The sequence below is a fragment of the Trichosurus vulpecula genome, chromosome 7, assembly GCF_011100635.1.
Source record: "Trichosurus vulpecula isolate mTriVul1 chromosome 7, mTriVul1.pri, whole genome shotgun sequence".
Lineage (NCBI taxonomy): Eukaryota > Metazoa > Chordata > Mammalia > Diprotodontia > Phalangeridae > Trichosurus > Trichosurus vulpecula.
The window spans coordinates 254,152,301-254,224,389 of record NC_050579.1 but is presented as its reverse complement, the minus strand read 5'-3'; the positions used below and the strand labels follow the sequence as shown (position 1 = coordinate 254,224,389).

Below are 72,089 nucleotides of genomic sequence, written 5' to 3'. Positions count from 1 at the left end.
GTTCCCTAACCTAACCTCATCAGTGTCACCATCTCCCAGATGTCATGGTCTTCTTCAAGAACAAAGGACAAACATAAACTGTGAATAGTCTGCCTGAATGGGGACCCAGCCAGTTGGATATATTAAGAAGGAAAAATACAGGGTGCTGTCCACCTGGAATGAATTCATGCATTCAAACCTTCTTCTATTCAAGGGGTATTTTATTGTAAAGCCAATAGAAGTGGGCAGGGTTCCTAAAGAATCTGTGACTTAATGGGGGTGAGACTGATGCTTATATACAAAAAGAACAGTGAAAGGATCTGGATGGGATTAAGGAGTGATAAGTAGCCTGGAGTGCCACAGTGAGAGAACTATCAAGTAGGCTAATTAGGTGATCTAGATGGGATTAAGGAGTGATTGGTATATACAAGTAGTTTGGGGTGGGCCAAGTATGACAGTGAAAGGAATGTCAAGTAAGCTAACTAGATGATCTAAGTGGGCTGTGGTGGGCCAATTGCCTTGGGCACAGGCTTCAGTGATCTGGGCTGCTGAAATATATGGGAAAATCCAGGGACTGGGTTGCTTTTAAAGACATAGTCTTTTCATTTTAGGGGTCCAGACCCCATCACCTCATCATTCCATCACAATCATATACCACAACTTGTTTATCCATTCCTTAATTTCCATTTCTTTACCACCACAAAGACAGTTGCTATAAATATTTTAAACATATAAGTTCTTTTTCCTTTTTCCCTTTTCCCTTGGGAAACAGACTTAATACAGTTTTATAACTGTTTGGATATAAATAATTCCAGATTACAAAATGGTTGGATCAGTTTACAATTCTCAATTTTTCCACATCCTTTCTATTTGTTACTTTCTCCTATCATTTTAGCCAGTCTGATAGGTGTAAAAAAGATTGTTTTAATTTGCATTTCTTTAACCAATAATGATTTCTAAATTGCTATTTTTATATGAGTATATACAGTTTTGATCTCTTCATCAGAAAACTGCCTGTTCATATCCTTTGACTTTTTATTAATTGGGGAATGACTGTATTCTTATAAATTTGACCAAGTTCTTTATATATTTGAGATATGAGACCTTTATCTGAGAAACTGTTTATAACATTTTTCTTATTGGGAAGGCTTCTAGCTTATATCCCCATTTACAAATAATGCTTGCTGATGGTTTTAAGTAGGTGTTTCTTATCTGTTTAAGGACAAAAATCCTTGTATACCTATGATTTAAAGTATTTTTAATAGGAATGAGTGTTGTATTTTATCAAAAACTTTTTCTGCATCTATTGATATAATCATGACTTTTGTTGCTTTTGTTATTGACATAATCAATTATGTTAATAGTTTTTCTTATGTTAAACCATCCCTGCATTCCTGGTATAAATCCATGGTCACTATGTATAATCTTTGTGATATAATATTGTAGTTTCCTAGCTAGTATTTTATTTAGGATTTTTGTATCCATATTCATGATGAATGAATGAAATTGGTCTATAATTTTCTTTTTCTGTTTTTGCTCTTCCTGGTTTTGGTATCAGTACCATATTTGTTTGATGAAAGGAGTTTGGTAGGACTCCTTCTTTGACAATTATTCCAAATAATTTATTTAATATTGAAATTAGTTGATCTTTTAATGTTTGGTAGAATTCACTTATAAATCCATCTGGTTCTAATGCTTTTTTTCTTGTGAAGGTCATTTATGTCCTTTTAAATTTATTTTTCTAATGTAAGCTTATTTAGATATTCTATTTCCTCTTCTGTTAACCTATATTTTTGTAAATATTTTTTCATTTCACTTAAGTTGTTAAGTTTAGTGGCATATAATTTGGCAAAATAGCTCCTTATAATTGCTTTAATTTTATCTTCATAAGTGGTATATTCAGCCTTTTAATTTTTGATACTACTGATTTTATTTTCTCTTCAACATCATATTAACCAATGGTTTATCTATTTTATTGGCTTTTTCATAAAACCAACTTATAATTTTCTTTATTAATTCAATGGTTTTCTTACATTCAAATTTATTAGTCTCACCTTTAATTTTTAGGATTGCCATTTTGATGTTTAATTGGGGATTTTTAGTTTGTTCTTTTCTAGTTTTTGTAAAATTGCATACCCCAATTCATTGATCTGCTCTTTCTCTGTTTTATTGATGTTAGCATTTACTATGTGCCAGAGGGTAAATGACTTGGCCAAAGTCTAGTAAGAAATTGCTAGGGACAGGATCTGAACCCAGATATTTCTAAATCTATGTCTAGCATTGTCACCACTGTATCACACTGATTTGTAGTCAGTATAGCACTAACCCATTTTTTTTTTGCAATCCAGTATTCCGAAATACCTATAGAATATGTCCATTTAGATGTCTGCCATCATCAACAATATTGTACATTCAATATATTTTAAAAAACCCCCAAAGTTGTTATTCATCTATTATCAATTGACAAGTGCTAGTCACTATGGGAGAAACAAAAAAGTGCATGATTCAGTTTTTATCCTCAAGGAATAGATTTTCACAAATGAAAAGTGAAATAATATTATAGAGCAACTGTTGGACTTTGGAATTTCACCTTCCAAGTTTAGGGGACCAGGACATAGGTTCTTAACTCCCTTTGGGGAAGAGTAAGTGTATCAATTTTTTTAAAAAGAGAGAAAGAAATGTAATAGAGTTTTCAAATTTTAGGCCAGTGACCTTGACAAAATTCTAAAATGTATTACTAATGGAATGGTTAGTGAACATCTAGTAAAGGAAGTAGGGCCCATAGAAAGACAATATGGCTTCCTCAAGGAGCAATCACATCTGTCTATACTTTTTTCCTTTTTTGACAGGATTATTAGATTGGCAGATCAGGGGTTTTTGTCAGGAGAGCTCCAGCCTTTCAGTAGGCTCTATATGATCAGATCTAGGAAGCAGTCTGATTGCTAGCTGAAAGGTTCAGCAAATTCAGAGTGATTGTGTTTGTGGTCTCTTTCTGTTCTTGGCCCTGGACTAAGTTCACATCTGCTCTGGGAGACATTGGGCTGCTAACCCAGCCCTATTTGAAGGCCTTTGGGCTGAGTCTTCTGTCTCCCTGCCCCCTGAGATCCAGTGCTGCTTTCCTTCTCCACCCCCAGCCTGCTGTATGCTCTGAGTGACCCTGCCTTGCTAAACATATTGTCCTAGGGACCAAGTCCATAAGCCTAGCCAACTCTGAGATATCATCCATGACTGACCTGGGCCTCATGACTAAGTCCTTGAAGTTGTCTCACTTCTCTGGGTCTTGCTGTAGTCACTTGGCAGTGGGTTGAATTTGTGATCTTCAGCTAGAAAGATGTTTTGTTGTGTTTTCTCCTTAGATTTCTTGATCACCGTTTGGTCTGGCAGTTTTCTTTGTTTGAAGAGTTGTGTATGGGGGTGAGGTGTGGGGAGAGGGAGTTGGGCTACTCTGCTTTGTTGGCTGGTCTCTGACTAGTAGTTAAGAGAATTCTGTAGATATACTTTGCTGAGCTTTGATCAAAGAATATGATAGTCCCTCATATTATTCAGATGGAAAGGATAAAAGGATGTGGACTAGATGGAAAGATAATTACAAAAATTTGGACCTAATCAAATAGTCAAATCCAATGATTTGAAGTTAGCTTGTAAGGATAGCTATAGAGGAGACCTCCAGAAATCTGTGCTTTTTACATTTTTTAAAGTGACTTGGATAAAGTCATAGTTGGCATTCTCATCAGTTAACAGAAAGCTGGGAGGAATTACTAATAATTAAATAATCATGATTCAAAAATGTCTTGATGTTGAGGTCAGGGAACCATATGTTGAGGTTTAAGGGTGCTTGGGGACCCCAAAATACTGACATGCCAGGTCCTGCTCAAATGAATTCAACTCAAGCTTTCTTACAGCCAAAGAAAAACAAAGTTTATGAAAGATTTGCCATATTGGGTAGATTCTTAAGAAATCTCACCATTTTGTGATACTTGTCAATACGGTCGGACCAGAACAATCTGAACTGAGCTAGATTGAATCTGAGCACATTCATGGAGGCAAGATGGGACTTATATACAGAAAGGCTGTGGGATGGATCTAGGGTGGTCAAGTAGTCTAGGGTGATGGGAGGAGGGATTTAGGGAGGGTCTTGAGGAAGAGTCTAAGGAGGATCTTGATGGGACTGGGGTAACTAGAGATCAGACTCTAGGAATGGGATTAAGGGTGGGGAAATAGCTGAAGGCTACCTGGAGATGACAGATAATGGAGGGCTAAGCTAGTTTAAGGGTAAAAGATTTGGTCATAGACATTTTGATAGGGTGAAGGGTGGGAAGTAGCTGGACAATGGAGGGCCAGGCTTGCTTAAGAGTTCTGCAGATAATGAAAGGCTTATGGCCTCATCAAGTGGAAAGATTCAAGGAGGGTTCAAGGTGGCTCCCAGAACCTATACCCCATCATTAATGCACTGAGTTGAATCTAAGACAATGAAATTAAACAGGAATAAATGTGGTCTTTTTTTTTTTAAATCACCCTTATACATAAAAGATGTACAGCAAGAACTAGGGAAGTGGGGCTAGACAACATTTTTTTCTGAAAAAGATCTGGGGATTTTAAGGAATCAACAGTGGGATATGACAACCAGGAAAGTTCATGAAGTTAACTGTATTTAGACAAAGGAGGTGATATCTCTGTTGTGCTCTGCCTTTGTCAGACAGCATTTGGAGGATTGTTTTCAGTCTTGGTAGTCACATGTTTTGGAAGGTACTTGACAAGCAGTATATCCAGAGGAAGGCCAACAGAATCATGAAGAGCTTCTAGTTCATGTCATATAAGGGTTGTTTGAAGGAACTGTGCATGTTTACAAGCTGGAGAAGAGAAGACTTAGGGGACATAATAACTATCACAATATTCATAGGGCTGGCATGCTGAAAGAAGGATTAGAAATTTTCTGCTTGCCACCAGAGTGCAGTATTAGGACAATGGGTATAAATTGCAAAGAGGCAAATTTAGGTTTATTGGGGAAAATTTATTAGCATTAGAGCTATCCAAAAGAGAACTGTGCTTTCTTGGAGGGAGGTAGCATACTTACTGAAGATATTCAGATACACACTGGATAACTACTTGTCAGTTTGTTATAGATGGAATACGTGTGGAGACCTACCTCTAGATGGGTTTGTCATTCTCTTGAAGAATAGCCCTGTGGTACAAGGATATATGATTACTGATTGATTGAAAGACTTTTGGAAGAGAGATGGAGATGAGGCAAAAGGAAGCAAGGTGTAGCAGGAGGTCCTTGAAGCCAAGACATGTGGAAGATGTACTCCATGTCCCTTGATTCCCAACACCTGCATTCCCAGAGACTTCTGAGTGGACTCATCTAGTGAAATAGTTTCTCTCTATTTGAGCTGAGATTTCATCTTACTTTTGAGTCACACAACCTTCTAACTCTTGAGTGTTTGATCACCTAAATCTCCATGGTTTTCCAGATTACTATTTTCTCTTGATTTAATAAATATTCATTAACTATATGTATCTTTAGTGTAATAATTGTTTCATGTGAGGGAAGGATAAGGCAAATAAAATTAACTGTTGCCCTCTGGGTCTGCCCCCCACCTCCACCACCATGCTGTAATAGCAATTTAGATTTGAAGATCTTTCCCACCCGTTAATAGGCCATGTGACCTGCTTATGTCACAGGAAGCCTAAGTCACATGTGGTGGGAGGAGCTTGCTGAGAGGAAAAGGAAGTCATGTCACAGGAAATGCTGAGAGAGCAGTTGTGGCAGTTATGACAGAGCTGATGGAAAGAGAGTCAACCTGTGATAGCTGTACTGTATAGTTTGGTTGTTGTGTGGGAAGGCCCCAGCAGGGGGTGGAGAGGTTTTTGGGATGGCGAGGCTCCATGCTGTGATATTGTGTATCGAATTCTTTGCTGCTATGATGGATTGGGCAGATGGCTTATGGGATATGGTTCTCTGGTGTCTGAATAAATGGTTTACCTCTCCTACCTTCTGTGTGGAGAGGCTTGTATATTTTGTATTACGTAACCATGTAGGCATTTTGACAATTATCATCTATATTGTTATCATTGCCTTGCTGATTCATTTGGTGTCATGAACAGGATCACGAGGTATGAGATCCCTATTTGGAGGTAGAAGGGCTTTAGAGGAAGAAATGGTTATCCCAGGATGGGAGGATGTAACTTATTTCTCCCTAGCAAGGGAATGGTCTAAAGGCACTGGTTTGTGTGAGGACTGGAAATAGAATCTACAAAGTGGAGAACCTAGAGATTTGGAAAGATATTTGAAAGAAGTTACAGTTAAGCCAGTGTATAAGTAATTAAGTGGGACTTTATTTTACTGTTTTCTCTTTTAGCACTTATTTAATCATGTGTCTTTGATGAGTCTGGCCTTTGTTTCTTTGATTAGGTCAGGAGTCTTTGATGACTTGCTTGCCACAAGGGAAAGCCTAGTTTACATGGGTTTGAGTTACCTGTTTGTGATGCCAGAAGCTTTTAGGCCACTTTGTATTGGTAATTAAGGTGGGTCTTTCTTATTGTTTTAGAATGCTAAATTAATTGTCTTTGGTTGAGCCCCATGCCCAAACCCCTAATTACTAGGTGCTGAGCCCATGTGGGTGTGAAGCCCCCAGGGCCCTAAGTGGAGTTGCTAAGACCAGAGCCAGTAGTAGGAACCTAAGTTCTGGTTGCTCAGATGACGTTTGATGACACTTAAAGAGTGTATAAAAAGAGAGAACAGAGTTGTTTGCTTGGGGCTCTGAGCCACAGAAAAAGTGGCACATAACTCTGGGCTAGCTGTTGTTAAGAGCTCCCTGGCTTGTCCAACCCAGATGTTGATGTTTTCTTGATAACTTTGAATTGTCATCTGGTCTGTTTATATTGTGTATGTTTGTAACTTGTTTGTATTTGCTCTGAAGTTCAGGCTGCTGGCTTTTCCTCCTGAACTAAGTAAGTTTATATGTATATGTTGGATTAAAGCAAGATTGTTAACCCCTTAACGTTGCTTCCCTTAGTAAAGCAGATCAGAAGAACTTGTGTGGGCAGTGTTCTTGTTGTTGGGCTTGTGTTGGTCTTTCACCCCCACAACAGCTGCTAGCCAAATTGTTGAAACACATGTGGATTTGAGTCGCATGTTTGTGATGCTTTTAGGTCACGTGGGTTTGAGTCACGTGTTGTGATGCCCTTTGACCCTGAACAGGATATGTAAACTCAAGAGGTTGGCGTTTTTTCTTGGGGCTTCCACTCACTGGAAGAGTGGTGTGTGACTCTGGGCAAGCCGTAACTGCCCCCCGACTTTGCTAACCCAGATGTTGGTTTGTATTTGGTCTGTTTATAATGTATGTTTGTAATTTGTTTGTATTTGCTCTGAAGTTCAGGTTGCTGGCTTTTCCTCTTGAACTAAGTGAATGATACTTGTATGTTGGATTAAAGTGAGATTGTTAACCCCTTAAAGTTACTTTCGTTAGTGAAGCAGATCAAAGAACCTGGGTTAGCAGCCTTTCTGTATGCTGGTTTTTGTTGGTTTTATACAGCCACAGTAGCTGTTAGCCAAATTGTTATTACAGCCAGGGAGAGAATTGCCAACAGCAATCTCTAGACAAGGCTGGATTTTACTCACAGCGTATCACATTATATACGAAAGCAGGGACAGACTGTTACAAGACAGAACTTAGTTACCAAAACATCTAACTCAAATGAGAATATTTCTACTATACCAGAGCAAGATGGAGAATCTCAGGTGGTAGAACAACACATTATTGTTCAAGAATCTACTGATTTTGCTGTTAATTTGGCTAAGAGACAGAGGGAGACAAGGAGGTCAAGAGTGCATCTCAGTTCAGCCCAGGTCAAGTCTAGCAGCCAGTTTGGTTACCACGGTGACAGGGGGAGAGACTCTAGACAGAATGACACAATATCAGAATCTGAGGCATGAAATGCTACTTTGTGGTTTGATGCTCCTGAGCCAGGGAATGATACAGTATGAGACCAGCCTTCTCAAACAGCAGTGTGCCCCATACAGCAAAGGAGGCAAAAAAACCAAGATAATAATACAGTGTTCAGAGAGATGTTGGGGGATTTTGCATAGCAGGAAATCACAGATATGTTGAGTAGGTTCACCCACAGAATGGAAGAAGCATTAATATCTTAGATGGTGAGAATCAGTGCTGAAGGGGCCAGCAGAGTATCTACAGAGTGTGGATTGTGTGAGATTCACAAGTATTAGAATCCTTTTGTACAGCAGGTTTTTAGGGATTATCATTTGCCAGGAGGTAACCAAACAACCAATCTGTTAGCTTTAGCTGCTACAGGTTGTAATAGAGAATGTCCTGCTGATTCTACTGCAGATAGACCCTGGTGCTCACTTAGGGACTGTATGAGAAAGTTAAAGGAGGAGGTAATGAAGACTGCTATTATGTTGGGGAATGCTGAAGTTTATTATGATACTCCCTTGGGAGTCTCTCATAGGAATTTGATAGTTAAAATGGCTCCCCCCACCTATAAACACCTAATTCTGACTCTGCTAATTGCAGAAATAGAGAACCGTCTTTCAGAGATTCTGTATAAGATTTCACAGTTAAGTGAAGGAGACTGAGGAAAAGATAAATTTCATCAAGAGAGAAGGGTGAATATCTATTGGATTCAACATCAGAATAGAGTGACAAGAAAAGAAATGTTTACTACTTTATTGAAAGCAGGGGTAGATTTTAGAAGAATAAATGGCATTCCAACTAATGAACTATACAAAATGTATGGAGATAAGGGGCTTAATAGCAGATGGAATAGAGAAGTAAGAACTTCCCCTACAAATCCTATAGATTTTGAACCCTTGTATCCAAGGGAGTCATACTTTCAGGGAAACTAGGAAACAGGCCAAGCCCCAACTCAGGGACCAGTTTTCTTTCATGTATCAGGGCCGACAATTTACTTTTACACACTTGCTACAAGGATATTTGCATAGCCCAACTATTTGTCATAGGATTGTGGCTGAACATTTGAATGAATTGAAGTTACCTGGTGTACAGCTTACCCACTACATAGATGGTATTATGATACAGGAAGAAAATGTAAAAGAAGTGGAGAAGAGTTTGATACTTTTAATTGAGCATATGAAAAGCAAAGGATGAGAAATTAACCCTGCAGAGATTCAAGGGCCAGCTCAAAGTGTAAAATTTTGAGGAATACAGTGGAATAGAAGACTGTAAGAAATTCTCCCACAAGCTTGACAAAAGATTTAAGATTTTCTATCCCCACCAATAAGAAAGAGGCCCAAAAGTTCATAGGACTATTTGGATATTAGAGATCCATTTAGGATAGATTTTGAAACTCTTATAAAAATTTTTGAATTTGATTGGGGACTGGAACAGAGTAAAGCTTTTGAAGAAGCCAAAGCTGTTATACAGTTGTATCTAGATTTATGGCCTATGCAAAGTGGACCAGTGGAATTACAAGTGACAGTACAGGATGACTATGTGAATTGGAGTTCATGGCAGAAACAATAAAGCCAAAATATACCTTTAGGATTTTGGTCAAGGAAACTACTTTTGTCTGGAATACAATATACCCCTTGTGAAAAGCAGTTGTTAGCTCCATATTGGGCTTTGGGAGAGACTGAACAACTGACTCTGGGCCATGAAATGATATTAAGGCCTGGAATCCCAATTATGACTTGGGTAATGAGGACCCCAGCTTCTCACAGAAATGGACATGTGCAAGAGGCTAGCATAATTAAATGGAAATGGTATATTTGGAATAGATTGCAAACAGGCAAAAGTGGAGTTTCTGCTCTACATGAATCTATAGCAAATATAGACACCGATAGAAATGACAACCCCCCTGAACCAAGGCAACAGTTGGTACAATCCTTGGTAAAATGGAATGATGAATATGATGGATTGACTGAAGAACAGAAGAAACATGCAGGGTTTACTGATGGGACAACAAAATATTTGGGTCATAAAAGACATTGGAAAACAGTAGCTTATAACCCATGTACTAAGCAGACTTTGGAAAGTACTGGGATAGGTGGAAGTAGTTAATAAGCTGAACTTATGGCAGTACATCAAGCTATTAAAACAGATAAAGGAGGACAGTGTCATTTACTGATTTGTGGGCAGTAGCTAATGTGATAGCTACATGGATGCCAATGTGGAAAAATCAAAATTGAGAAATTCTTGGTAAACAAGTTTGGGGCAAAGAATTATGGGAAGATATGTGGGACATATCTTTGGTTACTAATTTGTCAGTTTTTCATGTAGATGCTCACATGGCCCTCACTATGTCAGAACATGAGTACAATGCACATGCTGATAGACTAGCAAAGATTGCTACTGAACATATTGTCCCTACTCTGACACCAACTGATGATCCAGTACTAGCAAAATGGGTCCACCAAATGTCTGGCCATTTAAGGTCCAGGCCACACACCTGTGGGCACAAGACTGAAGTATTTGTATATCACATTCATTGTTAAAGCAGGTAGCAGAGGAATGTTATATATGTCAATTGGAAAAGGAACAAACTATTCCTCAGTTAGTAACTGGGGAAATAGCAAGGGGAAAAGTTCCAGCCCAGATTTGGCAGATAGATTATATTGGACTACTACCCCAAAATAAAGGATGCAAATTTATGTGTACTTGTATTGACACCTATTCAGGTGTACTAGTGGCTTGTCCTTATAACAATGCAACCCAGAAAAACACCTGTAAAACTCGAGATATTATAAGTCTATCTTATGGAACCCCAATGCAGATTCAAAGTGACAATGGATCACATTTTAAAGGTAATAAGATGAAGACATATTGTGTATTAAACAATATAGAGTGGATATATCATATTCCATATTATCCACAAGCATCTGGGTTGATAGAAAGAATGAACGGATTGTTGAAAGAACAGTTAAGAAAGTTAAGTTCCAATGTAAGAACATTGGAAGGATAATTTGTTCACTGTTTTATGTAAAGTAGAGGAAGTACACCTCTAGCCAGAATAATGACCTCAAATCTGCAAATTAGAAAACAGCAAACACCTAAGATCCAAAATATTGAATATTGGACTGTGAGGGAAGATGTCCCACCACTGTATCCAGGAATACCTGGTTTGGCAAGATATGATTTACATTGTTAAGAGGACTTTTGGTTGGATAGAAAAGAGATAGGAAAAATCTCTACTGGGATGTGTAAGAGAATCTTTAAGAATCATTTTCCATGGATATTACCTCAGTTAGGATTAGCATCTCAGGAAATACATGTATTGGCTAGAGTGATAGATTCTAGTTATCAAGGAGAAATTGTTGTAACATTCCAGAATTTGGGCAAAGAACCTATACAATTTTGTAAAAATGATGGAATAGTTCAGTTGATTATTATTCCTTGTGAAGCAATACCCCTTGTGAAAACTGACCCTCCTTCCAAAATAACTATCAGAGGAAAGGAAGGGTTTGATTCTACTGATAGAATAAAATTGGGAGCTAAAATATGGGTGAAGTGGAAGCCAGATGAAGTTCCAAAGGCTACAGAAATTATTGCACGTGGGAAAGATAATACCATAACAGTGGCTTACACAGAAGAAAATGATTATGAAACTGTATCCTCGATGCATGTATTCTATTATGAATGAGGTTTTGTTTCTTTTTGGCTTTCGTCTGTTAAATTTGTTTGTGAGATTTGTTTCCTGCAGGCTTAGTACCATCCACCTGCAGATGCCTGATCACTTAAGCCAGATGTCATCCTCTGATATATTCAGATGTCACCCCTACACCTGTCCATGAATGTGATGTGTCATCTCTGGACCTGCCATCAACTGAGTTCCAGATGCCATCTTACCAAAGAGCTGACCTCTCGGATGGGACTTTTGACCTCTTGGGATAGGGACAGCTCTAAGTCCAATTTCATCAGGAAGAAGCTATGGAGGAAGAGACCTTTGCCCCTTACCCCAAGATTTTGAGCCCCATTCATTCAAGGGGGGAATGATGACATTGTTTTATATGCTTATCTTGTGTTATCCTTGTTATATTGCTGTGTAAAGTTCTGTTGATACCAGTTATCCCAAAACTCCCATTGCCTTATGTAATGGATATAAAGATCTTGAGGCTGAATGTAATAGTACTTTAGATTTGAAGATTTTTTCCACCCACTAATAGGCTATATGACCTGCTTATGTCACAGGAAGCCTAAGTCACATGTGGTAGGAGGAGCTTGCTGAGAGGAAAAGGAAGTTGTGTCACAGGAAATGCTGAGAGAGCAGTTGTGGCAGTTATGACAGAGCTGATGGAAAGAGAGTCAACCTGTGATAGCTGTACTGTATAGTTTGGTTGTTGTGTGGGAAGGCCCCAGCAGGGGGTGGAGAGGTTTTTGGGATGGCGAGGCTCCATGCTGTGATATTGTGTATTGAATTCTTTGCTGCTATGATGGATTGGGCAGATGGCTTATGGGATATGGTTCTTTGGTGTCTGAATAAATGGTTTACTTCTTCTACCTTCTGTGTGGAGAGGCTTGTATATTTTGTGATACAGAACTGCCACCTGAGGAGGTGGCACTGTGCTAAAAGATTTCCGGAGGGAGTGAAAGAAAGACACAGGCCAGGCAGGAGAGTATAGTACAACTCTTTATTAAGCCGAGGCGGTGGGTTTATATACTCTATGGAGTAGGGTACACAAAGCATATTTCCATCAGATAAGTGGACCTGGTGTTGCTTGATTTTGTTACTTGGTTTTGTTCCCTTGAAACATCCTGCCACGTAGCCCACGTAACCCATGTAGTTATCATTTCTACAAACTCAAAATTTGAACCATGGTCAATTTTCACATTTAAGAAATTCACATCAGAAGCCACTGTCTTACACTTTACATTCATCCATTATTAATTTCCTCACTGGGAGGATGAGGTGTCACTTATGGAATTAATAACGGGCTTCAGTACATACATAAGTACATTAAATAGTCAATTTTAAACATAATGCATATAGAATCTTAACCTTTTAGTCATGCCATGTTTCTTTGATGGCATTTACAAAATAAACCACAAACCATTCTTCTTTTTAGCATTATTAATTATAACAAAACTTTAGACAAGCATGATATTAATCAAATAACAAAATAACATTCTCATACTGCTTTAGGGACATTTACAAAGTGAGTTCTAAGCGGCTTGCATGCATTTCTACCCTTGTTCACAAAGTTTTACTAAGTTGGTGCAAAAGTCCTTAAGTAACACTAATTCCAGAGTATTATAACAAAGTTTCTAGTTATTGCAGAATTCTTAGATATCACAAAGTTTCTTAGTCAAAAAGGTGTTGTAATGGAATCTCACATTGGTAGCAGTAAGATAGTGATCATAGAAAAAATACTACTGCTCTTAGAATCCTTTTAATGAAAGGGAACATCTTACGTTGAGTCTTAAGCAGGTTTTATAAATTTCTGCACATGTTTTAGTTTTAGATAAAAATAAGATTAAATTGCCTAGTAAGATAACACAAAAAAACTTATATCTTATACTATTTGCTCTGATCGCAGAAATTTGCTATAGAGGGAAAAAACATGGACATGTGACATACCCAAATTCAAGCCCAAAACAAAATTAGTTATGGTCCCAAGTGCCTTTTACCTTAAACAGCAAGTTTCAATCACAGCTTAGAGCCAGATACAGTTGCTTCTACTTCCGTGGAGCTGCAATAAACAATAAAGATTTAGCAGGATTCATATACATAAGGGTTTTCATTAAACATTTTTCATTCTCAAATTTAAACTTGTTTTGGTGTAAAAGCCAATCATTAGAATCTTTCTATCTATTGTACATAAACTTGCAATTTCTCAGCAAGCCAAGTTCATAGTTTAGAATTTACACAACTCAAACAAGTTCTTTTCCCAGCGGCTGATGACCTTGCCCATACAGATAGTTTCCAGGGGCCTTGGCAATTTGCAAAATAAGGAGAATTAACATGAATCTCAGGAAGGGGTTAATAGAAAAACCTTGGGCCTGTCTGCTATCTTTTGCTGTTTCTCTGAGCACATATTTTTGTAAATACTATCTTTAAGCAATAACATCAATAGCTTAATTAACAATCTCACAAATTTCCTAAATAATAGCAAAACATTTAAAGACAAAATTTGGTAATTTATGATTTCTTAAATTACAACACTACAAAATATATATAATATATATTAAATATATAACATATAAAATATATAAAATATATATGGTCAATTAGAATGATTTAAAAGTTTTCTAACTCAGTACAATTCTTAGCCTAACAACATTTAGATTATAAAAGAAGTTGCTTTTTTGACAGCAGTCTCAAATTTTACATATACATATTACTAGTATTTACAGTAATAATAATAATAGTAATGGTCTCAATTAGTAAGTTGCAATAATTATGTCACAACCAGTAAATCTCAATAATTATGCCACAATCAGTAAGTCTCAATAGTTATGTCAAAGTAAGTCTCAATAGATATGTCATCATCAGTAAATCTCAATAGTTATGTTACAACCAGTAAGTCTTAATAGTTACCCAGTATTACCACGATAGAATTTTCTTGGGGCTATATAGTTAATAAATTTCTCAATGCCAAATAACAATATGCAACTTTTAAAAAAATTATTCAAATATACATTTCTAAGTTCCATTCACATTTTTCTTGGGAAAGTTTTACAAACAGTTTGCAATCACCTATTATAATTAGGTTCGTGTTGGCCCAGAATAAAAAGGAAGCCTAAGGAATTTGAATGATTGCTAACAAGGTATAGTCAGTTTTCCCCTTCAGGCAGAGGAGTTTGATAATTAATTGAACAGTAATAATAATAACTCACAATAATCAATATCTTTATCCTAATCAATATCCATATAAGATTTAATAGAACCCATCCACAAATCTAGCCCAAAAGGTGGATGGACATAATTTCTTTTAACTCTCCAGACCTATATTGGTTTTTAACATTGAAACAATAATCCCAAATAACCTAGTTAACAATCTTACAAGTTTCATAAGTGCTGGCCAAATTGTTTTATCTGTAACCTCCTATTAACTACAGGTAAAGGTAGAAATACCTGGTTTTCTAAATGGCGGTTATACAACATAACAAGACAGGGTTAGCAAGGCTGAGAAAGTAACTTAACTGGTTTTACACAATTGTTTCCATTTTTTAGTTTCAACGAAGTTCAGATTAAAAATTGCTTTGTCTAACACTATTTCTAGCTCACAACATTCACTCAAGTTTTTACCGTATAGGAGAATTATACTACAATTTAGAAGTACAATAATAGTACAAACAGGAAATTTTCAGATGACATTAATTGCATCCCCATATCATTATATGTATTGGGCTTACCAAGCATAGAGGCTTTTCTTCTCTCCTCACAGTTGTAGAGTTTGGCTGTGGTCTCGGGGTGGTTGAGTCAGGGATTTGGGAAAGGGGAGAGGGACTAAGGACCAGGGAGTGCTGGGAAGCTGTAGAGTCCAGCATCTGAATTAAAGGTCTGAGGAATCATTGGGGAGGGTCCCTGAGGAACCTTTGCTTCCTAATATGGGTTGCTGGGCTTTGGGAAACTTGGAGCAAAAATTCCAGGTTCCGGCAGTGTGGGAGCAAGTACTTGGGGGCTTGAGAGGAGTGGTTCCTCTGCTTGCCTAGAGGTGTGGGCTTCAGGGTGCCCAGGGGTCCAGGGCTGTTGTCAGTGGGGTATGAGAGGGCAGCAAAGTACCAAAGTAGAGAACAGGGAGTAGAGCTTTTGTTGCAATGTGTATTTTAAATTTTGCAGATTCAACGTTATTATAATTTAATTTATATTGAGACTTTTAGGTGAAAAAACATCAAAATAAAAGCAGCTAGTAAATGAGGCAATTATTTTGAAAGGAGCCAACTCTCTATTGTATATTCACAGCTAAATCACTCTTTAAACTTTCCAAGTAGCAACCTTAGGAAAATCACAGCAAGCTAGAAATATATATCTATTGAGATAATTCCTATTCTAAGAAGTATTTTTGTTTCTCAGGAATATAGTAAGTAACAGTCTTTTGGGTAAAATATGTTCAGATTGGCTCTCGTTCTCTGCTTATATTTCTCTATTTTGGAAGCCACTTGTTTCAAACTCAAATAGGAATGAGGGTCACTAAATTGCACATAAGGATCTCTGTAGTTGTATAAAAAAACTACTTATTAATTCTATTGATTTACTTAATACCTTTATGTTATTAAATATTTTCCAATTCTATTTATAGTATCATTACTTAAAATTCTTCATTCTAAAACCATAATTACAATGCATTGTAGAACATATTTTAGATTTTTTTTAAAGTCCTTTTTCCAGTTTTTTATTTATACTAGTCTCATGGTGATTTTTATTAAGCACACATGAAATAAAACATCTTTGTATACTTCTGACATGGAACTGGAATTCTTAACCCCCCCAAGGAGTCTACAGATAGATTGGAGGGGGATATAGAAAAAATATACACCTTTTGTCATTTAAACTGAATTTTTTTCACACTCATAAGTGTATTATTATTTTGAAAATGTTTCATATGCTTCACTAGATTATCTATGGTTAACAGAATCTGCTAAAGAATTTTTAGCTGCTCTAACTTTTTATTGCAGCCCTGGCTCAGTCAGAGACAGGACGACAGGGTGAAAAGATCTTAATGGTTCTAATTTTTACTCGAGTAAATTTTACTTCTGTGTTCACTCCTTAAAAACTTTTTTGAAAGTGAGAACTTTGAATCCTTCAGCCAAGGTCAGTGTCACTCTGGAAAAGATCCAGTGGCACCTTGTCCCTTCTTACCCATATTGGGAAACTCAAAGTGTCTCTTTTTTCAGATCTGTGCATTTTTCGAAAGTGCCTTAGTGCCAAATAGTATAATAAATTCTGACTTATCTTAAGCATCAAATTAGGTAGGAGTAACACATTTCACTTAAAATTAAGGGGAAAAGAATCCCGTTTTCTTTCTTACTTCTCTTCACATTCTAAATTTGGTCAGAATTGGAATGAAGGGAGAAAGAAAGAGCATTTTCTTATTTCAACAACTTTAACAACAAGACTCAGATAACATACTCTCTTCGCATAGAGACACGTAACACAAAACAGATGCAGACAGAAAACAACAGGATGCACAAAAAGGATTTCTAGAAATCTGGCATTTTTCTTTTCCCTTTCTACTTTGGTAACTCCCAATTAGCTAGTCTACCCCCAGTGGGTTTTTGTCACCCATCCCTGGGCTGAGGCTCACAAGATCTCACCCCAACCCCAATATCATCCTTAATTGTTCTTTGTACCATAGAAACTTTCCCTTCTGGAGTAAGACATATTTTTAAAATGTTCCATATGGAACAGGTTGACATTAAGAAGCGTTCTGGTCCATCCTCCCTTAATCTTTCACTCATTTGTTTTCCAATAGTCTCCCATCTTTCTAAATTAATTGTACCTTCTTGTTTTTGCTCTTCTGTTATACAAAAACCTCTTTCTGCTACAATTTTTCTTAATACTTTTAGATACAGATCCCTATCCTTAAATTGTATCTGCCTCATATTTAAATCTCTAAATCTCTAAATTTCTAAATTTCCAAATCTCTAAATCTCTACAATCCCCCAGTAAGCCTAGTGATAATTAATCCTCTGTTTTAACAATGGCTAGCACTGCTGTGAGGGTGAAAGACCAACACGAGCCCAACAACAAGCACACTACCAGCATGCTGCAAAAGCCCAGATTCTTTTGATCTGCTTTAGTAAGGAAAGCAACGTTAAGGGGTTGATAAGCTTACTTTAATTCAGCATACCATTCACTTAGTTCAGGGGAAAAAGCCAGCACCCTGAACTTCGGAGCAAATACAAATTACAAACATCGACAGACAGATCAAATACAATTCATAGTTACCAACATCTAGGTTCAGCCTGGGAACTCATAACAAGAGCTGGCCTAGAGTCACATGCACCACCATGGCTGTGGTAAGAGCTCTGAAAAACAGAAAGCCAACCCCTGGTTTTATATCTTTTTCAGGGTCAAGGGTGAGTCACACATACGACTCACCCACGTGACCTAGAATCATCACAAAGAGGCGACTTAAACCCACGTGGTCTAAAAGCCTCTGATGTCCCAAACATGTCACTCGAACTCATGTGTAAACTAGGCCCTCCCCTGAGGTAAGGAGGTCACCAAGGACTCCCAAATCTAATCAAGGAAACAAAGGCCAAATTCTTCAAGGGCACTTGGTTGAACTGAGTGCTAAGAGCCCATTTTGTTTACCAACACATCCTCTTACCCCTTACATGAATATGCTCCAGAGCCTGTATTGGTAAGACGTTACTCCACCTCTTCCAAGTTACAGACTTGTGATCCCTGTTCCAGGCATCACCTGTGAACAACTGCATGACTGCGTGGATGGAGTAATGAAACATAGAAAGACAAAGACATAGGGCTAGGTGAGTCGTATAGTCTGGCTAAAGACTAATTTTAATGGAGTTACTGACAGTATTTTATACAGGTTAATTGCTGAGTCATCCTGACTCCTCAGAAGAGTACAATGAAGCATTGGTTAAATTTTTTGTCTCCTTGTTCCTGGGAGTGAGACACTATTTTCCCTCAATGCCAACCAAACTGAAATATTTTGGTCCTCTCCCATATAGATAACCAGACTGAAACATTTCTGTCCTCTCCCCCATAGATGACCAGAGTGAAACATTTCTGTTCTCTTCCATATGAGTAATCAACTATGAAGGAGGATTTTCTTTGCCATGTCTTCTTATCCTAAACATGGTCTTTGCTGTGCATAGACCCATCCTCAATTGACCCTGCCTTACAGAGGTCTAAGAGGCCTAAATAGGATATAGCTGGCTCCCCACATAACCTATGTCCAATTGCTTGCCTTCTCAAGGAGGAGCAAGAGGAGGGACGGAGGAAGAGAATTTGGAACCCAAAACTTTTCAAAAAGTGAATGTTAAAACTTATTTTTACATGTTTTTGCTGGGAAAAAAATAAAATATTAAACAAACAAACAAAAGACACTCCATTTCCCTCCTCCATTCTGTTTCATTGGCTATCCCCCAGACCTGGAATAAAGATGCCTTAAACCTTATATGGACTACACTTGAAATGGACGAAGGAGATTTGAACATACACATATACACATAGAGTTTGTTGTAGAAATACAACAAATTTTATGGGGAAACAAGCAGGGATGGAGAAGAGAGTGGTTAAGAGGAAGAATAAAAGTGAGGACAGAACTTTGTTATTCAGCTATTTTTCAGTTGTGTCTGATACTTCCTGATCCCATTTGGGGTTTTTGTGGCAAAGAGACTGGAGTAGTTGCCATTTTCTTCTCCAGAGGAAAAGTCACAAGCAATATAAACTTTTTGTATAGTTCTCAGATGGAAAAATCACTTTAATTTCTCATTTGTTTTCTTTATCATTATTCTGTCTGATGTAAACTTTGCTTACTTTTCTGTATCAGTTCATATAGATCTTTCCACGCTTCTCTGAGTTCATCATATGCATCATTTCTTACAGAGCAGTAGTATTCCATTATATCCATAGACCTCAATTTGTTTAGCCATTCCCTAATCAATGGGCATTTATTTTGTTTCTAATTCATAGCTATTAAAAAAGTGCTACTATAAATAATTTAGAGTATATGGACACTTTTTTCTTATCAATGGCTTTCTTGGGATAAAAAACCCAGTAATAGTATCTAGCTCAAAGGTACAGACATTTTAGTCACTTTGTATAATTCCAAATTGTTTTCCAAAATGGTTGTATCATTTCACAGCTCCACTAACAAGGTATTAGTGTACTTATCTTCCCATAACTCCTTAAGTATTGGTTGTTGCCACTGTTGTCATTGTTACCAGTTTGCAGGGTATGAGGTAAAACCTCGGAGTTATTTTGATCTGCATTTCTTAAGGAATTTGGAGCATTTTTTTCATGGGGTTGTATATACTTTGTAGTTCCTTTGACAACTGTTTGTTCACATATTTTTGACCATTTATCTATTAGGGAATTGCTATTAGTCTTATATATATATATTTATTGATTGTTGAATTCGTTAATTATTTTGGGTACCAAACCCTTATCAGAGAAATTTCATACAAAGGGACCACTTCCCTTCTCATCCTATATGTATTAATGTGGTCTATGCAGAAGCTTTTCAGTTTCAAGTAATAACAGTTATCTATTTTATCTTTTGTAATTGCCTCTATATCTTACTTAGATAATAATATGTCTTACCTATAGCTGTGATCTGGAGCATGATCTGTTTGTCTTCTAATTTTTTAAAGTATTACTTTTAATATTTTAAGGTCACATATCTGTTTAGAATACACTGCGGAATATAGGATAAGGTGTAAGCCTAATTTCTGAGAGGCTGTTTTCCAGTTTTCCCAGCAGTTTTTATTAAATAGGGAGCTTCCCCCTAGGTAACTTATGTTTTCCATTCTATCAAACACCGAATAAGCATTTAAAAACTTAGAGAACTGAGAAATAAATCTCTCTTGTCTAGTCTATTTAATTGATATATCTCTCTATTTTTTAACCAATACCATGCAGTTTTGATGACTGCTGCTTTATAATATAATCTGAGGTCTAGAAGTCCTATTCTTCCTTTTTCCTTACTTCTTTTTATCATTTCCTTTGATATTCCAGATCTTTTGTTTTTCTAAGTGAATTTTATTATTTTATCAAGCTCTGTAAAGTATCCTCTTGATAATTTGATTAGTTATAGCATTAAAAGTATAAATTACTTTTTGGTAGTATTGCCATTTTTATTATACTGGCATAGCCTGGCCATCCATGTGCAGTGAATATTTTTCCAACTATTTCGATTGTTCTTTAAGAAGTGCTTTATAATTAAATCTATATAAGTCTTTTGTGTGCTTTGGGAGGTTGACCCCCAGATATTTTGTGCATTGTAGAATGCACAAATTAGAGAGGATTAGAATGGATTTCCCTTTCTATTATTGCGTCTTTTTTTTATTATTAGGTATAAATGCTATTGATTTCTGAGGATTTATTTTGTAGCCTACAACTTCATTGAAGGTTTTAACTATTTCATTTGTTATCTTAGCTATTTCCCAGGTTTTTTTCAAGTAAATTGAATGGTTTAAAAAAAAAAAACAAACCTCTTCTTTACCTATTTTTATTCCTTTAATTTCTTTCACTTTTCATTGCTATGGCTAACATTCCCAGAATTACAGCATATAATAGTGGGGAGAGTAGGCATTCTTGCTTCACTCCTATATTTATTGGAAAAGGTTCTATTGAATTCCCATTGCATTTGATGCTTGATTTTGGTTTTAGGTAGACACTTTTATGATATTTTTTAAAAGGTCCCTCTATGTTTATATTTTGTAGGTTTTAGTGGGGTTTTTTAAGCAGAAGAAAGTGTTATACTTTGTCAAAGGTCTTTTCTGTATCTATTGAGATGATTGTATGGTTTGGGATATTTTGGGTTTCAATATGATTAATTATGTTGATTATTTTCCTAATGTTGAACCATCCTTGCATCCCTGGTATAAAGCTGACTTCATCATAATGAAGGATTTCTGCTCTAAATCATTGTAATCTGTTTGATAGGATTTTGTTTAAAAATTTTGAGTCAGTATTCATTAATGATAATGGCCAATAATTTATTTTCCATGTTCTGTCTTTCACTGGTTTAGGTATTAAGATTAAATTTGTCTCATAAAAGAATTCCGATAGAATTCTTTTTCAATTTTTGAGAATAATTTGTGAAGTATAAGTACTAACTGCTCTTTAAAAATTCAATAGAATATTCCTGTGAATTCGTCAGGTCCAAGATTTTTCCCTCCCTTTAGTAGTTACTTTTATAGCTAGATCTATTTTCTTTTCTGAGATTGGCTTATTTAAGATTTCCATTTGGTCTTCTTGTAGTTTGGGCGTTTTATATTTTTGAACTTTATTTCTCTCTTTCTTTTACATTTTCAGTTTTGTTAGCATATAACTGTGTATGGTATATTCTGATTATTTTTTTTATTTCTTATGGTTTTATTGTGATTTTACCTTGCTCATTTGCTATTTTATTGATTTGATTTTCTGTTCTCTTTAACCAGATTAGCTAAGAGTTTTTCAACTTTATTAGTATTTTAAAAAGTAGCTTTTCATTTTATTTATTGCTTCCAAGGTTTGGTTTCCAACTTGCCTATTTCCCCTCTAATGTTTAATATCCCTTTTGTGCTTATTTTAGATTTGTTTATTTGTCAGTTCTCTAATTTTTAACAATCCATATTCAGTTCATTAATCTTCTCTTTTTATGTTTTATTGATGTATGAGCATAAGGATGTGATTTTCCCCCAAGGACTATTTTAGCTGCATCCCAGAAATTTTTGTATACTATTTCATATTATCATTTTCTTTTATATAGTCATTAATTGTTTTCATGTTGTTTTTTAGCCCGTTCATTATTTAAGATTTCATTGTTAAGTCTCCACTTGGATCTGTATCTTTTCTTCGTGGTACCTGAACCAGTTTCTAGTCTTATTACATTATGGTCTGTAAAGGATATATTGATTATTTCTGCCTTTTGACACTTGTTTGCGATATTTACATGCCCTTGTACATGGTCAATTTTTGTAAAAATTCCATGTGGTACAGAGAAATGTGTATATATATATATATATATATATATATATATATATATGTTGGGGTCCTCTACCCCCAACACCCAACTTGTTGGGGGTCTTTTATCCCCCCAGCACCCAGGCCTTTGTCCAGCAAGGAATCTGATCTCTCGGACAATGAATGGAGCAGGAGCCGAGGTGGTTAGTAACTACGATTTATTCAGGTTAGCAGCAAACTTTTATATCTTTGGTTACGTAGGCACTAGGACTGCCCTGGTTCCACCTACTCTTCTCCCCTTCTTTTCCCCGAGGTAACCCGAAGTTCCCTGCGGTCAGGCAGTCCAGACAAAGAACCAGAAGCTCCATATGGTCTTGGCAAGCCCAGACAAAGAGCCAGGAGTGCCACGTGGGCAACAAAGGCAAGACCACTCCTCCTGTATCTCAGAGCCCTGAGTTTAGTTCAGCAGGCCCTGGGCATGGAGGTCCGAGGAAGGCAGGGGTCAGCTCTAACTCGCCCCGTTACAACTCCCCCTTTTTGTTTTTGAGCCAAGAGTCAATGCATACTGAATCAATGGCTGTATAGAGGGCCCCAAAACATCCTCAGCACTAAAGGAGTGCAACCACATAGCAAAAAGGGCAAGGCCCCCACAATGGCCACAGTCTCTAAAACATGAGTAAGCCAACTGGGGGTTAAAAAGGTCTTAATATGACTCAGAAAGTCGTCTATAATACTGTCAGGTTGTAAGTTTTCATGTGCTGCCTTTTCTTCCTCAGTGGCCAATTGCAACAACTGGGTAATTTCTGCTATAATGTTCTGATTATGAAATAAGGCTTAAATATAGCATTCATTATCCTAAGGACACAAGGTAGACAAAAACTTATGACCAGACAAAGAACATAAGGTATTGTATGGAAAATAGTCAAGAATACATTAGGAAATGGGTAAATGTTTTGAAAATATCAATAATTTTTTGAAACTATCAATAATCAATAATTGTTTTGCTACTTCAATATTCCACTCAATCAGTATTCCACTCAATGACTCCCCCTTTTTGTTTTTTGCAGACACCACATCACTATAGGTACATCTGAATTTTTTCCTTTAACTATCCCCTTGTAAGTAAACATGGGAAAGATTGATCAACACATTGACAAATCAAAGGGGGCAGTCCTCTTTGTGAATATAGATACATAGACTCAAAAAATAAAAATGTAATTGTCTCTTTAAGATTCAAAAAATTCTTTTTGTATGCAGCTGTATATTCTTCAGCACCCACTACCTCTGGCCCAAGCATCAGGAATACTTGCCTGGCCATGAATGAACTTATAAAAGGAAAGAAAAACTTTATTTGCACCCCACTTTCTCCAAGCTTCATCTTATGCATTCCAATCCCTGACTCTAATTCTTCCGTTTTTACAAAAGGGTTTGAATTAACAAAAGGCCTGAGGAATTTGAAGAAGGTGAGTCACTTCCTTTCAAGCAAAAGGAGCAAGCTAAAACAATTTTAGTTTCCCCTCCCTTCTGTCTACCTCAGCATGAGAAGAGGGGGATCCTTTTCACTTGCTGAGGAGGACTGACAAAGGTGAGTTAAAGAGGAACTCAAGATTATCCATAATAAAGATCTCAGCCACAGGTAAATTACTTTGAACCGGGAAGTCCCTTTGAGAACAAAAGAGGTTGCCTATGTTAATTTCCAGGCGGGGAGCTTCCTCAACCAACAGTAAGATTTCATACTTTTAATACAGTCATACCTTACATAGACAAAGCTTAATGATTATACAAATCGAAATCTTTCTTATAGTAAACACCCAGGGATTCAATAAAGCCTTTCATCACTAACTACAGGTTACAAGTTTCTTTTAGTTTCAGCTCCTAATTAACACACCCAGTCTTCTAAGGTGGAGTGGGGGGAGGGGGTGGTCCAGAGCACATGGACCCAGAGCCAGGTGGACTCAGCTGCAGTTTCTACCCCCACACCTAAATTCCTTTATACAAGTTTCTCTCTCCTTCCCAAATTCCACCCCAACTCCTAGCCTCTACATTCCAATTATAATCTTTCTTTCCTAATCTTGACCCAAACTACCTCAAGCATTTCAAGTAAATAATAAATTACATACTCACCCAGCTTTTCCTCTCCCCAGCTGGCTTTCTTTTCACCTTAAAACTTAAAGATTAAAATGACCAACAACTTAAAACTTTTTTGGAAGTGAGAACTTTGAACTTTCCAGTCAAAGGTGAGTGGAATTCTGGAAAAAAAAATCCGGTGGTACCATATCCCTTTCTCCTTGTACTGGAAGATTCAGAGTGTCTCTTTTTTAGAGATTCACACATTTTCCGAATTTGCCTTAGTGCCAAATAGTATAAGAAATTCTGACTTATCTGAAGTCAAAGTAGAACACATTTTCACTTAAATTTAAGGCAAAAGTTCCCACTTTCTTATCTCTCTTTAGATCCAAATTGGCCAGATTTGAAAAATGAAGGGAGAAAGAAAGAGCATTATTTTCCAGCAATTTTCCAAAAGTTTACATTTTTCTCTCTCTTTCTCTCTCCCCCGCCCTCCCACTCCTCTGAAGAGACTGGAGTCAGGGAGGGAGAGAAAGAGATAATGGAGATTACAGGGTGTCAGATTACACACTCACACAGAAACGCAGACACAGACACAGAGACAAAAAACACAGAGGGGATTTTTTAAATCCTATACACAAAATGCTTGGCCCTCTGATGTAACAGAGGCCAGGTGCCATGCTTTATTGGGGTCATGGAGACCCTGCTTTTAAGATAATCTGGGGCAGATCCCCCGTTGGTCTCTTCCAGTTGTTTAGGAGATATTTTTCTCTTACTAGCTTCTTCAGAACTTTCATATAATGTATTTTATGTTCCCAGATGCATGGATTGAATTTATATTGAAGAGGTGGGGGAAGGGGCCGAAGGAGACTTCATTCTTTCCTCTGGATCATAGCCTAAGTTGCCTTTTTCTGGTATCTTGTCCTTGAAGTCTGCCAAGTGTGCAAGTTCCTCCTCTTGCTCTGTTCCAGTAGCCCCATCTGTCTGTAAAACTTTTGTTTTGAGGAACTTCAGAGTATATCGTGTTTGATGTAGCTGCTGTAGTGGTGTGAGTGTTTGCTGCAGCTGCTGCTGTGGTGTGATGCCCCTAACTTTTCTCAAATGAATTATGCATCCTTGCTTCTTGCTAAGCTTGTGAAGTATTCTACTGTAGCCAGAATGGCCTTTGTTTTCTTTGAATGACTCAGCTTACCTCATTGAGCCTCTGGACACTGTGGCTTGCTCTTCCGGGGCAGGAGGCCCAAAGAGCATTCCAGGAAGCAGACAACTTCCTGTGTGATGAGTCATGGGGCTGGCTGAGGGGAGGTGTTAACGGCTATGCTAGGGGGAGGGGCCAAGTCAAGAACCAATCGGCCCTGGTCGTTCAGGCGGTGCTTGATGATGTAAAAAACTCTATAAGAGGGGAGAGGACAGCTTGAAGATCCTCTTTTCCTTTTCCGGTTGGAGCCAGCGACAGTTACAGCGACAATTACAGCGACAGTTACAGCGACAGTTGGAGCCAGAGGCAGTTACAGAGGCAGTTACGGCAGTTACGTCAGTTACAGCCACAGCCACAGACATAGCTGAAGCAGGAGCTGCCAGTAGCAGAGCTGACCTACGGGAGAAAGCTGAACAAAGACTTCAGGCCAGTGGGGTAATCTTATTACCATAGAGGGGGAAACATGATTTTGCTTTACGCAATCATGCTTCTCTGTAGCCTCCTGGTTACTCTTTCAAGGCGTACTTATTGGGCCTGGAAGCTTTTGATCAATATATCAAAATGGGGTTGCTGGTTCATGGGTTGGTTACTGTGGAGCCTAAATAAATGTTTTGATTCTTCTGCCTTCTACTTTGAGAGTTTCTTATATCCGGCGATTCCGAACGTTTCAGACATGTTTATGATCCTCTTTGAGATTATAAACTCTGCCCTCCTAATACACTTGGCGACGAGGATGGGATCGCTAGGTATAAGATCTCTATTTAGAAGCAGAACAATTCCAGAGGAAGAGATGAATATCCCAGGATGGGAGGATCCATTTTATTCCTCCCTAGCAAAAGAATTGGCTAAAAAAGCTGGATCCTGTGAAAACTGGGAACCAAGGCTACGGAGAGGAGATCCTAGGGATTTGGAAAAGTGTTTACGAGAAGTTGGGATTCAGTCAGGGGCATCACTATCTAGGCAAAGCTGGATAGTGTTATCAGCCTACCGGCTAGTATACGAAAGATTGAGATTAAGTGAAAGACATGGGGGCACTCCTACCCCACAGGAAGAAGGGGAATCTCAGATAGCAGGAGACCAAACTGACTCAAATGAGAACTTTTCTATTAATGTGGCTAAGAGCAACAGGAGACCAAAAAAGCCCAGAGTGCATTTCAACCCAGCCCAGAAAGAGCCTGACTGCCTGCTTCGTCCTAGCCATGGTGGCAGAGGAAGTGAGTGGGGAGAGAATGAGACAATGTTAGGGGCTGAGGCACAAAACACTACTGGGGTTCAGGATGTGCCTCACACAGAGAATAGGAGATGGTTAAATGATCAGACAAGGGCTCGACCCATACAAAGGAGGAAGACAGAAACCCGAGGTGAAGATTCAGTTACAAGGGAAATTCAGGAAGATTTCTCACCGCAAGAGGTCACAGATATTTTGAGTAGATTCAGCCAAAGAATAGGAGAACCATTGATATCTTGGATGGTAAGACTCAGTGATCAAGGGGCCAGTGGAATATCAGTAGATGGGACAGACTGCATGAGATTCATAGGTATCAGCCATGATCCTCTAGTTCAACAAGCTTTTAGGGAACATCATCAGCAAGGAGATGGTGATAGCAGGACTACTCTGTTGGCATTAGCCGCTGTGGGATGCAATAAGAGATATGATACTGATTCTATGTGGCCCACTGAGCACAGACCCTGGTATTCACTTAGAGATTGTATCATGAGACTAAAGGAGGAGGTAATGAAGACTGCCATTATGATAGGAACTGCAGACAAATATTACAATGATCCAATGGGACTGCCTCATAGGAATTTAATAATTAGGACAGCTCCCCCTGCTTATAAACAACTAATTTTGAATTTATTACTTGGAGAAGTAGGGAGCCGTCTTACAACAGTGATAAATAAGATTTTACAGTTATATGACTTAGGTGACTGGGGAAGGGATAGATCTCCTCAAGAGAGAAGAGTGAATAACCAGCAAACTTGGCGCCAAAGGAGAGTAACAAGGAAAGAAATGTTTACTGCTTTATTGAGAGCAGGGGTAGGTTTTGAAATGATAGATGGAATTCCAACCAATGAATTATACAGAATGTATAGAGGACTTGATAACACGAGAAATAGGGAAATAAGAACTGCTCCTGCAAGCCCACAAGCCACTCAGACTGAAGGTGACCTTGTGTGATTAACGGATGAAAACTTGTACATTTGGGGAAAGGCTGAGAGGACAATCTTAGTCTCTATCTAGGGTGGGATCCTCTTGGCTTCCTCATTATGTTCCTTTTGAAAAGAAACATTTCCCACCTGAGTTTGGCTCTGATGTTGGATCTTTGCATAACTGAAATCTCAACCAAACTTGAGATGATTTTATTTGAAGAATTATAGTCCATACTTGTCTATTCTTTTTGTCCTTTGTTTTGGCTAACCTTGTTCCTAGTTTTGTTTCCTTCAGGCTTAAGCACCCTGCACTTTCCGGTGACTGCCTAAGCATGTAGCATTCTTGGAATTCCTGCCAACTCGTTAAAGAAATGACCTCTGGAATGGGACTTTTTGGGGGCAGGGCCATCTCTACATCCAATTTCAGCATGAAGAAGCTATGGAAAATGAGACCTTCACCCCTCACCCCAAGATTTTGAGCCCCAATCGTTCAAGGGGGGGGGTGGAAATGATGATAGTGTTCTGTTTACTTATTTTGTGTTATCCTTGCTGTGTTGTTTTATTGTTATGATATTATTGATCCTATGTAATGGATACAAGGATTTAGGGGTGGACATTTGAATTATTAATAATTATTTTGGGGATGATTGATTGAAGAGATTATCTTGCTGGGACCTAGGGGTGGATCACATTTGAATCGTAAACCAATATTTAGGAATGTCACCAAATGATATGTTTTGCTTTATAATGAATGATATGTTTTAGTTTCCTTTGTAATTGGATCTCAATGTATGTTCTAGGATACATGGCTGATTAGATTATGTATCCTATAACAAGGGGTGGAGTGTAGCCAGAATGGCCTTTGTTTTCTTTGAATGACTCAGCTTACCTCATTGAGCCTCTGGACACTGTGGCTTGCTCTTCCGGGGCAGGAGGCCCAAAGAGCATTCCAGGAAGCAGACAACTTCCTGTGTGATGAGTCATGGGGCTGGCTGAGGGGAGGTGTTAACGGCTATGCTAGGGGGAGGGGCCAAGTCAAGAACCAATCGGCCCTGGTCGTTCAGGCGGTGCTTGATGATGTAAAAAACTCTATAAGAGGGGAGAGGACAGCTTGAAGATCCTCTTTTCCTTTTCCGGTTGGAGCCAGCGACAGTTACAGCGACAATTACAGCGACAGTTACAGCGACAGTTGGAGCCAGAGGCAGTTACAGAGGCAGTTACGGCAGTTACGTCAGTTACAGCCACAGCCACAGACATAGCTGAAGCAGGAGCTGCCAGTAGCAGAGCTGACCTACGGGAGAAAGCTGAACAAAGACTTCAGGCCAGTGGGGTAATCTTATTACCATAGAGGGGGAAACATGATTTTGCTTTACGCAATCATGCTTCTCTGTAGCCTCCTGGTTACTCTTTCAAGGCGTACTTATTGGGCCTGGAAGCTTTTGATCAATATATCAAAATGGGGTTGCTGGTTCATGGGTTGGTTACTGTGGAGCCTAAATAAATGTTTTGATTCTTCTGCCTTCTACTTTGAGAGTTTCTTATATCCGGCGATTCCGAACGTTTCAGACATGTTTATGATCCTCTTTGAGATTATAAACTCTGCCCTCCTAATACATCTACAGAATGTCTCTAAGTCCTTAGAGTCTGTGAAGGATGCAGACTGCTCCATGATAAGGAAATATCCCTATCTCACCAGCGTAGAAACTGGGTTGCCGCGGAGATGGGATATGAAACCTTCCCGCTGAGAATTTGAACTTAACTCAAGGCTGTGCGCATGCGTAGTCTCTTCTCCATCCTCTTCTCCATCCTCTTCCCGGAAGGAGGCACCTTGGGGATCGTAGGTGCCCACGGTGTGACTCCGTGAAGTGCCCCACATCTGGGCACCACTTGTTGGGGTCCTCTACCCCAAACACCCAACTTGTTGGGGGTCTTTTATCCCCCCAGCACCCAGGCCTTTGTCCAGCAAGGAATCTGATCTCTCGGACAATGAATGGGGCAGGAGCTGAGGTGGTTAGTAACTACGATTTATTCAGGTTAGCAGCAAACTTTTATATCTTTGGTTACGTAGGCACTAGGACCGCCCTGGTTCCGCCTACTCTCCTCCCCTTCTTTTCCCCGAGCTAACCTGAAGTTCCCTTCGGTCAGGCAGTCCAGACAAAGAACCAGAAGCTCCATGTGGTCTTAGCAAGCCCAGACAAAGAGCCAGAAGTGCCACGTGGGCAACAAAGGCAAGACCACTCCTCCTGTATCTCAGAGCCCTGAGTTTAATTCAGCAGGCCTTGGGCATGGAGGTCCGAGGAAGGCAGGGGTCAGCTCTAACTCGCCCCATTACATATATATATATATATATATATATATATATATATATATATATATATGTACGTATGTATGTATGTATGTATACTTTTTTGCTGACTCATTTAGAAGATGCAACAAGTCTTTTAACTCTAGTTTCTCCAGAAATTTGTTCAGTTCCATATTTCCCCTTTTGTTTGTCTTTCTGTTATACTTTTTTCAAAACTGAGAGAGGTTCTCCTGTCACTAATGTGTTACTGTCTATGTCTTCTTGAAGCTCAGATAATGTTTCCTTTATGACTGGATGCTAAGGCATTTGGACCATCTAAGGTCATACTGGCTTGTTGTTTTCATTGTTTGATCCCATTTTATTTTTTGGATGTTTGTTTTTGCTTTGTTTGATAGCATGATGGCAACTCCTGCTTTTTTTTTTTATTCATTTGATGCATAGTAAATATTTCCCTATCACCTCAGTTTTATTTTGTGGATATCTTTGGTTTTTGAATGTGTTTCTTGAGCACAGATTGTAGGTTTTTATTTTCCTATCCAATATGCCATTCTTTTTCATTTTATCAGAGTATTTAATCCATCACATAGTAGAGAGGTTTATATTTTCTTCCATTTATCTCTAAAATTGGGTTTTATTCAAGTTATTATTTTTCTCCCTCTTCTGCTATAAACACAGTATTATGTTCCTTCAGTTACTTTATTTTAATCTTTTTTTAAGTGGCCCTTTTCCTCTGGCTCTCTTCCTTTCATCCCTGATTCCGTCTTCTCATGTGTTACCCTTTCCCCTTTTTTGCCTTTAGGATTTTATTATCTACTCTCTCCTTTTTTTAATTTGGTTATAAATTTGTCTACTCTTCCCTCCTCCCTTACTCCACTTTATTTAGGTAGGTAGATTCCCTCTTCCTTTCCTCTCTTCCAGCTGGTCCTGTTCACTAGTTTTTAAAATTTCATATTTTTGCACTCCTTTCAAAAACATTTTTTCATTCTTCTTATTATCTGTCTTTTTTTTCTGTTTACTCTAGACCCTCAATCTCTGATTCATGGGCTTTATAATCATTTGGTTTGTCTCCTTTCTTTTATATGTTTTTTATACAATCAAAGCTTTGAAGTTATCCATTCTAGGCTCTTACCTCTTGGTCCTTTCCGGCACTGCCTTGTAGGGCTTATTACAGGGATTCCCCTTTCCTGTTGTGCCTCACTCTCAACAAGAAAGATCTTAACATCACCAATAACCACAATGGTGTCATTACTAATCTAGTGCCAGATATCCTGGTGAATGAAGCGAAGTGGGCAACTATGATGCTAGAGAAGACCTCTGAGAGTTGCTTGGTCAGCAAGATCAAATCAATCAATGCTTAAAGAAATTAATTCAGGCTATTCACTGGAAAGTGAAATACTGAAGCTGAAGTTTAAATACTTTGGCCACACAATGAGAAGATGAGACTCATTGGGAAAGATTAAAGGAAAAAGCAGATGGCAGAAGATGAGTTGGATAGATAGTGCCATGGAAACAATGAACATGAACTTGGACAGACTTAGAGAGAGTCAAGGACAGAAGGGCTTGCCATGCTATAATTCATGGGGTCTTGAAGTCAGACACCACTGAAATCAGACACAACTGAAAAACAACTCAGAACAATGTTCTTTATTATAGCTATTAGAAAGGACACTGCTGCAGGGTAAGGCATCTCCCCCATCATCTAACCACCCCACCACTGATCTATACTCCCTTGTTGTACTCTCTCTCTCTCTCTCTCTCTCTCTCTCTGTCTTTAAACAAAATTTGCCTGTAAATCTACTCCTCTGGGTGCTAATTGCCCCAAGGGGTTCCAATTAACCCTACTCCTAGGACAAGGAGATTTTTCAGACACCAAAATCCCTAGGCCTCGTCCAGTGTTAAGTCCTCATCTCCCTTCACCCATAGAAGCATTCATTGGTAGAACTCCCTCCCATCTTTAAAGTGTGGCCTCCTTCCTTTCCTCCCTTTTTCAGTCTTTCTCCTTTCTTCCTCACCCACTCTCCTGTAGGGTCTTCTGTTTCTGAGACCACAGAGGTCACTTTTCCCTTATGGGTAGCCCTTGGTTTGACCCTAGCACATCACTCATTCCTTTCTATCCCTTTTCTCTCTGCCCCCTTTTTTATGTACTCTCTAATTTTGTAATGTGGTCCTATAAGAGGAGTCTTCATTTGTCCATCTCTTCACTGATGCCTCTTCCAGATTTCTGCTTTCACTCTTATCTCCTTGTCTATATTTAGGAAAAAAGGTTCTTCCAGGTCTTTGCCTTGCTGGGACCAAATTGCTGTTATATGTATTTATTCACTCCTCCTGAATTTCTGTTGTTTCAGGTGTTTGAAATGCAAAATATCTTTAGTTCTGTTTTTTTTTTCAAAAAACACTTCAGACTCGTCTTGACCATTATCTGCTATAGCTAGAATTTCTAGTACAATATTGAATAATAGTGGTGATAACAGATGTTCTTGCTTAATCTCTGATCTTACTGGAAAGTGTTCTAGTTTATTTTCATTATAGACAATGCTTATTCTTGGTTTTAGATAGATGCTACTTATCATTTAAAGAAAAGCTCCTCTTATTCCTGTGCTTTTGTGTGTGTGTGTGTGTGTGTGTGCGTGCGCGCGCGTGTGTATGTGTTTTAATAGGAATGGGTGTAGTATTTCGTCAAAAGCTTTTTCCCCATCTATTAGTATAATCATATAATTTTCATATGGTTTTCCTGATTGAAACAACTTCACATTCCTAGTATAAACCCAGCCAGGAAGTAGTGTATGTGATCTTTGCTCTGATCTACTTGCTAGTGCTTTATTTAAATTTTTTTTTGCATTTATTCATTAGTGAAATTGGTCTAAAGTTTTCTTTCTCTGTTTTGGCTCTCCCTGCTTTAAGCATCAAACTCATGTCGTGGAAGGAATTGGTAGGACTCCTTTACACATTTTTTCCAGTTTGTATAGTATTGGAATTAATTGTTCTTAAAATGTTTGGTAGAATTCACTTGTAAATCTATCTGATCCTGAAGTTTTTTTTTTTTTTAATTAGGGAGCTCATTTATGACTGATTCAATTTCCTTGTCCAAGATGAGGTTTAAAAAATATTCTATTTTTTCTATTAATCTGGGCAGTTTATATTTTTGTAAATATCCATGCAATTTTGGATTCCCACCTTTATTGGTATAAGTTGGGTAAAATGGCTCCTGGTCATTAAGAGATAGACATTTCAAGTGAAGAAAACTCTCCATACTGTACCCTAAAAACCAATACAGATGAGGGGAGACGACTGAATCCAGTGGCAAAATCTTTTCTAATATTCCAACTTTAGAGTCTCCTGAGGGACAATTGCCTCAGAACACAAGCACATGGCCAATTATTGACTACCATTGGCATAGGGCAGAAGGACTGACAGGTCACAGGAGAGTTAGGACTATCTGTCCAGTAACTGGCCCCAAGGGTTGGTTTGTGACCGTGACGTTATACTTGCTTTTGCGTTTGCCTACTCAGCAACTAGAACTGTGCTTGGCACGCCCTTAACAAATGCTTTTCATTTAGGGTTATCCCCCATTTACGTTGAGGGGTGAATGTTTATTGAATCCTTTTTTCAGAGCAGGGAGATAGTCTGAGAACAAAAGGATTGAGAACCTGATTGGGGAAAGGGAAGAATGATGTGGACAGGAAGAAAGAAGATACAGTAAATGAGAGGGACACTAAAAGACAACTCTCTCCTCTCTGTTTCAGGGACTGGTGTAGAACCGTGGATGACTAAGGGAAAATGTCCTATACGAATTTAAACTGCGGGCCCTATAAACGGATGTCCACCTCAATCTAATCAATACGCCTAGCAGAGGTGGCTCCTTGCAGCAGTTCCACCTCCACGCTCTGATTGGCTCTTTGGGTGGAAGGAAAGCGTATACATTACATCAGCTAGCGCTTCAGGACGTAGTTGGGCCAGAAGCTATTAGAGAAATACTATTTTTTTGAGATAGAAGGAAATCTCCTGATTTTTTAAAGCTCTGGTGGCTGATCTAGAGCTGATGGGGTAGGGGCCACGATCCGGGTCAGGGTCAGCAGGAGGACGTAGAAGGCAATGACACCTGAAGTGCTCAGTACGTCCACTGTCTAAGGGCCAAAGGAAGGGGTAGGTGCGAGTTTCCCGACTAATCAAACTTGCTCCCTATGTTCTTTCCTTGGTTTGCTTTCTCTTCATTCCCCTCCCCCGACACTCCACGCCCCAAAGGGTAAGAGTTGTCACCACCTTCAGAGCGACCAAATATGCCGCATCTCCTTTCTCCCCGCCCCCTCCCCACCCCTGCTCCTGCGGTCCAGCCTCTTCTAATATGAGTCTCGTGGCTGGTTAATGTCGGAAGAATGCGAGCCGGGGAGCCGCTATTCTCTTTCGGGAAGTTAAGCTGTGGGTAAGGGGGCTCTACTTTTCTCCCCAGTGTGAGGATAGAGGTGTACATCTTGGTGTCTGGCACCAAGAAACCCCAATTCTCTTTCTCTCCAGACTCCGCCCCAAGCCGGGTCAGCAGCTTCGGTCGTCCACTCACAGAGATGCAAACCTCCGGGATTCCTAGAGAGGACTCGGAAGTTTATTCCGGGAGGGGAAGGGGCGGGATTTAGCGGCCCTACCAGCCAAGGGCAAGGAAGGCATTGATTTAGTAATTTCCCGTGAGTTTTGGGAAGTCTAGGGATTGAGTCGACCCCTCCGGTGTCTCTTGGAAAGAGCCACCTACTTTCTTCTTTGATTCCGCCTTGTTGGAAGTTCTGTTCCCTGAAGAACGAGACTCCCAGCAGAGAGAGGGGCTGTGCAAAGGGGGAAGGGAGCCTGGGGGCTGTCGGGGAGGTACCGGCTTCGTCTCTTGCTAACTAGGCCCGTCTCTGGTCTTAAGTTGGTGCCTGCGGATATTTTAGATCCTGTGTCACTGGGGCTGGGTCACTTCCCTGGGTTGATGACCCGAACCTTTTAATGGGGCTGCGCAGTTTCTACTGGGAAAGTATATCCGGGGTCTTTCAAGTCTTATCTTAAACAGGAACGATTTTTTTTTTCTTTTTTCGTCCCTTGTGGAGCTCCAGGGCCATTTGGAATTGCCATTTGGGATTTGGCCCACAAATAAGAAAGGATCAGCTTGTCTGGATAGTTATTTGTAAGTTTCAGACTTATTGCTTTTACTTTAGTAAGCTGTGGTTTATGTAGGTTCAAGTAATCCAATGGCAAATCCTTTCTTAAATTTACTTTTGTGGTTAACCTTTAGTAAATTTCCTTCATCTTAGCTTTACATGAACTTTGTTATTTCTTTATGCTAATAATTATTTTTAATATGTCATTAGGTTGCATTCTACCTAAAGTGCCATTCAAGACTTCTCTTAGGAGCAGAAGTGGGTTTGATCTCCACAGGTCAGACCTTACAGGGAAGCATTCCTTTGGGTGTGAATCATGCCCAGAGAGTCAAGAGAAGCGGCAGCCCTATCCACTACAATTCATCCTCCACAGGAGCAAGAAGGACTTCTGATAGTGAAAGTGGAGGAAGAAGATTGTACCTGGATGCATGAGAATACGCTTCCCAGTATGGAGACCTTTAACCAGCGTTTCAGACAGTTCCAGTACTATGAAGCATCCGGGCCCCGGGACGCTCTCAGCCAACTAAGGGTGCTCTGTTGTGAGTGGCTGAGGCCCGAGATGCACACAAAAGAACAAATCCTAGAGCTGCTAGTTCTGGAACAGTTCTTGGCCATCTTGCCTGGGCAGCTTCAGGCGTGGGTGAGACAACATCATCCAGAAAGTGGGGAGGAGGCTGTGGTTTTGTTGGAGGAATTACAGAGAGACTTTGATGAACAAGGAGAAGAGGTGAGGAGGAAAAAAATAAAACAACTAATTTAGGCAATAGAAAGGCATTAAGGAGATGACATGGGAATCACCTAATATTTATTTGTTGAATTGAATTAAGGAAAAAATTGGGAAAGTGTCCATAAAGTTCTTTGCACCCTGAGACCCCATCAGGAATTTTTTTGTGCTCTTAGGTTTTACTTGAGGCCTAGACTCAAGCAAGCATTTAAGTGCCTGTTATATGACAGATACTGGGGTTTCAAATATTAAAAAAAAAGAATTCCCTAATCTTAAGTAGCATAGTAGTGCATAATAAAGATTTTAAAAAACATTTAAAAAAGAAAAACTATTCATTGTGCCTACCCAGAACAGTTATGGGCTTTTAGCGTCTCACTTTTACTTTTCTCATGGGGAGATGGGTGGATTTCCTTGTTTTTTCTGTAATGGTTTGTTTTCTTCCCCCATGCCTCAGGTCACTTTGGGCTTCTGGCTGTACTCTGGATTACTCTCTAGAAACTCCTTTACCTCACTTTAGAAACTTCACAGGTTCATTCTCTGTGAGTACCTGGGTGCTGCTTTAGGCATGGAACAGGACAGAACCTTTTGGTCCTGGTGTCTTTGGGCAAGGTTTCCAGTGGCCTATTTAACATTTCATCCTTTAAAATTGAAATAGCAGCACCCTTCAACCTAAAGCAAATAACTTCGATTTTAGATAATGGCTGAGGGAACTGCTAAATTTTCTTCTTGCTCTGCTGCCACTTGCTCCCTTTCCACTAAGCTCACTTGGTTCTTTTGTACTATTAGCCAAATTCTATCAGAACATTAATAAACTGCTCCCCGGATTCTAGTTTAGACTAATACTTAACCACCCTGAACAGCTTTGTAAAGGGTCAACATTTTTAGTTTATAGTGTTCATTGAGATAAATACTATAGGGCGTGAGAAAAGACTTCAGGATCAGATATGAACTGCCCATAAAGAGGCTACTTTCTAAACAGAAGTATAGTACGGAAAGAGCTCTTATAAATATAATCAGTTGCAGACAGATAAGAAGGTTGTTAGGGTAGCTAGATGGAGTGGGATTAGTAAAGATTTATGTCAGGCACTATTTCATAGACATTGGTTCTTTGAAACTGGAGATAGAAAGACTAAGATTGCCAAAAGAACATGGTCCTTGATAAAGGAAAAAAAAAACTTTTGAGTTATTTGAATTTTTCTTATTAGCTCACTTTGTATTTTTCTGTACCAGTTTTGCTGGTATCTTATAATAGTTTTTTTTTCTTTGATGCTTTATTTTTTAGCCATTTCCAGTATTTTCCATGTGTCCTTTTCTCTTAATTGGGTTAACTAATGTTTCCTCCTCAAGGAGCAGAGATATTCTAGGCGTGGTGGACAATCTGTCAGATGGAGGTGGGAGAGCGCAGGAAGAGATTCAGTAATTGATTTTGTGTGTGAAACAAGACTTCAAAGGAAAATTGAGTCTGCACTAAAAGGTCTTTAAAGCCATAGTGTACTCTGCTGGAACATTTATATTTTATAGTTTATATTTTATTCTTGAGACAGTAAGGAAATCCTAGAAAAATTTTTGAACAGGGGAGTGATGTTATCAGAATTGTGTATTAGAAAGATTACTTTAGCAATAGTGTGTGTAATGTGCTAGAAAAAGGTGACAGATCAATTAGGAGGCTATTATAATAGTCTGAGTGAAAGGAAATGAGGACAGAAAGGAGCGGATAGATGCAATAGGTAAGTCCTGACCTCTGAAACTGGGAACTTAAAGTTCTGAGGAGTGGAGAAGATCCAAGAGTCAAAGGTGACTCCAAGGTTGGCTGGGAGATTATCAAAGAAAGGGAAGCTGGAAGGAGGGGCAAGGCTTTTTTGTTTGTCTGTTTGTTTGTTTTGAATATATTAGTGCCTTCCACCAGATTACCTCCAGTTTATGCGGTGTGAATCTTGTTTGGAGAGTGACTCTCCCATTACATCCAGGGCTTTCTGGCTGTTTTTGTCTTTCATTGTATCTCCAGCCCTTAGTATAAGCCCTGGCACACAGTAGTTGATTAATAAATGCATGTTGACTTGACTTGGGGGTAAGACAATAAGATTAGTTTTGGATATGCAGAATTTGAAGTGATGGTGAGTTCTTCAGGTGGATAAAATTTCACCACATTAGCAAGTTTCAGATTGGAGCTCAGGGTAGAGAATGTGACTGGAGATGCTAGATTTGAAAGTCATTGTGTGGAGGGGATAATTGAAACATGGAAGTGAATGAAATTGCCAAAGGATAATGTGGAGAAAGAACAGAGAGCCAAAAATAGAACCTTGAAGGACATTTAAGGGCCAGAAGAACTGTGAAGGAGTAGTTAGAGGTATAGGAGAATCAAGAAATAAACATGTCAGAGAAGCTAGAGGAAGAGAGAGTCTGAAGAATGTGGTTGGAGGTATCAGATCATACAGAAAGATCAAAGAAATGACTAAGAAAAGAGGGTTGGATTTATTTATTAGAAGGTCATTAGTAACCTCCAAGAGTTGGTGTCAATGGAATTGTGCAGACTGAAACCAGATTGGGTAGAACTGGAGTAGAAATTTTGAAGAGGCAGATTTAGGATTGAGGTAAAGAAAAACTTTCTATTAATTAGAACTGTTCAAAAGTACAGCTCCATCTGCAGATCATTAGTGTGCCTCTTTTCCTGTATCCCTTCCAACATTTTTCTTTTTCGTTTGGTCTTTATCAATCTGATGGTTGTTAGATAGAACCTCCGAGTTTCATTTCTCTAATTGTGTGTTATTTGGAACATTTTCTTGTAGTGTTATTGATAGTTTGGATTTCTTCCTTTGAAAATCATCTGTTCATATTTTATGATCATTTATCAATTGAGGAATGACTCTCTTATTCTTATAAATTTGAATCAATTCCTTGTATAGCTTAGAAATTAGACCTTTGTTTTAGGAACTTGATGTAAAGATTTTATTTTCAATTACTTTCTTATCTAATTTTAGCTATATTTATTTTGTTGCACAAAGCCCTTTTTAATTTTATGTTGTCCATAATATTGTCCATTTTGTCTTTGGTGATCCTCCCATGTTTGGTCTTGAACTTTTCTTCTATCCATACGTCCAAATTTCTTCTTTGTTTCTCTATAATTTGTGATGTGACTTTGTATATCTAAGTCACGTATCCATTTGGGACTAATCATCACGTATGGTGTGAGGTGCTAGTCTAAACCTAATTTCTTGTTGTTCAGTCACTTCAGTCATGTCTGACTCTTCTTGACCATATTTGGGATTTTCTTGGCAAAGACACAGGAGTGATTTACCATTTCCTTCTCCACCTCATTTTACAAATGAGGAAACTGAGGCAGACAGAGTTAAGTGACTTGCCCAAGGTTACACAACCAGTAAGTATCTGAGGCGGATTTAAACTCAGGTTTTCTTGACTCCACACCTGGCACTCTGTTATTCACTATGCCACCTAGTTGCCCCCAAACCTAATTTTTACCAACCTGCTATTCAGCTTTCCCAGCAGTTTTTGTTGAATAGTGAGGCTTTACCCCAGGAGCCAGGGGTATTGGTAACCTATTCATTTTGTAGATGAGAAAGTCAAATCTTAGCAATGTTAAGTAACTTGTTCAAAGTAACAGAACCTACAACACTTTGTTGCCTTAGACCTAGAAGTCTTTGAGACTAAAGTGAAAACCAAGAGAAGATGATTGTAAAACTATTAGAATTGGCTTCTGCTATTAATCTCCATCCCTCATCTTATGTTTTATCCCATCTTATGTCTTGCCTTGCTCCCTGTGAAGATGAATAATATTTTAGCTTCTTCTTTATATTTTTATCTGTCTAATATGAAGGTTTGTATTTTCTTAGCATTCCTGATATACCCTGTTCTCTAAAGTGATGCTTATTTGTTGTACCTAGGTTGCTGCCTATCCAGAAGTACCCCTTCAGGAAATGATGCAACAGAGAATGGTGCAGGAGTCCCTGAATGTCCAGCTCCATCCCATGGACACCCAGTCTGAGAGTGGTCCCCAGAAACCTCTCTCCTTAGAGGCAAATGGTGAGGGAACAGCACTGTTCATTGATGGGCTTGGGAAAAATCCCTGTAGTGTGTAAAGTGGGAGTGTTGGCCATAACAAGGAAAATGGAACTCTGAGAAAGAAAAGTAAACTATCACTAGAAGGGTGTGAAATTGAGGACTAAGGTTGGAAGTCAGATCAAAGAAGTTTAATTCAGCTCAACAGTTACTAAGCTTTATGCTGTGTACTGGGGATAGGAAGATAAAATAAGACACAATGCCTGCCCTCAAGAATCATTTAGGTCAATAGAAGGGATAAGACACATACACAAATAATTATATTAACACAAGGCAGAATATGATAAGTGTGATGGAGATGTCCAGACAAAATACAGTGAAAAACTTGGGAAGAGATCTCTTTTGCTGAGGGGGTTTAGGGAAGGAGGTAGCACCTGAGGTGAACTTTGACAGCAGAGATTTCAACAGGTAAAGCTGGTAATTGGGGGAGACCTATTCCAGGAATGGGGAAGGCAGAAACATAGAAATGGGAAAGAGGCGGATGAATGGTCTATTTTGCCTGGAATGTTCAGTAAACATTATGTGCTTATGTGTGCAAAGCACCATATTAGGTGTTCAGTATACAAAGACAAAAATGAAAGTTGCCCTCAAGGAACTTATATTTTACTGACATGCATAAGAAGAGTAATGGGAGATTAGAGGAGGTAGGAACCAGATTACTAACAGCAGCATCAGTAGCAAATGACTAAATGAACAAAAAAGTAATACCTAGCATTTATATAGCACCTGCTATGTTCTGGGCACTGTGCTAAGCACTTTATAAGTATTACCACATTTAGTTCCCCTAAAACTCTTATACACTTCAGTAAAATGAAAGTTCCTTGCTTTATCACCTTTGTACAGTTGAGGAAATTGAGGCAGTTATGCAGCTAGTAAGTGTCTGAGGTGGCATTTGAACTCAAGACTTCCTGATGCCATGCCTAGTGATGTATCCATTGTGCCAACTACTTGCCTTGTAGAGAATAATAAAGCCAGGAAAAAGAATACATTAATCAATAGGTAATGGAGTCACTGAAGGTTTACAAGTAGAGGAATCATATTAGTGATACATTAGTAAGATTACTAAGGCAGCAGTGTTAAGGATGGACTAAAGGAGAAACAGAAATTAGGAAAATCAGTTATAATGCTATTACAGCAGTACAGGTAAGAGGTGATAAGGGCTTGAATTAGGTTTCAGTGAAAGCAGACAGGAGAGCATGGATATAGAGATAGACACACTGTAAAAGTAGAATGGACAAAACTTGGCAACTTATTGGGTGAAAGAGAGAGAAGACTTTAAAGTGTTCTGAGTGAGGAGCTAACTGACCCAGGTGAGGATCAGAGATTCCACAGGTACATATCTTTCATCCTTTGTAGTTGAAAGTATTGCTGATAGTGATACTATGTTTGCAGATATGATTGGAAAATAAAAGCTGCACAAAAGCCCCTTTTCAATGTGCACATGTAATGCTGTGCTGCTATTTATAAAGTCCACTACTGTTTGTAAATCCCTCTCTTAGAATCTGCCTCCCAAAGCCTATGCTCAAAAAGAATCCTCCTTTACTTGATTGAAGCATGGTTGGTTGATCCTGCTATTTCCCACATTGTCATACCAGGTACTTTGAAGCTGTGCTTCATCGTGTCCTTAAAACATTTTCTCTGTTTTTGTCTCACTTCACTTTGACATACCAACTTACTAACTTATGTCAAAGATGTTATGGAAAGAAATTGAACAGTTAGTGACCTAATACCAATTATTTGTTGCCTGTAAAACTGTTAGGAAGTTAGTCTACATATTTTTTTTCTCTTTGTAGAGCTAAATAAGAATTCCTGTCAAATTTCCTTTTCTTCATACCCAGTTCTGTTTGATTCTTTGCTGTCTCCTCAAGTCCTTTAGGATTTCCCCAATTCCTTTCCTTCTAATAAGGTGTCTAGTAGACACTCCTCCCCGCACCCCTTCGCCCCCAATTTATCCGGAGGCTTCATTATCTAACTGGATACCACTCTTATGTTCAGATTGTTAATGTCTTTTTTTTAAATTTATTTAATATATTTAGTTCTCAGCATTGATTTTCACAAAAGTTTGAATTACAAATTTTTTCCCTGCTCCCCCCACTCGAAGATGGCTTATATTCTGGTTGCCCCGTTCCCCAGTCAGCCCTCCCATCTGTCACCCCACTCCTCTCCCATCCCCCTTTCCATTCTTCTCTTGTAGGGCAAGATAAATTTCTATGCCCCGTTGCCTGTGTATCTTATTTCCTAGTTGCATGAAAAAACTTTTTTTGTTGTTGTTTTTGAACGTCTGTTTTTAAAACTTTGAGTTCCAAATTCTCTCCCCTCTTCCCTCCCCACCCACCCTCCCTAAGAAGGCAAGCAATTCAACATAGGCCACATGTGTATCATTATGTAAAACCCTTCCACGATACTCATGTTGTGAAAGATTAACTATGTTTTGCTCCTTCCTAACCTATCCCCCTTTACTGAATTTTCTCCCTTGACCCTGTCCCTTTTTGAAAATGTTTGTTTTTTATTACATCCTTCCCCCGTCTACCCTCCCTTCTATCATCCCCCCTTTTTTATCTTCTTCCTCCTTTTTTCCTGTGGGGTAGGATACCCAATTGAGTGTATATGGTATTCCCTCCTCAGGCCAAATCTGATGAGAGCAAGATTTACTCATTCCCCCTCACCTGCCCCCTCTTCCCTTCCTACAGAACCACTTTTTCTTGCTGCTTTTATGCGAGATAATTTACCCCATTCTATCTTTCCCTTTCTCCCTCTCTCAGTATATTCCTTTCTTATCCCTTAAATTGATTTTATTTTTTTAGATATCATCCCTTCATATTCAACTCACCCTGTGCCCTTTGTGTGTACGTGTGTGTATATATATACCTACATATATACATACATAGACACACACATATGTATATATATGTATATACATATATATATATGCATATTCCTTTCAGCTACTCTGATATTGAGGTCTCATGAATCATACACATCGTCTTTCTATGTAGGAATGTAAACAAAACAGTTCAACTTTAGTAAGTCCCTTATGATTTCTCTTTCTTGTTTACCTTTTCATGCTTCTCTTGATTCTTGTGTTTGAAAGTCAGTTTTTCTATTCAGCTCTGGTCTTTTCACTGAGAAAGCTTGAAAGTCCTCTATTTTATTGAAAATCCATTTTTTGCCTTGGAGCATGATACTCAGTTTTGCTGGGTAGGTGATTCTTGGTTTTAATCCTAGCTTCATTGACCTCCGGAATATCATATTCCAAGCCCTTCAGTCCCTTAATGTGGAAGCTGCTAGATCCTATGTTATCCTGATTGTTTTTCCACAGTATTCAAATTGTTTCTTTCTGGCTGCTTGTAGTATTTTCTCCTTGACCTGGGAGCTCTGGAATTTGGCGACAATGTTCCTAGGAGTTTTCTTTTTGGGATCTATTTGAGGAGGCGATCTGTGGATTCTTTCAATTTCTATTTTACCCTCTGGCTCTAGAATATCAGGGCAATTCTCCTTGATAATTTCTTGAAAGCTGATATCTAGGCTCTTTTTTTGATCATGGCTTTCAGGTAGTCCACTAATTTTTAAATGATCTCTCCTGGATCTATTTTCCAGGTCAGTGGTTTTTCCAATGAGATATTTCACATTGTCTTCCATTTTTTCATTCCTTTGGTTCTGTTTGATAATATCTTGATTTCTCATAAAGTCACTAGCTTCCACTTGCTCCAGTCTCATTTTTAACGTAGTATTTTCTTCAGTGGTCTTTTGGACCTCCTTTTCCATTTGGCTAATTGTGCCTTTCAAGGCCTTCTTCTCCTCATTGGCTTTTTGGAGCTCTTTTGACATTTGAATTAGTCTATTTTTTAAAGTGTTGTTTTCTTCAATATTTGTTTTGATTTTTTTTTGGGTCTCCTTTAGCAAGTCATTGACTTGTTTTTCATGGTTTTCTTGTATCTTTCTCATTTCTCTTTCCCAATTTTTCCTCTACTTCTCTAGCTTGTTTTTCCAACTCCTTTTTGAGCTCTTCCATGGCCTGAGAGCAGTTCATGTTTTTCTTGGAGGCTTTTGGTGTAGGCTCTTGAACTTTGTTGACTTTTTCAGGCCGTATATTTTGGTCTTCTTTGTCGCCAAAGAAGGATTCCAAAGTCTGAGACTGAATCTGGGTGTGTTTTCGCTGCCTGGCCACATTCCCAGCCAACTTACTTGACCCTTGAGTTTTTCGTCAGGGCACGACTGCTTGTAGAGCAAAGAGTACTTTGTTCCCAGCTTGAGGGGATGCGCCGTTGATTTCAGAGCTATTTCTGTGCAGCCAGCTCTGCCACACCAGCACTCCTTCTTCCTCAAGAACCACCAACCCAGACCTGAGGCAAATCTTCAGCAGGTTCTGCACTCCTGCTCTGATCCACCACTTAATTCCTCCCACCAGGTGGGCCTGGGGCTGGAAGTAACTGCAGCTGTAGTTCTGCAGCTGCACCTCCCCCACTTCCCCTGGGGCGGTGGCCAAACTGTGAACTTTGTCCCCCGCAGCTTTTCCCACTAACCTTCTCTGTTGTCTTTGGTGTTTGTGGGTTGAGAAGTCTGGTAACTGCCACAGCTCACTGATTCAGGGCGCTAGGGCCTGTCCTGCCTGGCTCCTGGTCTGGTTGGTCCTGCTGCCTCCCACGCTGAGCTCTGCTCCCCTCCACTCTGTGCAGGATAGACCTCATCCAGTGACCATCCAGGCTGTCCTGGGCTGGATCCCTGCTTCCCTCTGCTATTTTGTGGGTTCTGCAGTTCTAGAATTTGTTCAGAGCCATTTTTTATAGGTTTTTGGAGGGACGTGTTGGGGAGCTCACGCAAGTCCTTGCTTTCCAGCCGCCATCTTCCGTTAATGTCTTTTAAGAGTTATCTAGTAATAATTTGGCAGTCATACCAGTTTTTCTATTTTTCAGATTTATTCTTCCTTTTTTTTTTTTTTTTTTTTTGCTTTTAATGATCCCTAGACTGAAGATCTGTTCTTTTTTTTTTTAAATCCCACATTATTTACTTCCTTTCATTCAAGACTTTCTTTGGCCCCTTGACCTTACTTACTCTTGGTGTTTGGTCCTTTCATATTTTCAGTCAGTCTTCCCTCCATTCTACCTTTAAGCCACAAAAGAAAGCAATTTATATGTGCCAGGCAGGTAGTTAAGGACCAGAAAAGTGGTAACAAGAGCTAAAAAAATAAACAAGTATTTGGTCAAGGGAAATTATGAGGTAGATCAGTCTCAGCCAAGGCACATACCAAGGTCAGGTTAACCCACAGGTTTGAGTTGGGTGGTAGTGAAGCTTGGAAGCATGGAGGAAGATATCCAAGGAGCAAACAAAAGTGATAACAAAGGATTGAATGAATAGCAACATTCATAGAAATTCAGAAGTAGCAGAGATTCGTGTAGCCTAGGCTATTGGGAGAAAACATTATGGAAAACTTGAGTTGGATCCTGATTAAACTTCGTATTGCCAGAGATGAGGGCATTCCAAATAAAAAGCTGGTCAACAAAGGGGCAAAGACAAGAATAATTAGCATGGTATATGTAGGGGATGGAAATGGCTTGATTGAAGCACAGTGTCCATATTGGGGGAAAATGGTGAATAAAGCTAGCTATGTAGAGTGTGGAGCCCAATTATTTTGGGCACTAAAAGTAAATTAAAGGAGTTTGGACTTGATATAACAGGCAGTTGGGTCCCATTGTAAACTCCTGAGGAGGAGAATAACATGGTGACCTTGAGAGTAGGGCAAGACAATTCTCACTCACAGCTCCTTTTCTCCTCCTTCAGCTCTGCCTGTTTCCCAGATTCCGGCTGTTCCTCAGAAGGGAAATCTTAGAGACCAGCAGATGGCAGCTGCATTTCACATGACTGGGGCCCAAGTGAGCTATCGTCCTTTCTCTGCCTTCATTGAAACCCTGTGGCTGCTCCCTGATTGTGGCCTTGTATTCTCCCCTCATCCTGGAGTTTCTTTAGGATACTCCCCTCCCCTTCTTAGGAAACTTAATCTCCAAATACTTTTCCCAGAAACTAGGCCCATCTTGAATTGGTCCCTAGTTCCCCATGTATTTTCTACTCTGCTTTCTTCCTCTCCATTTAACACATACTCACCCTTTCTAGGGAGGCACATAATTATAGAAATGTTAACGCTGGAAGAAATTAAAAGATCATGTTGTCTAACAACCTTATTTGACAGATGAAGATACTGAGGTCTGTAGAGGCTTAGTCACTTGCCCAAGGTCACACAGTGAGCTAGTGGTCGAAACCGAAAGTAGGATCAAGGTTTCCTAACTCCTAGTCTAGTGTCCCTTTCATGTAGTACCACTCTGCATATTTCCTCCCACTTCATCCTGCTTTCATGTTTGATGCTCTGCTGTCCCTTATTTAAGAGCAGAGCACAGGGAACAGGAACTGAGTAGGGATCTCATGTTTCAGACATTGGTGAAAATTGAGGATGTGGCCGATGTGGCTGTATCTTTTATCCTGGAAGAATGGGGGCATTTGGACCAAACTCAGAAGGACCTCTCTAGGAATGACAGACAGGAGAATTATGAGACTTTTACCTCAGTGGGTAAGAACTGTTTTCATTTTATGGATTAGAATGAATTGGTTTTGTTATCTTGTATAGAACATTTATGTCACACTGTATGTGTATGTATGTATATACATACATGTAATTAGGTGTATATCTACATGTATATCCCCCCCACTGTTATGACTTAAAATTTTTCATTATGAACTAGAAAGTCAAACATGAACATTTCTATACGCAAAGAAGTACAGTAAAAGAAGATTGGATAGGAAATCATGAATCTGTTAACAAAATTATTTTTAAAACATGTATTAAACATGTAGTTGTACCAGCATTATTCTGCTTATCTGTGTATTTTTAAAATGTTTCATTGTTGCTCTTTTTTTGGCGTCACTATTACTGTCTCCTGTGCTCCACTCATAAAAAAGCCCTTTCTTCTAATAGATAAATTTAATCAAGAAAAACATTTGTGTTGAATGTGTCTGAAAATGTCTGTCTCATTCTGCAGTAAGAGGTGGGAAGAATGTTTCTTTATCAATCTTCTGGAGTCCTGATTGTTCACTTTTTTGATCAGTGTTCTTAAGTCTTTCAGAGTTGTTTTCTTTTTATACTGTTGTAGTTATCACATAAATAGTTCTCTTGGTTTTACTCACTTCAGTCTATATCAATTCACAGAATTCTTCTGAGGTTTCTCTGAAACCATGCTTTTTGTCATTTCTTACAACATAGTAATATTCTGTTACATTTATATAGTATAATTTATTTAGCCATTCCCAACGGGTTCTCTAGTTTGCTTCCCATTCTTTGCTGTAACAAAAGTCTATTTGTACAGAATATAAGGTTTTTTTTGCCCTTCTTTGACCTTTTTGGTATATATCACTAGTAGTGTTATCACTGAGTCAAAAGATATGATTTTGTGACTTTGGGTATAGTTCTAAATTGCATGCATTAGTGTACCTGTCTTTGACTAGCCCTCCAATAATTGTAATTTTCCTGTTTGGTCATTTTTGTCAATCTTATGGGTGTGAGGTATAGTGCTTTTAATTTGCATTTCTCATTATTAGTGACTTAGAGCACCCTTTTTTATGGTTGTTTTAATAACTTGCTTTTCTTTTGAGGAATGTCTGTTCATATGGCTTGACTATTTTATCTGTTATCTGAAAATTCTTTGATTCTTAAATATTTGTATCCATCCCATATATAGCTTGGCTATCAGACATTTATCAGAAAAGTTTGCTGCAAATATTTTTCCCATTTAACTGTTTCCCTTCCAATTCAAAATATATTGCTTTTGTTTGTGCAAAATTTTTCAATCTTATGTAATCAAAATTGTCCATTTTTATCTTCTGTGATCCTCTTTGTTTCATCTTCAAGCAAGAGCACTTCCTCTACTCAGTTGTGAATGGTGTCTCCTTCCATTCTCCTTTAACTTTTGTTATGACTTTTCGTAGGTCATGTACCTCATTGGAATCCATAAATTAGCTACAAAGAAAAACCTCAGGACCAGATGGATTTACAAGTGAATTCTATTAAACATTCAAAAGCCCACCAATTTTACGTAAATGTTTGTAAGGAAAATAGAGAAAGATGGCGTCCTAATAAACTCCTACTATGAGGCAAATATGGTAATAACTCAAATAAGGAGTCAAAGCAGAGAGAGAAACTACTAAAAATAAACACCAGTATTAAAAACTAATTTAAAAAATTGCAAAGAGATTTCAGCACTATATTAAAAATATGATTTTATTGTATTTTATTTTTATATATCATGTTTTATATATTACATATATAATTATATATTACATATAATTTTATATTATAAATTATACTTATATATAAATTATAATATAAATATATTACATACTTTTATATTACTATTATTGTTTATTTATAACACTATGACCAGGCTGGATTTATACCATGAATACAGGGTTGGTTCAATATTAGGAAAATTATAAACATAACATATCATATTAAATAACAGAATTAACAAAAACCATGTGACTAAATGAATTGATATGGAAAAAGCTTTCTAAAAAATACATACCCCTGGTAGGCTAAAAAACACCACAAAGCATGGGAATAAATATCCTTACTAAGGTCAACGGTTTCTATCTAAATACTCACATGGATTTGTGGTCTCATCAGTTCTGAAGTTCTCTTCAGTAGTGCAGATTACAGCCCATCTGATGTCAGTCTATCCTGTTAGATTTTAGTGCTTGCCTTCTATTCTTGTTCACCATTGTGCTGGAGGCCATCTTTGATTTTTTCTGATATTTTGAAGTTACTGGTAGAGTACTCTGGCCATTCACCTGTTATCTCTCTTGAAATGTCACCAGATAAACTTTTTTTTTCTGTCATTGGTGGCACCCTTTCCTTCTGTTCTTCACTGTTCTTCACCAGTTGTTTTGCTGCTTTCTGTGTAGGACTCATCTTTAGATCTTCGGTGGCATTGATAGGCTAGGTCTTGCAATACTACTAAAACATTTTTTATTGAAAAGAAAGGTCTTTGCTTTTATGGGAAGGTTAACGCCAGAGAGTGTTTTGCGGTTTTCCAAAAAGCAATCCAACATACTATCCTCCTCCAGATCATTAGAATTCCATGGAGGATATAAAAACAAATAACCCTGTTCAATGACTTTCTGAAATCAGACCTCAGTGGAGGAATTAAACAGTGAGATATGTGTGAACAAAAGTATTTACCAATGTAATGGAAGAGATCCAGCTCTTAGACCCTATCAAGGAGGAATTGGATTCCCTGTAAATGGTTACATCCTACAGATGCTGATAGTGTTGATTACATTAAGCCCCAAGACATTGCCAAACCTTCTGGAAGTGAAAGAGTGTCTGTCTACACAGCAAAGACCAAATGATATGTTTTGCCTAGATTTCCACTGTAGCTGCATGGACACCCACTGTCCACCAGTATATCTTGGATAAACAGTATCTTCATCTTTTGTGAATCATTTAATTTTTAACTATGGCAATTTGGTTTACATCTTTAAAAAATATTAACTAATTGTTCACCTATGCCATTATATTTTAGAAGGTTTTTTATTTATCAATTCATTTTTTAAATTTTCAACTTTGTTTATTGGATTTTGAGAATTTCTTTTTTTGTGTTTAGTTGAGGTTTTTTGATTTGTTGCTTTTCTAGTTTTCTTTAGTCACAAATCTGATTAGTTTTGTTTTTTTTTTTAGAAAGGTACTTTTCCCTCTGTGGACTGCTTTGGTAACATCCCCTGTATTTTGGTATATTTTCTCATTTTCATTTTTCTCACTTCTCATTTTCTTTGATGAAATTACTCATTGTTTCTTTATTTTGTTCATTGATGCACAGATATTTTAGGATTTAATTATTTGGTGTCATTGAAGTGTGAATTTTTTCTTTAAGCGTTCTTTATTGATTATAGTTGCATTGTGTAATAGAATATAAAGGATATGTTTAATATTGCTGTTTTTCTGTATTTGAGGTTTTCATGTCTTAACACATGGCCATTTTTTATAAAGTTTGACAATATTGTAATAATAGCTGAGAAATAAGTATACTCCTTTTCTTGTGAGGTCTTTTCTATCTTTTCTAAAGTTCTGCTTGGGTCCTTCATTTCTTATTTATCATTTTTTTAGCTTTTGTTTAGGTTGAAATGAACACATTGAGGTATCCAACTATTATAGTTTTGCAGTCCATTTCCTCCTGTAATTTGATGAACTTTTAAGTACTTAGGTTCTGTACTGTTTGCTTGATGCATATATACGTATACATTGCGTGTGTTTGTGTTTGTGTTTAAAGAACTGATCAGATATGAAATCCTCAGTTTGTATTTTAAAGCCCTCTATAACCTGGCCCCTTCCTCTTCCAGTCTTCATATATTTTAGTCCTTTCCATGCATTCTCAATTTAACTATACTGTCCTACTTGCTGTTCCCTGCACATGACACTCTATCTCCCATCTGTACATTTGCACTGGCTGTCAGCTATGCCTGGACTCCTTTCTCTCCATACGTCTACATCTTACTGGCTTTCTTCAAGTCTCAATTCAAATCCCACCTTCTGCAGGAGACTTCTTAAATATTACTGTTTTCCCCTCCCCCATTGTCCTACTTGCCTAGTACCTTCCCTTCTAAGATTATCTTTTATCTCCTTAAATGTCTTGTGTGTACCTAATTTTTTCACTTCTTCATCTTCTCTATATTCTATATGTTATGATTTGTATATGTTGTCTCCTTCAGTAAAATGTGAGCTTTTTGAGGCCAGGGATAATTTTTGTCTTCATATCCCCAGTGCTCAGCACAGTGCCTAGCACACAGTAAGCACTTAACATACTCGTTGACTTACTAAAACATTGGTATTATTTAATTTTCTGTGATGCCTTTAAGAATATTGTAGTTTTCCTCCTTGTTTCTTATAATGATGTCTATTATTGTTGCCTCATTTTCTGATTGCTACTCTTGTTTTTTTGAATTCACTTGAAGCATAATAAATTATACTCTAAATCCTCATTTAAATGCTGTGAATCTTTGTTTATAGTATTCTTTTTTCTTATTCATTTTGTTAACCTCTATTTTATGAAAGAGTTCATGCTACTTCATGGTTATGATTGATATGTTTTTCTCTCTATCACATCCTTTTATCTTTCCCTCCCTACTGCCTCTTTACAGTAGTATTCTACACTAGAAATGTATAGTGAAAAGTAGTTTGATCCTTTACTCCACTCTTCTCCTAATAGAGATCCTGGTTCTTAATAGTTTCTTTCTTTTTGACTCCCTCCCTTTGAGATTCACCTTATTTTTTTTCTTTCAGATAGTTTGAGTTTTTAAAAAAGAAATTTTATTGATATCTTTTGTTTTTATATCACAAAAATATCTCTCAATACCATTCTTCTTCCAGAGAGTTATCCGTAAAAGTTTTTTTAAGAGAAAAAAGAAAAAGAGAAAGACCAAAAAAAACCGTAGTACAACCAATCAGTATATTGAAAATATGAAAATATATGTACTATAGTATACCTGTTGACCTCCCATCTCTGCAGAGGAGTGGGATAGGGTGTGTCTTCTCATATCTCTTCTTCTTTTTTAAAAAAAAATTTAAAAAAATTGATTTCATTAAATAAATATTTCTCAATTAAATGTAGAAAATTTTTAAGCAATCATTTAAAAAAAAATTTGAGTTCCAAGTTCTCTCCCTCTCTCCCATCCCTCCCCCCTCCTTGAGAAAGCAAGCAATTTGATATTGACTGTACTTGCAAAGTCTTGCAAAATATATTTCCATGTTTCTTATGTTGCAAAATAAAGTATGGACCAAATAACAAAAAAAATTTAAAAAATATGCTTCAGTCTGCATTCAGAGTCATCAGTTCTCTGTCTTGAAGTGGATAGGATTTTTCATCATGATTCCTTTGGTCTTATATCATTGCCTTATAGTATCGTCTTCTTGATTACAGTATTGCTGTGAAATATTCTCCTGGTTCTGCTGGCTCTGCTCATGTTACTTTGCACGAGTTCAAATAAGTCTTCCTTGGTTTTTCGGAAATCATCCTGTTCATCATTTCTTAGCACAGTAATATTCCATAACAATTATATGCCACAACTTGTTCAGCCATTCCCCAGTTGATGGGCATCATCTTGATTTCTAATTCTTTGCCACCATAAAAAGAACTACTATAAATATTTTTCTATAAATAAGTCTTTTTCCATTTTCTTTCATCTCTTTGGGGTACACACCTAGTATTGGTATTGCCAGGTTAAAAAGTATGGATAGTTTTATAGGTGTTTAGACATACGTCCAAATTGTTCTCTGGAATGGTTGGACTAGTTGACAAGTCCACTATCACTGTATTAGTATCCTTATTTTTCCTCATTCCCTCTAGCATTTGTTATTTTTCTTTTGTGTCATGTTAGCCAATCTGATTGGTGTGAGGTGGTAACTCAGAGTAGTTTAATTTGTATTTCTCTACTTAGTAGTGATTTAAAACATTTTTTCACATGACTGTTGATAGGTTTGATTTCTTCTGAAAACTGCCCATTTATAACCAGTGACCATTTATCAACTGGGGAATGGCTTGTATTTTTAAAAATTTAGCTCAGTTCCCTATATATTTTAGAAATGAGGCTTCTATCAGAAACTGGCTGTAAATTTCCTACCCCCCCCCCCAGTTTCCCGTTTTTCTTCTAATTTTGGCTGCATTAATTTTGTTTGTGCAAAAGCTCTTTAATTTCATGTAATTCAAATTGTCTATTTTACTTCCTGTGATCCTCTCTTATCTCCATTAACTTATCCATAGATCTGACAGGTATATTTTTCCATGTTCCCCTAACTTACTTATGAAATCATCCTTTATGTCTAAATCATTTATCCATTTTGACATTGTCTTGGTATATGGTGTGAGATGTTGGCCTGTGCCTAGTTCCTGCCAAATCGCTTTCCAGTTTTCCCAGTGCTTTTTGTTGAGTTCTTCTCCTAAAAGCTTGAATCTTTGGATTTATCAGACACTAGATTATGATGGTCATTTGCTACTATGTATTGTGTACCTGATCTGTTCCACTGATCCATCACTCTATTTCTTAGCCAGAACCAGATTGTTTTGATGATTATCACTTTATAATGTATTTTGAAATCTGGAACTGGCAGGCTGCCTTCCTTCACATTTCATTGATTCCCTTGATATTCTTGACCCTTTCTTCTTCCAGATGAATTTTGTCATTGTTTTTTTCAGCTCTATAAAATAATTATTTTGGAGTTTGATTGGTATGGCACTGGATAAGTACATTAACTTAAGTGGTATTTTCATTTTTATTATACTGGCTTGATCTTTTCAGGAGCAATTACTATTTCTCTAATTGTTTAAACCTGTCTTTATTTGTAAGAAATGTGTTTTGTAATTATGTTCATATAGTTCTTGGGTTTCTCTTGGTAAATAGACTCCCAAGTATTTTATATTGTCTGCAGGGAGCTATATTCTTTGTGATTTTGCAACATTTACTTTTCGTTGTTTTATGGTGGTTCTTTCCATTTACATTGTTGTAGTCATTGTATATATTGTTTTCTTGGCTCTGCTTTACTTGGCATCACATCAGGTAAATCTTTCCTTGCTTCTCAGTATTCATCACTTTTGTATAGCATAGCAATATTCCATTACATACACAGTTAGTTTAGCTCTTCCACAATCAGTGGGTATCTGGTTTTTTCCTAATTCTTTGCTACTACAAAGTGCTACTATAAATATTCTGGTGTATATGGAAACTTTCTTCTTATCAGGGATATCCTTTGAGTATAAGCCTAGTAAGTAGAATCTCTGGGTCAAAGGATATGGACATTTTAGTCATTTTATTTGCATGATTCCAAATTGCCTCCACAACTCTCCCAACAATTTACAAGTGTGCCTGTCTTCCCTTCAACATTGACTGTTCACATCTTTTATTATCTTTGTAAATTTGCTGAATGTGATGTAAAATTTCAGGATTGTTTTCATCACTCTTATTAGTCATTTGGAGAGATTATTTCATATAGCTGAAATTTACTTTTAATTCTTTTTGAGAATTACTTGTTCATATCCTTTGACATTTTACAGAAAAAAAAATTGAGACAATTTTCCACAAGCTCTTTCATCTCACCTCTTCATCTCCTATCACTCAGATGCCTTTGCCATTATCTCCTTCACCCCTGTCTCACATTGTGAGGTGGCCTTACTCCTTACCAAGGCTTACCCCTCTATCTGCTCAACTGATTCCATTCCATCCCATGTCCTCCAACTGATTTCCTCTCTGTCATCCCCACTCTGTCACTTATTTTCAGTCTCCCCCCTTTCTACTGGCTCGTTCCATACTGCCTTACAACCTTGCCTGTGTCTCTCCCATCTGAAAAAAAAAGCCCCTCACTTGATCCTTCCATCCCCTCTAACTCTCATCCTGTTTCTCTTCTGTCCTTTGTAGCTAAACTTCTCAAAAGGGCCATCTGCAACAGGTGGCTTAACTTTCTCTACTCTCACTTTCTTCTTAGCCTTTTATAATCCATTCCAACCTTATCATTTCTCTGAAACTTTTCTCTCCAGAGTTGCCAATTATCTCTTAGTTGCCAAATCCAATAACCTTTTCTCAGTCTTCATTATTCTTAACCTCTCTGTAGTCTTTGATACTGTTAATCACCCTTTTCTCCTTAATACTCTTTTTTCTCTAGGTTTTTGGGATATCATTCTTTCCTAGTTCTGACCACTCCTTAGTTTCCTTTATTGCTTCCTCCTCAGATTACACCCTCTAACTATAGGTGTCTATCAGGGTTCTGTTCTGGGGTCCTCTTCTCTTTTTCCTCTATACTACTTCATTTGGTGATTTTATCAGCTCCCATGATTTTAAATACCGTCTTTGTACTGAAGATTCTTAGATCTACCTGTTTTGCCCCAACCTCTTTGCTGACTTCCAGTATATCTCAAACCACTTTTATATACCTCAAACTTCGTGTCTAGTAGACATCAACTCAACATTTCTAAAACAAGAACCCATTATCTTTTCCCCTAGACTCCCCTTTTCCCTGTCCCCTCCTCCTCCCTTCCCTGTTATCATAAAGGGCATCCCCTGTCTCCCAGTCCCTCAGGCTTACAACCTAGACTTACAATCCACAATCCTTGACTCTTCACTGTCTTCCTCCCGAACTCTCCATATCCAATCTGTTGCCAAGCCCTGTTGATTTTACCCTCTCTGATAGGCCTCTTTCAATACTCTGATGCTGCCATCATCGCCTCATGCCCAGACTGTTGCAATAGCCTGCTGATGGGTCTGCCTGCTTCTGGTTTCTTCTCACTCCAATACATCCTCCAGTCACCAAAGTGATTTTCCTGAAGTTCAGGTCTGACCATGTCACCCTCTCTTCCATTTCCCTATGAATTCTGTGTTTGGATTCAGTGTTTTGCTTGTGTAGTAAGCATATTTTCTTTTAATGTTATTTTTTTGCTTCTCTTCTTTTAGGTTGTTTTTTTTTTTTATTTCTGTATGTTTGTATTCTGAATCTATTTTTTCTCTCCTTTGTATCTTTGGTGATACTAGACATTCTAGATTTCAGTCTTTTTATTCTACCCAGTATTTTTTCTGGTCAGGCCATAAATTTTGTTCTCATAATTCTTGTTTCTTTTTTAAACCCCTTAGAAACAACATGTTCTGGTTTCATGTTCTCTTTATATTCCGTAGGGTGCCCTTTCTTATCAAGTGTTGGATCACTTTCCTTTGTTTTGCAGTATTCATAGGTGCCTAAACTCATTTAGTACATCTAGAGAACATATTTCCTTCTGTTGTTAATATTTTCCATATTAATATATGTTAATGTTAAGGGTCTTTTAATATTCTTCTTTCTGAAATCTTTAGTAATTTCAGCCTTTTTTCTCCCTTGATTTTCTCTTTTACTTTCTCTGTTCCCTGTGATAGGGAAGAGGGTGTAGGGATGGATTTTGTTGTAAGTAAATGTGTTGTCTTTGGGTCTGCTAGTGTACCCTCTTGGAGTGTGGGAAGTAGGGGTGGGTTGCTGAGTGAATTCAGGGTTAGTGAGCATCAGTTCTTGGGTTTTTGCATTTTTTTTAACCTTTTGGATTCTGAGTATCCAAGACCATGGAGACAGATGAAGTTGCATTATTTTTGGTGCATAATTTCTTTTTTGGAGAGGTTTAGAGGTCATGGGGATCAGAGAAAATGTCTAGTCCTCTACCTTGTTCCTCATGTGAACTGACAGTCTTGTCTTCTTCTTCTTTTTCTCAATCATGTAAAACATTTCCATGTTAATCATTTTGTACAAGAAGACTCGAATAAAAAAAAGAGAGTGAAAAATAGCATGCAGTCTATATTCAGATGGTATCTATATATAAAAATAGCAGTCTATATTCAGACAGTATCAGTACTTTCTCTGGAGGCAGATACTATGCTTCATCATGAGTCCTTTGGGATTGTCTTAGATTATTGTATTGCTGAGTTCAGCTAAGTCATTCATAGTTCTTCATCATGCAATATTGCTATTACTGAGTACAACATTCTCTTGGTTCTGCTCACTTCACTTGGTATCATTTCATGTATATCTTTGCTGGTTTTTCTGAAGTCATCCTGCTTGTCATTTCTTATAGCATAATATAGCATAATAATATCCACAATCATATACCACAGCTTGTTTAGCCATTCCTCAATTGCTAGGCATAGTCTCAGTTTCCATTTCTTTGCCACCACAAAAAGAGCTGTTATAAATATTTTTGTACAAATAGGTCCTTTCCCCTTTTTTTGGATGTTTTTGGAATGTAGACCTAGCAGTGATATTGCTGGATCAAAGGGTATGCACAGTTTTACAGCCCTTTGGGCATAATTCCAAATTGCTCTCTAGAATGGTTGGATCAGTTCACAATTCCACCAACAATGCATTAGGGTCCCAGTTCCCTCCCCCCCCCACATTTGTCATTTTCCTTTTTTGTCATATTAGCCATAAGGTGGTAGCTCAGAGTTGTTTTAATTTGTATTTCTCTGATCAGTAGTGATTTAGAGCATTTTTTCATGTGACTATAGATAACCTTGGATTCTTTGTCTGAAAACTGCCTGTTCATATTCTTTAACCATTTATTCCTTGCTTTCAGTTTTGTTAAATCTTTACTTTTATTTATAGGATTTCTATTTTGGCATTTAATTGAAGAGTTTTATTTTAATTTGTGTGTTTTCTAGGTTGTTTTTTTTTTTTAGTTCCATGCTCTGTTTGTTGATCTGCTTTTTCTCTTTCATCAACGAAGAGTACTGTGTCCTTTAAAAGATCTCAGGAGAGGCTCAGGCCAGTGAGCTGCCAACTTTCAGTTTCCCTAGTTAGTCTGATCTAGGCCATGATCCAAATTTTTTTTTTCTCCTACTCTCTTACTTTTGACCCCAGTTTGCATTTGGACAACACAACTGAATGCTTGCCTGTAGTTGGAACTCCTATAGACAATTGTTGGCCCTAGTTCCTGTCAGCTAGTTGGAAAGCTGTATAGGTTCAGTGTCAGAACTTTAGGGTGTCTCCTAGTGTGTGGCCCTCTTTCTTGGTCATTGTCCTCTGGTCCTAGGTCAAAATTCTGTTTCAAGAGAGTGACAGAGCTGCCATGGTACTTCGTTCTGGGACTATGTGTAAATTTCCTAGTTCATTCCTGGTTAGCATGACATAACTTTGTGGTATTGATCTGGTTGTAGAGTGGCAGAGCCACTTTTTCTACCCCTGGTTTGTGCCTGAAAGTTATACCCAAGATCCCTTTCCATGTTTAGAGTGAAATAGCTGCTGGCCCACCCCTTTTTTGCAATGTCTGTCTTGGGTACTTTACCTGTGGGCTGAATTTATAATCTTGGGCAGCAGAAATGACCCATTGTGGTTTTCTTTGGGTTTTCTGTTTGCCACTTTGTCTGGCTTTCTTCCTAGGTCTTTTTTGGAAAAGTTATGGTGGAAAGCTCTGTTGTGCTATTTCCTGTTCCACCAGTTTTGCAGGCCCTGTCAAGACCTCTTTCTGCATTGACATTGAACTGTTATTGATGACTCTTGAATCCAGAAGTTCAACCTATTCTAAATCCAGTATGCAGAAATAATGAATGCTTTTTCCTCATAGACTAATCCATTTCAAATTGAGTCTGTTCCAGCACTGAAGAGAGTAGGAAAGACTTTCTAGGAATTAAGAGGAAAAGCAAGGTAAAGATTGAGTTAGGTTTAAAATGCAGAATTAGATTTCATTATGAATATTTATGTGTAGAATTTTACAGTATTCAAATATGGCTCACAATAAAAGGAAAATATCATTATTAAAGAGACATACTGTTTTCCCTACTTAGAAGCAGCTAGTCTTGGAGCCAGAAAAACCTGGGTTCAAGTCCTGTCTCTGTCATATACTGACTGTGTGACCTTGAAAAGTCACTTAATCTCTCAGTATTCTGAGCAACACTCTTAATTAAGGTTGCAGAGAATACATTGATAGAGGCAGTTATTTTATCTGCAAGTTCCTTATATAATGAAATCACAGGTTTAGTCCCTGTCACTACTGTTTTCCTGTGCATTTCACTTTCTAAGTCTTCTTGCTTCATTTGCTGATCTCTAATTTCTGGCTTGAATGTTTATCTTATCTCATTTTTTTCACTTGAATATTCTAAATAAACCTAAAAAGTTTCTTTATTCCAGAACAATTAATATTTTCATTTTTAAAAAAATGTTTTTTCAGATTATGAGCCCAGGAATGAGAATATGGAGCTGATTGTAAAGCAGGAAATTTCTGAAGAAGCAGAATCACTCTGGATGACCCCAGGAAGTATCCAAAAGAATGATTCTCAGGATCGAGAATATGAAGAACTCTCTAACTATGGAAGCCACTTAGAAAGACAACAGGAAAATTATACAGTGGATAAACCAAAGCAATGTCCTTCCCAGAAAAGGGGTTTCAGGGATATTATAGACATTAATAAAAAACAAACCATGAGGGTGGAAAAAGGTCATAAATGTAATGACTGTGGCAAATTCTTCCTTCAAGCCTCAAACTTTATTCAACATCGGCGAATCCACACTGGCGAGAAACCATTTAAATGTAATGAATGTGGGAAAAGCTATAATCAGCGTGTGCACCTTACTCAGCATCAGAGAGTCCACACTGGTGAGAAACCATACAAATGTCAGGTGTGTGGAAAAGCTTTCCGTGTGAGCTCACATCTTGTTCAGCATCAGACTGTCCACAGTGGAGAGAGGCCTTATGGATGTAATGAGTGTGGGAAAAGCTTCGGTCGGCATTCACATTTGATCGAACACCTGAAACGCCACTACAGAGAGAAAACCCGTCAATGTAATGAAGAGAGAATTTATGTTTGGGGGAAACTGAAAACAAAACTGTGTAGTGCTATTGAATGGGGTGGGAGTGTTAATGGAAAATGGATAGACAGGGTAATAGAATTTAATAAGCATGAGTAAAGTCACTATAAACAGTTTTGCAGCCTGAAGGAGAAGGGTGGTGCTGTTAATTAGTCAATGATTATTGTTTTTTAAAACAGCTGATTGGCTATTTATCTTTAATATTTTTTTTCAGCCATTATTTGTATCCTTTGTTTCAGCCCAACATTCTAGTGAGTTTGCAACCATTTAAAAAGTGGAGTCAGATTACCCATTTTAGAGTCTGATTGCCTTTATGATATTTCCCCCTAGTCTTTAGAATAGTTACTTTAAACTAGGTCAGCTGTGGCAACTTTATATTTAACCTATTCATCCTCACCCTTTCCTAGTCATTCTTTTCCATCCGTATGATTTCCCTTTCCTCCTGACCATTCTGTTTATTATAACTTTAGCCCACTTACCTTCAGCCTTTCTAAACTTTGCCCCATCCAATTATCGACCCATTCATTACTCTTATCCCTTTACTTCCTCTTTTTCTTCTTTTATCTAATGACCTATCTCCTCTCTTCCCTGCCTCCCTTGTACCCTGCCTCCCCCACCCCCATCAAGATTCCTTTCCCTCCTTATTAGTTGATATTTTTGTTCATATTTTTTGCTGTTTACCCCCCTGGGCACTAGATCAGTTCTGTGCATTTTCTGTTAGCTTTGCCTTCTTTACCTGACCCAGTCCCCAAAATTTTGCTCCCTAAGGCCCTGTAATGGGAGTCTTTTCCGCTAGTTGTTATATAATAGTTTCATCTGATTAGATAATCATGTTTACCTTTTACAGTTTGCTTTCCTTCTGTATAGGAGACAAGTGACATTTGCATTTTCTTTTCATTGTTTCAGGTGGTGAGAAAAGGAGTAAGAACATGAAGGTCCTAAAGAAGAAAATTTCTGATGCCACAGAAACATACAGAGACATATCAGCAAAAATTCAAAAGGATGTTCCACAAGGTCAGGAGTTTGGGGACAGCCGTGAACATGAAGGCTGGTTAGATAGGCAACAGGGAAAGCTCACAGGGATGATACTGGGGAAACCCCCTTCACAGGAGAGAAGTTTTAGAGAAATTATAGATATCCACAAAAAAACTACGGGAGAGAGACCACATAAATGTGATGAATGTGGGAAAAGCTTCATTCAGAGTGCACACCTCATTCAACATCAGCGAATACACACTGGGGAGAAACCCTTTAAATGTGATGAATGTGGGAAAAGTTATAATCAACGTGTACACCTTACTCAGCATCAGAGAGTCCACACAGGGGAAAAACCCTATCAGTGTCCCTTGTGTGGAAAAGCTTTCCGGGTCAGGTCGCATCTTGTTCAACATCAGAGCGTTCATACTGGAGAGAAACCCTTTCAGTGTAATGAATGTGGGAAAAGCTTTGGGCGGCGCTCACACCTAGCTGGACATCTAAGACTCCATTACCGTGAGAAACCAAACCAGTGTCATGAATGTGGGGAAAATTTCCATCAGTATAACAGCCTAATTGAGCATCAGATGATTCATAGAGGCCAGAGTCCTCAGGAAGATGGCACTTGTGGGAAAGCGTATGGTTGGAATTTATCATTGGTTGAAAATAAGGAGGTACTTATGGAAGATAAACCCTATAAATGTGATATATGTGGGAAAGCTTTTTGTTACAGTTCACACCTTGTTCAGCATCATAGAATGCACACTGGAGAGAAACCCTATGAATGTGATATATGTGGGAAAAACTTTGGCCAGCGTTCTCACTTAACTCAACACCAGAAAAGCCACTCCTGCAAGAAACCTCATCAGTGTAATGAATGTGGGAGAGCCTTTGCACTAAAGTCACATCTTAACCAACATCAGAGAATACACACTGGTGAGAAACCCTTTCAGTGCAAGCAATGTGGAATGAGTTTTAGTAGGAGTTGCAGCCTCATAAAACATTTGAGAAGCCATGAGAGGACAGACCCCATAAGCAGCTTCAGCACGTAAACAACTTCAGTTTGGAGAATAAGTTTTATTCAACTTTAGAGAACTTCTCCCATAGAAAACCCTTATTAGTGTAATGAATGTAGTAACAATATTTAGTTGCAATTCAGACTTTTATTTACATTTTCTATTTATTGTTTGGAGGATCTACATTGAAGAAAAAGATTCATTGTTAAGATTGGGAAATACGTCACTTAGGTTCACCTAAAATAAGGCAGCCTAAAAGAATGTGATGGATGAGTGAAAGCATTTGAATGACACTCTTGTCCATGACCTTTAGAGAATAGACGCTGGGGAGAATGATCTTGAATATGATAGACTTGAGTCTATTCATTCGTAGTGCCTGCTTTAATTCACATCAAGGATTCCATATAGGTCGAGACAGTGAATCAGTTAAACAAGTCTTACACAGGCTATGAGATAAAATCCTCATTACTGAGCTCCTTCAGAAGAAATCTTTTAACCTATGAAGGGCTCTAGTTGAATCCTAATTTGAACATTAAACACTTTAAAAAGAAGTTGGCTTAGGGTGTCTGTGTTTGGGGACTTGGGAGCCCAAAAGGCTGGTAAACCATCTCAAGCACTTCGTTTATTAAAAGACTTCTTCATGAGACCCAATCCACATTTTATTGCTCAGGTCAGAATAGATATTAGAAAGGAGACTTCATACTAAGCGATCTAGGGCCCGACTGGATATTTAGCTAATATTTAAGCAGCAGAGGGGAATGACATAGTGTGGCTGAGTGGTCTAAAGCGCTAGATTAAGGCTCAAGTTTCTTCTGTGGTCTGAGTTTGAATCCCATCATTAGGAATGGACCTGTAAGTCATTTTTACATTTGGGGGCAATTCTGTCTCTAGTACACAGGTTTTGATTACTCTGGAAGGGACCATTAAGAGGAAAGGATCTTTTAGAAGAGTCATTATGGTACAGTGTAGGAATTCTTACCTTTTTTTTTTATCATGGACTTTTAGCAGTGTGGTGGAGCCTGTGGATCCCTTTCGCAGAAGAAATGTTTTTAAATCATTGGAAATAGTAAATATCAGAGATTAATGAAAATGAAGATAATATTTTTCCCATGCAACTTCAAAGACCACCTGAAATTTATCCATGGACCCTCGTATAGTGGAATATGGAATCAGAAGTCTTGGTTCTGAATTGGCATTGCTACTTAACTGTTTGATCTTTGGACCTTTGGTTCCCTCATTAGTAAGATAAAATTTTATTTTCTTAACCAAACCTTAAATTTTCCTCTACAGTATCCCCTATTTCTGCCATCTGGGGACAGATAGGAAAAATCTAATTGCTTTTCCACAGGCCAGCCATTCAGATACTTAGACACTTGTCATTTCTCCCCATGAACTTCTCTAAACAAAACACCCTTAGTTTCCTTAACTAAACATCCCCTGTTTCTTTAACTGCTTCTCATATGGTGTGGATTCAGTGCCCTTCACCTTTGTGGTTGCACTCCTCTAAACATCTTTAATGTCATTTCTAAACTATGGCATTTGGAACTCCAAATGTGGATTGAGAACTGAACACAGTACTGCAGATATGGGACCATCACCTCATTCATAGGAAGTGTGATATAAAAGCCCAGTCTTATAGTCAACATTTTTGATTGCGATATCACATTGTTGACTCATAGAACTTGCAGTCCACTAAAATTCCTAGGTCTTTTTCCACACAAACTGCTGTCTAGTAATATGAAGTCAATTTTGAAAATAAGGGAAAGACTTTACATTCATTTCTGTTAGGTTCTGAATTAACTTTATTCCAGGCCTGACAATCATTATTTATCCTTGGTGATTTGTGTAGGAAAAAGATGGCACCAATCAGAAGAAACCTTAGGGCACTGGGAGTATTTCCAGAGCTGCTGTTTATTGAAGATAGAGGATTCAGAAAACAAAAGAAAGTCAGAATTTGAAGTGAATAACATAATAGGAATCTAAAATAAGTTTTAAAGTTCTGAACCACAGCTTAAAATAAGGGCCACAGGTAGAGTATATCATACAATAAGTGAGTGAAAACATGCTCGTCTAGAATCTTATGATCTGATCAAGAAGGCTTTAACCTGAAAAGAAGAGGTAGGAAGAAAAAATTATATATGTTTATCTACCTATGTATAAATTTATAAACACGTTTATGAGTAAAAAAGTGTGACATTGAAACCAAAAGAACAAAATACCAGGCTACCTTTAGAGAAGTATAACTTCTATGAATGAGATAGTTGTGTTGTATTTTGTCCTACTCCATATCTGGATTTATACACACCTGTAAATATATATTAACCTAGATACCATAAACATCTGCCACAGTAGCAGCTACAAGATGAGCAGTGGTGATCAAATAATTTACAGGAGACAAAATGCAAGAAAGGAACCACCTATAAAATCCATGTTTTAAATGTCTGTATGCAAACTCACAAAGTATAAGTGAAATAGAAAGGTGGGTGATAGGCAAATTTGACCTCATGTCACTGAGAATTCATGGGATAGGGCTCAGAAATAGAGTGTCTGCAGGGATTAATCTTATTCAAAAGGTATAGAATAGATAAAAGGCAGAATAAATAGCCTTGTCTCTTAAGAAAATATGTTCACATAGGGAAATCTAGTAGTAAGAGAGAAAAATGATGGAAAACATTTGGTTGAAGATCAGTGGAAGGAGAATTAGAAGTGATTATTGTGGAAGCATCTTATAGAACACCTGGTAAGGAAGTAAATATGGGTGGATATAGGGTTACAGGGATAAAATGAAGATACGATGTTGGAAACTTAAGCTATTTGTACATCTATTTGAGCACTGAGGTTTGTGACTTAACCTTGATCATTTTTATTTTCCAGAAGGTGAAGAAGGTAACAATAGAAGCTACTATTCTGGACATAATTTTGACAAGAAAGAACTATTTCCTAAATATACACTTTGACAGAAACCTTGAAGGCAAGGGACTTGTCCATTGTAGTTCACAACAGAGGAGAAGAAATTTGATATGCACTCTAAATTTTGAGAGAGCATTTTTCAAAGGGTTCAGAGAAAGTTTAGCTAGGGTCCAGTAAAGATAGTACTAGATATGGAATCAGAGGACCTAGCTTTGAATTCTAGCTTTGCTGCTTGTATGACCTTGGGTAAGTCACAAATTCTCTGAGCCTTAGTTTTGCATCTGTAAAATGAAGAGTTGGACTAGGTGGCTTCCAAGGTCCCTTACAATTCAATCAGTTATATCCTGACAGAATCATGATCTAGTTGCCTAATATTCAGCGAGAAGAGTTAGGCCTAAGAACTCTCAAGCGTGAAATTTCTAAGGAGAGGAGCAGAAATTATTTCAGTGAAAGGAAGAGGGAGTTGTCTAAAAGACACTAAGTAGGCTGAACAGAGCCATTGACCAATTCAGATTTTTAAAAGTGAAAATGGAAACATGAACAGGTAACTGGGGGAATACAAGTGAGTAGCATGATCCATCCATATAAGAATGCTAATAGGGAGTGATAAACTCCAGAATGAGCTGAGCCTGGTAACATGCTACTGGTAAGAACATAAATTTTGTTTTCCTGATAAAATCTAGAATGCGTTATTAAAGGAATGATTTTTGAGCATTTCACAAAAAAAAGTAGTGATCACTGAAAGCCAGGGTAGGGTTTTGTTTTTTTTAATCAAGAACTAGCCGTGACAAATCTTTCCTTTTTGACTGTTACTTCTACTTTGGGTAGAAAATGCTTTAGACTAGTTTACTTAGATTTTAGCATAGCATTTGACAGTCTCAAACTTATAACTAAGTATCTTGAGAGATCCATGATCAACATTTTTATCAATTCAGATTAGTCAAATTTGTAGCTGACCATGAAACTAGAAGGTATAGCTAACATATTGAGTGTCAGAATCAGGATTTAAAAATCTTTACTGGCTGGAATGTTGAGTCATATTTAAAGATATATATGTGTAAAGTTGTGTGCTTGGGATCATAAATACAGGATAATGCACCACTAGCTAACATTTTTTATTGAAAATGTATTCTGGAGGTTGAAGTGGGGTTGGTGGCCTATACTCAAAGAAACAGTGTAAACATGATGGCCAAAAATGTTTATGATACTGTAGGCAAGTATTAAGATATCCATAGTGTTCAGAATGTCCTTCGGTAATATGCCTTGGTCAGAATGAATCATGTACTTTATTTAGTTCTGGGTGCCACAGTTTAGGAAAGCTTTAGCCATGTTCTTCTCCAAAAGAGAATGATCAGGATGGTGAGAGGACCGTGCCACACAAGGATATGTTGGTGGAAATGGAATGTTTGGCTTAGAGATGAGAAAACTTGATAGGGCATTATGGTCACCTACTGGGCTGTTAGAAAAGATGATTAAACTTGTTCTGCGTGACCCAAGAGGCCAAAACCAGGAGCAAATAGGTAGAAGTTGTAAGAAGGCAGATTTGTACTAAAGAAAAGCTTCCAGTCAATTAGAATTATCCAAATGTGTAGGACTGCCTTAGTATAGCAAGTTCTCCTTTAGAGGTCTTTTGAGTAGAGGCTAGATGACTTATTAAATGATGACAAGGGAATTCTTGGTCAGAGGTCAAACTAGATCTCCTGTGAAGTCTTTTAGCTCATAAATTTTGTGATTTTATGAAAGAACTTTGAACAATACAAGGTTGATTTTTCTCAGTCTTAGCTGACTAGCATTTATTAAGCACTTACTATGTACTTGACACAGGGGACACAAAGGAAACATAGACCTCCTTTCAAGGCAATCACAGTCTAATGAGAAGACACAACTATGTACAAATGATAAGTACAGAATAAATTGGAGATGATCTCAAAAGAAAGGTAAGAAGGTATTAAGATTAGGGAGAATTGAGAAAGACTTTTTAAAACAGGAGGTGAGACTTCATTTGGGATTTTAGGGAAGCCAGTAGGTGGAGATGAAGAGAAAATTCCTGGCATTAAGGCAGTCAGAGAAAATACCTGGAGCTGAGGGAAAGCTGAGAGCGTCTTGTTTGAGGAATAGTAAGGAGGCCAGTATCACTAGATTTCAGAGAATGGGAAGAGGAGTAAGGTGTAAGAAGACTAGGTTGGGGAGGAGGAGAGGAGCACAAATAATGAAAGATTTTTAAAAGCTGGACAGAAGATTTTATAGCTTATCCTGGAGGCAATAGGGAGCCACTAGAGTTTATTGAGTAGAGGAATGACATCGTCAGACCTGCATTTTAAGAAGGTCAATTTGACAACTAAGTGGAGAATGGATTATTGGAGTGGGGAGACCAACACGCAGGCTACTGCAGTCCAGGGATGAGGATGGGGGCCTGCACTGAAGTTGTTGCAGTGTCAAGAGAGAAGGGGTGTGTATATATGGGATGTTGTGAAGATAGAAATTACAAGGCTTGACCACTAATTGGATATATGAGGACAGGGTGGGTTGGTGAGAGTGAAGAGTCAAAGATGACACATGGGCATATGTCTAGGTGACTGGGAGGCTGGTGATAACCTTGACAGCAATAAGGAAATTATAAGGAATGGGTTGGAAGTGAGGGGAAGATAATGAGTTCAGTTTTTGACATATTGAGTTTGAGATGTCTATGGGACATCCATTTTGAGATGCTTAAAAGGCAGTTGGAGATGTAAGACTAGAGGTCTCTTAATGATTCTGTCAGCTCTTCCCTCCCTATGCACCACATGGAGGATTCATCAATGTTTATGTTAGACTAAGCACAGCATAGAGGAGGATACCCTAAAGATTTGGGGAAAGATTGGAGTCCTGGAAATGAAGGAATGATCTTCCAGCATCGTGTCAAAAGCACTGATCTTGGAGTCCTGTGGCCTGAGTTGAAGTCCTAGCCCTGATCCTTATTGGGACCTTGGGGAAATTTTTTAATTTTTAAAATTTTTTAAACTCTGTGATTCCCAGTTTTCTCATTTACAAAGTGAGCATGATAGTACTTTCATCATGTTTCTCAAAGAATTGTGAAAATATCACTTTGTAATATTAGAATGTATCGGGTTGCTTTTATATCAAATTTACATCTGTCAGGATTTCTATGCAGGGATTGGCCTTCAGATTTGTGGGACAGCCTCAGCCAAAGAACTGCAGAAAGGCATTTTCCCTTTGCATTTGTCTTTGTCACTGTTACACCAAATTCTGATCAATCATCACTTACTGAGTTTCCAGCCACCTTTTGTTTTTACCACTTCTTCAAGAATCCTGCAGTTTTTATTTAGTGAGTAGTATGAACTGGCTCTTTTTATCAAGTTTCAGGGCCTTAAGAATCTCAGGAAGCTAGTTTGGTTCAGGGGTGGAATTTAACATGGCATTTTGTTGATCTGATCAGCATCTTGTAGTTAATTTGTTAACTACTTCCTTTCTTCAGCCACTCTTTCACCTACCTGCCAACTTCCTCTAATCCAAGTCCCCATTTCCACTTATTTATGTAATTTATTCATACAGTGAACTGTCTTCCCACCTACTAATTAAGAGTATTGGAATGTGCTGTATAACTATTTGTGCATTTTGCAGGCATACTTCAATATATGAAATAGATATATAGATATGCCCTTGAGAAGTTAATTGAATATATTCTGTTTACCCACTGAAAACAAGAGATGTGCTTTTATGGAAACAAGGCCGGCTACAGTATATCATAAAATTATCCTTGAGAATTTAAAATTTAATCTTGAAAAGGAAAACATTTTTCTGATAAAATGTTTAATATACTCAAAATAGGTTTCAACACAATACAGAGTTCCTAGGGTTAGGGTTAAATGAGTTTAAAAGTTGAAGGGAAATTACCCATACCTTAGCTGAAGAGAAATACTGTGGCTTCTCTCAAATCTGGTTCTCTTACATTAAAACAAAACAATCAGAAAAAACCAGGACAACATGAAAGTCTGTAGTTATTCAGACTACTTTTTAGGACTTTTAATTTAGCAAAACTTTTTGCTTTTGGAATGGAGTGAAAGTAAAAGATTTCTTAAAAGCAAAGGCAAATTCAACATGCATTAGTTAATACACAAAATTGGGAGAATGTGTAGTAATATAATGCCTATATAACATATGTAAATACACGTATAACATATAGTAAATGTGAAGTACTCAGGGAAACATACTCAAAGCCCACAGTTAAAGACTATCAGATCTTGTAAAATGAATTGTTATTAAACATTACATAAAATAGCTCCCTGTAAATGAGTGTATAATGAGGTTCAGGTTAACAAAGTATACCTGTATATCTGAGTATATTTGAAGCATGTAAGTGTATTTTTTAAAATATGTGTATATTTGCTTTATGTATCAGTATTTGTATCTCTGGGGATTTATAATTTTGTGACCCTTGAAGCATGTTATTTAATCTCCATATTAATCTGTGAAAAAATAGGTATAATACCTACCTTTTCTACCTCACTTCTTTTCAACACTGTGATATTTAGAAGATAGAATAGTAAAGCACTTTGAAAAAGTTAAGCATTATACAAATAGCAAATAAGGGAGAAGTCAAAAGCCCTAGATACTTTGTCATTTTGAGAAGGCATGAAAAACTTTCAATGCATTTTTGTAACTGGGTGGGAATAGCTATGAAGTGATTTATTTGAGACAATATGAATGCATGTACCTTTTAATCATTCAACTTTCATCTTTCAAAGGGTTCAAAGAGAAGTAATGAAAAAGAGCACAAAAGCACTAACTCTGGACTCAAAGGACCTAGGATCAGGTTCTACATGTGATGCTTACTACTTGTGATATTGATTGGACAAGTCACTTTAATTTCTTTGGGCCTCAATTTTCTCATCGTTAAAATGAGGGGATTCTACTAGATGACTTCTGAGATCCCTTCCAGGTCTGCATTTATGATCCTATGATTTAGTTGTTCCCTTCCTCACCTACTATGTATCATGTTTATGTATTTTTCATTATCTCTATTATATATGCAGCCCCAGCCCACTTATGAAGGGGGAAAAGAGAGATGTGGGCCCTTCTGCACAACTTTATGTGTTAACATGGCAGGAAGACCATACTGTGTAAATGGGAGTGTCATATTTGATTTAATTTTTTTAGACAAACATACCAAACATACCCAAATGAATCTTATATTCTAGTGATGCTGCTTGCTGTTGCTTAATACATTTTGTACTTTTGGGAAGTTGCCTTCAAAGCTAGTTTAGAAGTCGCACATGCAAAGAATTTAGTCTTACTACCTTATAACCATACCCACCTTACTAAAAATTAGAATCATTCACTATAGCAATTGAACTGAAGACTTTCTGAGTTTGAATAGGTTGAAACTGAGAGTTGATGAGTTTCTTTTATCCATTTCATTTCCTTTATTTGGTGGCAAATGCCTCTACCATTTTATAAGGTAACACTATGTCTGAGTTAAAGAGGGGAAGAAAAAAAACCAAGCACAAGACATATGTCTGAAAGAGATCTGTTAAAGGATATTCACAGCTGACTGAAGATGGGGAAGCGGTACATCTAGATAAGGGTGGTGGTATGGCAGTTACCCAGCTTGGGGTATTGATGAGGCAACTTCAGTGATGTCTTCTCAGCTTTCCCTTTTGGTATAGAAGTCTCAGGTGAAAACAATCTGCTCCTGACTAGTTTTAGGAATAGAAAAAAAAGTGTTGATGTGGTCATTTACCCAATACCACTTATCTTGGGTCCGGGCTACCTGATCCTTTACATTAATTGGGTTAGGAATGGTGGCATCAAGAAGCATGATGAGTTTGTTTGCTTCTGTGGTCCACTGTAGGCTGACAGGTGCCATTTACCTTTCTCATGGGCCTACAGATTTCTGCCTGAGGACTACTGGTACCTGCCCCCATTAACATGTCCATTTTAACTGGTGCTATTCCCAGATCTAGTAGCTGCGCTGTACTTTAATTGCATGATTTTTAAAAACCAAGAGCTCTGTCACTGGCTGGTGTTGGGCCAATTTATGTGCAGCTGTCTTGTACTGGGTAATTCAGATTCTCCCTTTCATTATTTCAATTAGCATCTTGTAGCATCCAATGAACTAATTGTAACACATAAGTAGGGCCTCTGTACCATGTAGAGGAATCTCTTACATCATTAGAAGGGCCCTGGCCATGGAGTGCTACTTGGTATATCTGGCTGTCTACCCCAGCTTCCATATTTGTATTGTTATCTTTAAACATAGGTTGTGGTGGAAATATATCACTTATTAAAACCATTAGTAATATTGACATGAAACAAAACATAATTTAGCCTTCACAATAATGGTAATCGAATCCTAATAATTAAACCTAATTATTCTTTTTGGCAGATGGACATAAGATTATTAAAAGGCTAAAGTTTTCACAATCAGAAGAAAATTCAGTAATAACATACTCGATTAGGCTCAAGCCTTCAATTTTATTGAATTTGTCATTAACCTATAAACAGTCCATTTCCAGGAGAGAGAGAGATGTCCAAACTAGCATAGTCCTTCATATCTTCTAACAGGACTTGGACCTAAGAAGATTTCAGGCAACAGAATCTCTAACTGGGGTGGGGGGGCAATACATTAACATACAGTTTGGGGTTAACATTCCATCGTTCAGTTCCTTCCTGGACCACTTCCCCGTAAAAGTTCCTTCCAGTGGTCAGCATCTTAACTTTAAATTTCAAAAGAGAAGACTTTGACCCTAGGTTAGATGTAAGGCCAACTATTGCTGGTTGTTTAAGAAGACAATGATCCCTATAGACAAAAGAGTTACTCTGTCTCAAAGGAAGGCCCTAGTTTTTGTTCTTTCTGTTTTCCTAAAGGGAACTGCCTAGAAAAGGTTTTAGGCTGAAGAAGATGTTTCTTAATATTTGTAGAGAAATATTTATAGTTTTTATTTGTAGTTTTTTAAAAAAAACATGCCTCCACTCCCCTTTTCATCACTGGGAGCAATAATAAATGGTCCTCATATTTATATGTAGGGGCATATAGTTGTCTTGGGGAGTGTTTTCTGATCATCTTTATTCTATGGCAAATATAAATGTGTTTCAGCTTTGAAACACAATGCCAGGCAGGGTGTAGATGATAGGGATGACAAGAATGAATCAGTAATGGGTGGGATGTGGAAATGGAAAGGACAAGAACAAGAGCAATGCAGTTTCACTTTGTGCTGGTTTCCCCAAGTATCTGGTGACCAAGGTATATGTGTATTTACTTGTATACTCTCAAGATGGTGGCTGCCAGAAAGTAATCCTCTGCTGGAAAAATCTTCCAGGATCCCACACAAAAAATAGCGGTTGATCACAGTTGTTGAATTAGACCTCCATGTTGTCCATCAGTCTTATCCTGATTTTAAAACTTAAAACTCATTATTTTTATCTATAAAAATAGATGCATTTTGATCTCAAACAATGCCAACCTTAACAGTCAACCTATCTAGTTTTCCCAGGCATAGTTGCTATGATAACTTTATTTTTGCAGTGCCTTTGAAGTCATGCATTCTGTGGATAAGTTTGACTGTCTTTATCTGGGAATTCTCCAAAGCACACTAGCATTCCTAAGAAAACTTGTTGAAAAGCAACAGTATTAAGAAATGAAATTACATGGCTCTCATACCTGAT

General features: G+C 37.9%; 1 protein-coding gene across 4 annotated transcripts; it reads left to right on the top strand.

Moving 5' to 3' along the window:
* Nucleotides 1-34,281: 34,281 nt before the first annotated feature.
* Nucleotides 34,282-69,321, top strand: ZKSCAN5 (zinc finger with KRAB and SCAN domains 5). Of its 4 annotated transcripts, XM_036766176.1 has the most exons (8): nucleotides 35,165-35,412; nucleotides 35,597-36,113; nucleotides 40,010-40,148; nucleotides 45,963-46,054; nucleotides 46,608-46,743; nucleotides 58,886-59,497; nucleotides 60,430-61,434; nucleotides 69,170-69,321. In XM_036766176.1, the coding sequence occupies exons 2-8, from the start codon at nucleotides 35,703-35,705 to the stop codon at nucleotides 69,184-69,186; spliced, it is 2,412 nt and encodes an 803-aa protein (XP_036622071.1). In that variant the 5' UTR covers nucleotides 35,165-35,412; nucleotides 35,597-35,702; the 3' UTR covers nucleotides 69,187-69,321. The 4 variants fall into 4 exon arrangements, with proteins under 4 accessions (XP_036622069.1, XP_036622070.1, XP_036622071.1 ...); XM_036766174.1 differs by lacking the exons at nucleotides 35,165-35,412; nucleotides 69,170-69,321 and adding an exon at nucleotides 34,282-34,403 and having other exon boundaries at nucleotides 60,430-62,398; XM_036766175.1 differs by lacking the exons at nucleotides 35,165-35,412; nucleotides 69,170-69,321 and adding an exon at nucleotides 34,900-34,936 and having other exon boundaries at nucleotides 60,430-62,398.
* The last annotated feature ends 2,768 nt before the right edge of the window (nucleotides 69,322-72,089 follow it).

Excerpts from the sequence above, each read along its gene's own strand:
- ZKSCAN5 (XM_036766174.1), top strand. The coding sequence starts at position 35,703 with ATGCCCAGAGAGTCAAGAGAAGCGGCAGCCCTATCCACTACAATTCAT. Across the intron at positions 40,149-45,962 it reads TCTCTCCTTAGAGGCAAATG|CTCTGCCTGTTTCCCAGATT; the intron begins GTGAGGGAACAG and ends CTCCTCCTTCAG. Across the intron at positions 46,055-46,607 it reads TTCACATGACTGGGGCCCAA|ACATTGGTGAAAATTGAGGA; the intron begins GTGAGCTATCGT and ends CTCATGTTTCAG.